At 46.1% G+C, this 70,614-nt stretch overlaps 3 protein-coding genes across 4 annotated transcripts; 1 reads left to right on the top strand and 2 right to left on the bottom strand.

Annotated features, from left to right (window-relative positions):
- Positions 1–18,917: 18,917 nt before the first annotated feature.
- BTG2 (BTG anti-proliferation factor 2) lies at positions 18,918–23,183 on the top strand. The gene is made up of 2 exons (XM_053606929.1): positions 18,918–19,177; positions 20,493–23,183. The coding sequence occupies exons 1-2, from the start codon at positions 19,036–19,038 to the stop codon at positions 20,825–20,827; spliced, it is 477 nt and encodes a 158-aa protein (XP_053462904.1). The 5' UTR covers positions 18,918–19,035; the 3' UTR covers positions 20,828–23,183.
- A 19,769-nt stretch (positions 23,184–42,952) lies between these two features.
- LOC128597027 (40S ribosomal protein SA-like) lies at positions 42,953–43,818 on the bottom strand. Its single transcript, XM_053606997.1, has one exon. It carries the CDS (start codon positions 43,803–43,805, stop codon positions 43,107–43,109), a length of 699 nt encoding a protein of 232 aa, XP_053462972.1. The 5' UTR covers positions 43,806–43,818; the 3' UTR covers positions 42,953–43,106.
- A 4,710-nt stretch (positions 43,819–48,528) lies between these two features.
- FMOD (fibromodulin) lies at positions 48,529–59,723 on the bottom strand. 2 transcript variants are annotated; one of them, XM_053607340.1, is made up of 3 exons: positions 59,604–59,723; positions 55,941–56,928; positions 48,529–50,397 (listed from the first exon to the last, which is right to left on the bottom strand). In XM_053607340.1, exons 2-3 carry the CDS (start codon positions 56,917–56,919, stop codon positions 50,246–50,248), a joined length of 1,131 nt encoding a protein of 376 aa, XP_053463315.1. In that variant the 5' UTR covers positions 56,920–56,928; positions 59,604–59,723; the 3' UTR covers positions 48,529–50,245. The 2 variants fall into 2 exon arrangements, with proteins under 2 accessions (XP_053463315.1, XP_053463316.1); XM_053607341.1 differs by lacking the exon at positions 59,604–59,723 and having other exon boundaries at positions 55,941–56,932.
- Between the last annotated feature and the right edge of the window lie 10,891 nt (positions 59,724–70,614).

Below are 70,614 nucleotides of genomic sequence, written 5' to 3'. Positions count from 1 at the left end.
GTTGAAGAGCTTAAACTTTGTCAACAAAGTCATCTGGTGTTTGTCTCTTTTGCACCCACTGTGGCTGGCTGTTTGTTTCAGAGCTCCTTAGTAAGCAAAGGGTAAGCATGCTTGAGATTACCCTTCCAGCTAACCAGGGAGGGGAACCAGAATTGCCAAAAGCCAGTGTGTGAATGTCTCATATAGTACTAGACACAGAACAGGACATGCCCATCTTCTGTGGCTGCTGCTAATAGATCTCCCTCCTTCCAAATCCAGCTCTGGCTCAGAACTCCCAGCCCCACAAGCTATTTCCTGCTGGACACCAGCTGACTGCTGGCGCCTTCATTCTAACTAATCATGAACTGTGTTTGTGCAATGCTGCTGTGCCCACGTCGGTCAGTTGGCAGCTTTGCATTTGTGTCCTCTGTATGGATGCTTCTCACTCCTTCAGAACTCAGGACTATCTTGAGGGCAAATTTCTCCTCAAATCAGACAAAAAGCCTGTGCCTCCCACTTCTGAGGTTGAAGACCAAGTCTTCTTCCTTTGTTCTTGCTAGGACAGAGAGGACAAAAGATATTCAGACCATGAGGTCAAGTGATTGATTTATGAACATACATAAATGGCAGTGAGTCACAGGGCCATCCAGACAAGGTAAATCTCCACAGCACCCATTCTCCCATTCTTCCTCCCCAATCTCTTACTTCAGTGAGCCCCACAGAACCCCCTGATAGAGGGGACCATACTGGGTTTTGCCAAGATGTGGATTGTACAGTGTGTAGGCAAGTACCCTCCCTTTGGAAGTGGTTGTGCCCTTTACAGATAACTGTGTGTCAGCTGTAGTCAACTGCTGCTTAGGTGCTGGCCAAGATTGTTCAATGCTTCATTGGAAGATCAGCAAGACAACCAGTGCTCTTCCTCAAACTATTCCAAATTCCCTTGAGAGTAGGGATGGAAGGTGAGAAGACTTTCCTTCTCACCAGTGCTTTGAGATCCTATTTTTCTCGTCAGTTCTGTTTAGGAATCATCTTGCTGACCCATGAGTGCGCTCACTGTTTTGAGCTGGGGATCTTCCCCCTTTTCCTTCTTTCTTTTTTTTTTTAACTTTTTTTTTTTTTGTAGAGACAGAGTCTCACTTTATGGCCCTCGGTAGAGTGCCATGGCATCACAGCTCACAGCAACCTCCAACTCCTGGGCTTATTCAGTTCTCTTGCCTCAGCCTCCCGAGTAGCTGGGACTACAGGCGCCCGCCACAACGCCCAGCTATTTTTTTTTTGGTTGCAGTTCAGCCGGGGCCGGGTTTGAACCCACCACCCTCGGTATATGGGGCTGGCGCCTTACCGACTGAGCCACAGGCGCCGCCCCCTTTTCCTTATTTCTACATGTGTTCTCCTTACAAGGTCTGTACCTACATTCTGGTCGTTACTGAAGGTTTAGGTCTCTAGAGGGTGTTCATATAGCTTTAAAATGGAATGTTGGGCATTTCTGTTCTTAAAACTTCCCTCAGCTTCCTCTCTAACACTGGCTCCGGCCCTCCCCACACCACTTTAATGTTACGCAAGCTCTTAGCTGTCTCTTCTACCACTTCCCCTCTTTTTTGTTCCTCTAACTTGGAAGCAAAAATACAGATTCCTCCTATTTTCTTCCACAGTGTTACTTAGCTCTTCCTAATCCTCACCCACACCTCTGAGCCTCTCTAAGAATTCAGTGAGATGGTCTACAGCTTCTCTGTGTGTAAGTTCTTAGGCAAAGAGTCTTTTCTTTTAAGTCCCTCCAGGCTGGATGGGTGGTAGCGGTCTTCCTGGGCTTACACATTGCCTACCTACAATGGACTCATCTTTTCATTCAGGAGCTGGGGGACAGGGAGTTATCTTTCTAGGAGCTTACTCATTTCCACTAAGATTCTGCTCCATGTTTGGAGACTCAATCTTCTCAAAACCCTCGTAGATATACCTCATAACATTCTTCTCTCCATTTACTTCATAAGCCTTTGTCATGGGCCCCAGCCTAGCTTTCACATAACTATAATGCTGGAGGAAGGCAGCTGAGACTACCTGGGGCCACCTGACTATTTATCTGACTTAGCAGGGTTCAAACCCTGCCCTCAGGGAGTTGCTGAGCCACAAGGGGAGGGAAGGCAGCCCTGAGCTGAGGATAGAAAGAAATGTGGAGATGATACAGATTTCTGTTACCCCAGTCATTAGCCTGATCCTCATAACTTCTGTTATCAGTATGGTCTCTCATTAAAGGTGAGCCCAGTTGAAGAAGACACTAAATGCCAGCTGAGAGTAACTTTGGGTTCTGTGGCCCTGATATTCCACATAGGGGTTCATACTGCCCATTCCATGTGTAAATGTGTGTGTATTGGGCATCTTTTTTTTTTTTTGGCCGGAGCTGGGTTTGAACCTGCCACCTTGGGTATATGGGGCAGGCACCCTACTCCTTGAGCCATAGGCGCTGCGGTGGGGGGTGGCAGTGAGGGCTGGGGAGGAGGACTTTTAACAGGCTAACTTGAATGCTTTCTTATATTTCACAATAAAACCTATGTAAGGCCTATATTTCCCTTTTTGCCTTGGCTTCCTAGAAGCTCAAAGATAAATTTAGGGGTCAAAGAAGTAACTAATTAAAACGAATCAGTAAATACCTATCTTTCTTTTCCTCTTACTACTAATTGGTTTCTGACCTTTAATATAATATAAATACACACATATAATTATCCTATTTTATATGTGGCTTAATAATTTAAGCTATAATAATTATAAATATTTATAAAAAATTATATTTATAAAAATTATAAATATAAATAATTCAAATTCTTCTTGCAAGTAAGCAAAGTATAAATTATATATAATAATATAACATGTACTGACCACTATTATGCACTAGACACTGTTATAAGTACTATAAATTCATCTGATCTCCCAACAACTCTATAAGGTAAGAACTATTGTTAGCCTCACTTTACAGATAAAGAAATTAAAGCACAGAGAGCTTCAGTGACCTGCTTAAGATAGCACAGCTGTGTGGATGGAATAGAATTTGCTGTGTGTATCTACAGCATGTGCTCTAACCACTACCCTAGAATGAATAAGTTATAAGTCAGTTAAAAAACTTAATTATGGGCCATCAGGTCAATCATCAGAATAAGACTGATATAAGCAGCTTGGACTCCCCATGCTTAGTATAAAGACAGACTCCTTCCCATTCCCTGTCAACCTTCTTCTTAGTAGAAAAGATGGAAGAAGTAGGATTCAGAATCCTTTCCCATGCTTCCCTACACCACTCCCACTCCATTCCCAACCCCTTTCTAGAGACTTTCCTGACATGTCCATCATCCTACCTGTGCCTTACTTTTTACTTCAATAATATAGAAAAATAATTTCTCTCTCATGTATCACTTGCCTGGGGATAATTAATTCAATTAAATTCAGTAAAGGTTCAGTGAGTAGCTACTGTGTGCTGGGGGTCAAAGTATGTGCTGGGCACTGAAATATAAATGTATAATCCAGTGTATGCGTTCAAGAAATGACAATCTCACAAGTCTACACCATGAACTGTAACACCAGGATAGGAGCTTATAGGGTTATAAAAAATGTTTTTGAGTGCACTGAGGAGGAAGTGATTAATTCCAGTGGGGATAGTGGTAAATCTATAACGGCTTCACATGGAAGGCAACATAGAAGCTAGGTCTAAAAGAAAAGGTAGGCTTTTTGATGGGCAAGGAAGTGAACAAAGAGAATTCCAGACAGAGCAAGTAACAAGAGTAAAGGCATCGATGGTATCAAAGTACAAAGTATGTGTTTGAGAAACACTGAGAATGGGGTTAACTGAGCTTAGAGGTTGAGCCAGATTGTAAAGGCCTTGAAGGCCAAACCAAAGCATTAAACTTTCACTTGTAGGGATTCTTCAAAGATTTTCAAGCAGGAAAGATAGAAGGTAGATCTGTGGTTTAGAAGGAGCTCAGACAACAGAGTATGGACTGAGGAAAGGGCATGAGGGATGCACCTCAGACAATGAGACCACTTAGGGAACTGTTGAAACTGTCCAGAAAAGATCTGATGGCTGGTAGCTTTAGTGATGCCAAAGAGAAGATATTTCAGGATGACTGATAGGACCAGGCCCCCAGTTGAATATGGACTCAGTTCAGGAAGTAGGCCTCCAGGATATCTGTTGCCTAATCAGGAGATTCCTCTTTTGCTGACAGATGATCGTATGTGTATTCCAATAGGGCTCTGGAAGTTGTACATATAGACTATAGATGGCAAATTAGGGAAAAGGTAGGGTAGATCACCTGGCCCAAGGCTTCCTTGTTATATATAAGTAAACTGAGGCTCAGGAAAGTGACTCCCAGTCCAGTCATCTCTTCTTTCTCCAGGATCTTTCCTTTGAACCACATGGATTAAATGCTTGACCTCCCCTGGACCTGAGCCCAAGGTGCAGTAGAGAAATACCCTGTGCCCAGAGCCAGGAGACCAGAGGAGGGGTGCTCTAGTACCTCTTCAGACTCTTCCTCATGTCCCCCTTTCTGAATCTGTCTTCCTGCACAAGATAGCCCCTGCTCCCCGGGAGGTCTATCACAGCTGTGAAGCCAGCTTCCTGCTTGCCCCAGACACTCAGCTCCCGGAGGCCCAGCCCCATTATGGCCCTCCCAAAACAACATCTGGGGAAGCTCCAACAGTCTCAGGGCCTCTTTTCTTGTTTTCTGTCTGGAGATGAAGGAGGTTTAGCCCAGGCCCCTAGGAGTGAGGATGAGGAGGATTTACAACATGTCTGTCCTGTAAATTTGGGAGAGGCAATAAATTCAGCTTCAGATCTGCTCCCATCCCCAAGTCCATGTGTTCCCTTATTGAGTTTCTGGCACTTTCAGTCACACCTTCTGACACCATTGGAGAAAGCCCAGAGGGTGAAGGTGTGGGAGGTCACATTCTTGGGGGGTGGGGGTGGGGTGGGGACAGGACAACAGGTTTTTAGCAGATAGTTTCCCTCCTTTTGCTTCTATGATATACCTAGGGTGTCGCAGAAGCAAAAACACCTCAGTAGGGACCTTTCCAGCCAAGTACTGGTCTGACCATCTGTCCACATTTCTCTCCCCTCTCCCAACTCCCAGCTCATCTCCTGTTCATTCTCTCTCCTGTACCCTCAGCCATCCCTCTTTCCTTCATCTTTCCCCTGCCAAAGGACCAGGCTGGCAAAAGAGGGAAAGGAAGCCAAGAACATTCTTCTGCCTGGGACACTAGTGGGTTAGGAGGGCAGAGCAGCGAAGAAGCAACTCCTAGGGGAGTAGATGCCTTTGAGAGCATATTTCTTCCTTGGTGAGGCCTGGCATATAGGCTTGATGACACTAACACTTTCCAGCCCTTCCCACCCCGTGGTAGGAGAGACGGCCTGTGTAAACCAGCATGGTACACAGTGATGTGGAAGGATGAAGCTGGCCTCTGGAGCTCTCCAAGACAGCTGCTGGCTCCCAAGAGCAAAAAGCAGCAGCACCTTGGAGATTTTCTTTCTCTGTCCTGTCCAACACTCTGGGTCTCATGTTTCGGTTGACAACCCTCTTTCCAGAAACCTTGGGCTGGCTGTTGTCTCCAAGGCCAAGTCAGGACTAAATCCTCCCTCCCTCTTTGTACGTTGGTCACTATCCAAAGGGCAAATGTTTTCAGGCCCAAACAGCATGGAGGTGCTCTCTGCTAGTCTATACCCACCTCCCTTCCCTCTTTTCATTGATCCCCACTTTGGGCCCAAGAAAGCCTCCTATATTCTCACTCCCTCTAAGCATTTTCTCCACATTCTGACAAAACTGAAACTATGTCCCGAGGGCCTTCTTAAGGGAAGTCTGTTTTCTGTCATATCCCACACCCCTCAGGACCAGGTGGCAGGGGCCCCGAATCTCCTTGGTTGGTGTTAGCTCTTTCCCACCATCATTCCTTACCCCTTCTCTGAAGTTCATTCTACCCTGCTGGTACCATCATTGTGGGTCCTCCTGGCCACTCCTTCTCACTGAAGATCTTGCCCCTACAAAGCTCTGTCTTTTTTCTGCCCCAAATCCCTGTATGACCTGAGGAAATATAACATCTACGTGAGAAGCTGAACTCATTCTGCCTCTGGGCCCTTAGTGCCCTGGCTCCACCTTTCCAAGTGACCATCTCCAGCACCAGCACTCAGCCTCCAGCCTCCATCCCAGGTGGATGCTCTGAGTACTGACACCAACTCCTAAACCTACCATCTCTCCAGAGTCTGGCTCCCAGGGGTACCCAATAAATATTCCTTGAATAAGGAAATAAATGAAGTTCAGGTTGCAAGGTGGGAGTCCATCACAGTGCAGATCTCTCATCCAGTCCACACTAGACTGGATGAGAGATCTAGGTTCTAGTACTAGTCCTGCTACAAAGAAATTGTGTGGCTTTGAGTATCTTTTCACATCTTATGCCTTCCTTTTCTTCATCTGAAAAATTAAAATTTTGTGCAGATGATTTCTGAAAATCCCACTTCTATTTTTCTTTTCTTTTCTTTTCTTTTTTGAGACAGACTTTCACTTTGTCACCCTTAGTAGAGCTTTATGGCATCATAGCTCACGGCAACCTCAAACTCTTGGGCTCAAGCGATTCTCTTGCCTCAGCCTCCCAAGTAGCTGGGACTACAGACACCAGCCACAATGCCTGGCTATTTTTAGAGATGGTGTCTCGCTCTTGCTCTTGCTCGAACCTGTGAGCTCAGGGCAATCCACCTGCCTCAGCCTCCCACAGTGCTAGGATTACAGGCATGAGCCACCACACCCAGCCTGAAATTCCCACTTCTGAAAATTGACAATTTATAACAGGTACGAGCTATTTAGGTACTGTGCTACATGCTTTCTATATATTACCTCTAATCTACCCAATAACTTATTATCTACATTTTAAAGATGAGAAAATTGAGGATAAGAGAGATTAAAGATTTTCCCTGTCATAAAGAAATTGGATGTGGCTGAGTGCAATGGCTGACACTTGTAATCTGAGCACTTTGGGAGCCTGAGCTGGGAGGATAACTTGAGGTCAGGAGTTTGAGATCAGCCTGAGTAACACAGTAGGACCCCATCTCTATTAAAATAAATAAATAAAAGTAAAGAAAGAAATTAAGCAGAAGATATAGCATTAGGATCTAGATTGGGTAGCTCAGTGGTTAGGGCACTGGCCACATACACGGAGGCTGGCGGATTTGAACCCAGCCTGGGCCTGCTAAACAATAATGACAATTATAAGAAAAAAAAATAGCCAGGCGTTGTGGTGGGTGCCAGTAGTCCCAGCTACTTGGGAGGCTGAGGCAAGAGAATCACTTAAGCCCAAGGATTTGGAGGTTGCTGTGAGCTGTGTGATGCCATGGCACTCTACTGAGGGTAATAAGGTGAGACTCTGTCTCTACAAAAAAAAAAAGGAAAAAAAAAAAAATCCAGGTTGGGGCTAGGTGCAGTGGCTCATGCCTATAATCCTAGCATTCTGGGAGGCCAAGGCTGGTGGATGCTCGAGCTCAGGAGTTCAAGACCAGTCTGAGCCGGAGCAAGACCCTATCTCTACTAAAAATAGAAAAAAACTTGCAAGTGTGGTGGCACAGACCTGTAGTACCAGGTACTTGGGAGGCTGAGGCAAGAGGATTGCTTAGGCCCAAGAGTTTGAGGTTGTTGTGAGCTATGCAGCCATGGTACTCTACCCAGGGAGAGAGTGAGACTCTGTCTCAAAAAAAAGGAATCCAGGTTGGTCGATTTAAAAATAAGTATGCCGGCGGCGCCTGTGGTTCAAGGAGTAGGGCGCCGGTCCCATATGCCGGAGGTGGCGGGTTCAAACCTAGCCCCGGCCAAAATAAAAAAATAAAAAAAAATAAAAAAATAAAAATAAGTATGCCTGGGCCAGGTGTGATGGCTCATGCCTGCAATCCTAGCACTCTGGAGGCCAAGGTGGGTGGACTGCTTGAGCTCAGGAGTTGGAGACCAGCCTGAGCAAGAGTAAGACCCCATCTCTACTAAAAATAGAAAACCTAGCCGGTGTTGTGGTGGGCGCCTGTAGTCCCAGCTACTCAGGAGGTTAAAGCAAAAGGATCACATGAGCTCAAAAGTTTGAGGTTGTTACAAGCTATGATGAGACCACAGAGCTCTACCCAGGGTGATGAACTAAGACTCTGTCTCAAAAAAAAAAACAAAAAAAACCCCAAATACCAAAAAATACAGTATGTCTAAATGAGTCTCAAGTTTTGAAATCAAAGAACTATCACATTTAGAGGGACTATTATTTGCTCTTGTAAAATAGGCATCTGGTTATTGAAGGTATCTGTGAGGTAGCAGGAAGCTGTCTTCAGAAATCTGGCTGGAGGTAAAGGCCTTGCTTGCCCCACCTTTGACATAGGCCTGCTCCCCTCCATTCAATTCAGACATTAGTTATGAGTCAGGTGCTGCAGCAGGAAGGGTGGATGGGGGAAATCCTTGTAGAGACAAGGAAGGGTGGAGTAGCTCATGGTGTCTGGGCAGATACATCACTAACTGTGGGCTTGGTGCTGTAAGAGTACCTCGAAGACAGGGTGTACTGAGTGGCCACTCATGAGAATGGCTTAGGTTCTACAGGCAAGATGAGAATCAAATCAAAGATATAATACCTTTCACAGTAGCATCAAAGAAAATGAAATACTTTGGATGTACTTAACAAAGGATGTGAAGGATCTGTACAGAGAAAACTGAAACACTGGGACAAGAAATAGCAAAGGATATTAACATATGGAAGAAGATACTATGCTCATGACTGGGAAGAGTCAACATTGTTAAAATGTCAAAGCATTCTACAAATTTAATACAACCCCTATAAAAATATTAATGTTATACTTTGAATTTCTTGAAAAAATAGTTCTATATTTCGTATGGAACAGGAAAAAACTTGAATAGCCAACACAATTCTATGAAATAAGAAAAAATCCAGAGGCATCACATTACCAGATTTGAGGTTATACTATAATCTACAGTGATCAAAACAGCATGGTATCGTCATAAAAATAAGAGACATAATATATGAAATAGAACAGAGAACCTAGAGGTGAAACCAGCTTCCTGTTGCCATCTGTCCTGTGATAAAGCAAACAAAAGCATACACTGGGGGAAAGAATCCCTGTTTAATAAATGGTACTGGAAGAATTGGTTAGCCATATGTAAAGGACTGAAACTGGGTCCACACTTCTTACCACTTATAACAATTATCTCATAATGTATAAAAGATTTAAATCCAAGATGCAAAACTATAAAAACTCTATAAGAAAGCGTGGGAAAAACTCTGAATCTTATCAGCCTAGGAAAAGAATTTGTGAAGAAGTCCCTATTGGCAACCACAGCAACAACAAAAATAAATAAACAGGACCTAGTCAAGTTAAAAAGTTTCTGCACAGGGCAGCGCCTGTGGCTCAAGGAGTAGGGCGCCGCTCCCATATGCCGGAGGTGGCGGGTTCAAACCCAGCCCTGGCCAAAAAAAAAAAAGTTTCTGCACAGGTAAAGACATGATCTACAGAGCAAAAAGGCAGCCTTCAGAATGGGAGAATTTCATGGTACAAATCTGACAAAGGGCTAATATAACCAGAATCTATAATGATTCAAGCAAATCAATAAGAAAAGAGCAGACAAACCCATTAAAAACTGGGCAAGACACATGAACAGAATCTTTTTCACAAGGACAGATGAATGGGCCAACAAGATGAAAAAATGCCCATTATCCCTAATCATTAGAGAAACACAAATCAAAACCACTTTGAGATATCACCCAACCTTAAAGAGAATGTCCCACATCACAAGGGTCTGAAGTAGCGGATGCTGGCATGGGTACAAACAGGAGGGAACACTCACGAAGTGTTGGCAAACTAGTACAGCCTTTATGGAAGGAAGAATGGAGAATCATCAAAGAACTAAGAGTAGACCTTCCCTTTGATCCTGGAATTCCACTACTAGGTATCGACCCAAAAGGAAAAATGTCATTTTTACCATAGAGATATTGAATATTTATAGCATCTCAATTCACAACCAAAAAGATGTGGAAACAATCCAAGTATCCAACAACCCATTAATGAATTAATAAACTGTGGTACATGTATACCATGGAATACTATTCAGCCATAGAAATATGGAGATTTTATATCTTTTGTAACAACCTGAAAGGATTTGGAGAATATTTTCTAAGTAAAGTATTACAAAAATGGAAAAACAAGCATCCCATGTACTCAATACTAAATTGAAACTAGTAGACTAACAACTATAGGCCCATATGAAAGAAAAACTTAATTCAAGAAGTGGGGCATCAGGGAGGAGGTTTGTTAAGTTCTCACCCACCGGGTACAATGCATGGGTATATGGCACACTTCCTAGGTGAGCGACACAAGTACAACTTGGACTTTACCTTACAAATGCAAACAATGTAACCTATGTACCTTCATACTGATCTGGGAAAAAAAAATGACTTAGGTTCTCATTTCAAATGTATATGCCTGGACTTCACTTCAAACTCCCAGAGAGTTTGTTGACAGTCTGCTTAATCTCAATTTCATCAAACTCACCAAGTGAGTTGAATTACTGTCCTAAGAATCCCTTGGTATGTAAGGACTTGAATGACAGATGAAGATTTTTAATGAGTGCCATAGGCAGTGGGAAGCCATCGAAGGTTTTTAAAACAGAAAAAGAAGGGCAATACTATTTGGAGAAAAAGAAATCAAAACTGAAGAAGGGAGAAAAGTATCTTGATTTGTTACATGTTGAGACTAAAATACCAGGAAAATATTTCCAAGATGTCCAGCTCTCAACTGGAAAAAAGAAAAGAGTTGGGATCTCAGTGGTAAATGTGGGACTAGAGACGAAGGTTTGAGATTTATTCTCCATCAGAAGATGCAAATTCAAATATCTCCTGGATCAAGTCAGGTAATGCAAATGAGGATTATGTATAACAACAACGACAACAAAAAAACAGCTAACACCCATAATAAATGGTAACTACCACTTGGCCTCAATAGAGACATGATAAAGGATAGTACAAACTATGGTGAAATGCCCTGTCTTAGAGGCCAGTCATTGCCAAACAGCAGTGTGAGACCAGTGTTAAAAGATATTCTGGTTTTTATTTATTTATTATTTTTATTATTTTTCTCTGCATATACCTTTTTTTATTTTTTTTATTAAATCATAGCTGTGTACATTAATGTGATCATGGGGCCTGATACACTAGTTTCATAGACCATTTGACACATTTTCTTTTTTTGTAGAGACAGAGTCTCATTGTACCGCCCTCAGGTAGAGTGCCGTGGCATCACACGGCTCACAGCAACCTCCAACTCCTGGGCTGAAGCGATTCTCTTGCCTCAGCCTCCGGAGTAGCTGGGACTACAGGCGCCCGCCACAACGCCCGGCTATTTTGTGGTTGCAGTTTGGCCGGGGCTGGGTTTGAACCCGCCACCCTCGGCATATGGGGCCGGCGCCCTACTCACTGAGCCACAGGCGCCGCCCGATTTGACACATTTTCATCACACTGGTTAACAGATATTCTGGTTTTTAAAGAGAAATCATAATTCTCATTTTTTTTTATTTTGACACTGCCTAATAGTAAAATGTTGGCAACTAATTTTTAAAATGCTTATATACTATGCATACGTATAGGCCCAACCACACATGTATATCTATGGTCAGCTCTGTCTAGAGGCTTCTAAATTGTGACTTCTGAGCTACATGGATGGGATCAGGAGACAAGGTTGAGCAAATTGAGAAGACATCCAGAGCTGCACGGAGAACGTGATCCCTCCCATGTTTGCAGGCTTGCCTGTTGGGGAACTTAGGCTAGAAAGGGGCCCTGACTTTTTTGGCCCCTGGATGTCTGGTGGGCTCCCATGTTGGTGGCAGCAGGTGAATCCTACACCAGCCACAGGTATTCCTTCTCATCACCTAACAGTCATGTGTGTAGCCACTGTGGTCCTAATATTTTCCAGGATAGATGCCATCTCCAGGAGGAACCTGCAGTCTTCACCCTGTCACCCTCTGTGGCTGTTTTCACCCCTTCCTCTGACCCTGTACTTAGGAATGTCTGAGTCCTGGCTGGACAGGCATCTTGTTTAACACATCCTAGATGCTCACTTTTGTATCAGGAAGTTCTGTTGCCTAATTTAAGCCTTTTTGTACAACTGAATCTTCTTTTTTTTTTTTTTTTTGAGACAGTTTCACTATGTTGCCCTTGGGAGAGTGCTGTGGCGTTACAGCTCACAGCAACCTCAAACTCTTAGACTTAAGTGATTCTCTTGCCTTAGCCTCCCAAGTAGCTGGGATACAGGAGCCCACCACAATGCCCGGCTATTATTTTTGGTGTTGTTGTTGTTATTGTTGTTTAGCAGGCCCAGGCCAGGTTTGAACCCACCAGCCCTGGGGGGCATGTGGCTAGTGCTCTAACCACTGAGCTATAGGAACCGAGGCACAACTGAATCTTTTTTTCTTCTATAGTCAGAGCAAGTAGTGAAATGTGTTACTTTTTAGACTTTTCTCCAGCCCTCAATAGTTTCTCAAAAAGGGTCCACAGGTACTTAAAAATTATGACCTACAGATTAGAAATTTCTTTGCTTATTTATACTTTACCAAACCTTTTGTAGTCTCCATAAATAGTCTTCCACTTACCCTCAACCCTAATCATCTTCATACTATCTTCGTACCCTGCTTGCAGTTCACTTTGGGGTGGGAGGAAGGGGTTAGACACAGAAATTTTTAAAATAGCTAACATCTTTACTTTCCTGCAGGACTCATTGGCAGGTTCTAGAGACAATGTCATTTTCTTCTGTTCTTGATTTTTCTTTCTGATCTAAGAAATAACTCCCAGACTGGCTGGCCTAGAGCTGACCTTGAAACGTACAACTTTGTGAGAAAATAATAGGGAAGCCTAAAAGATGTCCTGGACATTATCCAATGAAGCTTTCAAAGAGTTGTGAATATATTTAGCAGTATTTCCACCCTGATTAGGAAGTAAGGAAGAGGCATCTAGTCTCCCTGGGTGGTATTTCTTATCAACTAGGCAGCACAGCAAAGTTGGCACCAGTGAGATCTGTAAAAAGATCAAATTAGCATTTGTACCAGTCATGCTCAGACATCCTGTGCCAAAATGTACACCCCACCAAAACACCCACATTTCACACACGGACCTTCTTCAACAGATAACATCATAAGTGCTTATTGACATCTGGTAACACATTTGTGTATTCCCTCCTGTCCATAAACATCAGAGCACACACATACATTTAAGTACATATGCTCACTCAAATATATATACTGCCATCCCTACACATATACACAACAGAAAATACACATTGCATAGCGTAGGAGTGAGCTGATATGATCCTCCCAGAATATCTTAACCCAGCCTCTGCCTGCAAATCAGCTTCACTCAACCTCAAGTTTCTACTTGTGTTCAGAAATCTGAGAGCAATCAAGCCAAGTCCCCTCAGGCCCAACAGGGCACTGGGAAAGATAAAAATCACATGCAATGGCCTAGTTGTTTCTGACTGGGAAGTGGAGAGCAAAGCCTGTGGCTAACCCCACAGACAGGGACAGTACAGAGGCCTGAGGAGAAAGGCCCAGTTCTGGGTGGGAATTTTATCTGAGGAGAGCAGTTTGGAATACCTATAGGTCACTCTAGAGGTGATGGGTAGGCCATGCAAGTGGGTGACATGGGCAACCGGGGCCAAAAGAGCCAGTGGGTCTGTGGATACACGGCACAGAATTTTCTGGCCAAGATGAGGCTTAAACGGAAACCCATCCTCACTTCCACCACCACAATTCCCCCTCTTCAGCAGGAGGAGTCCCGGGTCAGCACAGTGAATCAGAATTGAAAGTTTAAAACTTGGCTTGGTGCCTGTAGCTCAGCAGCTAGGGCACCAGCTACATACACCAGAGCTGGTAGGTTCGAATCCAGCCCGGGCCTACCAAACAACAATGACAACTGCAACCAAAAAAAGGCCAGGTTGAGGGTAAGTGGCTCCCAGCTACTTGGGAGGCTGAGGCAAGAGAATCGCTTAAGCCCAAGAGTTTGAGGTTGCTGTGAGCTGTGATGCCATGACACTCTACTAAGGGCAACATAATGAGACTCTGTCTCAAAAAAAGGTTTAAAACTCAACTCAAGGCCCTTGAGGTGGGGGCAAAGTGAGGAGGAGAAGAATGAGGAGAAAAAAGAAAGAGGAGGAAGGGGAAGAGGAAGAAGAGGAGGAAGAAAAGCAGGAAAAGAGGCGGGGAGGGCCCCTCTTGCCTTATCCTGATGCTCAAACTATACTTTGGTTATACCAAAAGCAGGGGGACAATGTGTGCAAAGAGCAATATACGACGGGAAAAAATAGGAGTGAAATCTTGACTTTTGAGTTTTTAAGGATCCTGGTCCTGGCACTTTAAGGGCAGTTGCAGGAAATACCAAAATAATTGCGACTGCTGTAATGTATTTGGCTTTAAGAAATTGATTTGAGACTGGTCACAGTGGCTCACGCCTGTAATCCTAGCACTCTGGGAGGCCGAGGCAGGTGGATTGCCTAAGCTCAGGAGTGTAGGACCGGCCTGAAGAAGAGTGAGATCCTGTCTCTACAAATAGAAAAACTAGCTAGGCATTGTACTGGGTGTCTGTAGTCCCAGATACCCGGGAGTCTGAGGCAAGAGGATCACTTGAGCCCAACACTTTGAGGTTGCTGTGAGCTATGATGCCATAGCACTCTATTGAGGGCAACAAAGTGAGACTGTCTCAAAAACAAAAAAAGAAAAAGAAAAAGAAATTGATTTGGGAACCTAAATCCTGAGCTGGATACAATTACACTATATATTGACTTGGGAACTTTGAATGTGGGATAAATTAAGCTTCCTATCCTCAGCATTGTGGGTACAAAGAAATAGGGATAAGAAGGCCGGGGAACTGCTTCTGGATCTATGGATCATCTCTGTGCTAAACAAAGTTCACAAACTAATCACCAGTGGAGAAGCTAAGACACACCCTGGGCAATGGAGGAGACAAGAGCTTACAGCCTCCCTGCTCCTGTCCATTCAGTGCATTGTCATCTATAATGACAGCTTGGTGGGACTGTGGACCAGGTAACAGCAGCACAGGAGCTCCACAGTCTAATGAAAAGAGCATCATACTTGAAGTCTATAAATTTGGACTCAATCCTGGCTCTACTGAGAACTCATTGTGTGGTTTGGTGAGTGATATAAAAACTATATAACAGTGGTTCCCAACCTTCCTAATGCCATGGCCCTTTAACACAGTGAACTGTGATGCCATGGCACTCTACTGAGGGCGACAACCTTCCTAATGCCATGGCCCTTTAATACAGTTCCTGTGGGTCTCAGTAGAACCACTGCTATATAAGGACAGACCTTTAAGCCAAAAAAACAGATGATAGTTTGTCAAAAAAATTTTTTTCAATAATCCTGATGATAGGAGATGTAAGGCTCATAACACTAGAGCCCTGCCAAAGACGCACTCAGGAAGATGGAAAATGTTTTCAGATTTAGGTGCTAAATGACCCTACACAGCTATGTATACTTTGACCTATTTCCTTGACTTCCTTGGTGGTTGATCTTGGTCAATTCCGGACTTGCTGACACCTGATCTCTTTGGTTTGATGCACTTCTGGTTTTATCTCACCTCCAGTGTCAACCTTGTTTCCTGTAACAAAAAATTTGTCTTGTTAATGAGAATAGTCTCATCTGGCCTGATCCAGCAAAGGGGAGGAACTAGCAAAGGGGGTCATAGAAAAGATGTGTTTAATGCTAAAATATCAGAATTCCAGGGCATTTTCATTAGTTATATGAAGTAGTAGACTATTTAAAATCTGAATTGTCCTAGAAATATGGGACATATGACCAGTTTTCAAATAAATTGCAAATTGCTAAGATGTCTATCTCTAAAACAATCCCTAATGATGCCAAGTAAATAGATTATAAATGCCAATGAATGGCTCAGCGCCTGTAGCTCAATGGTTAGGGCACTGGCCACATACACTGTGGCTGGCAGGTTTGAACCTGGCCCGGGCCTACTAAACAACAATGACAACTACCAAAAAAAAAAAAATAGCCAGGCATTTTGGCGGGTGCCTGTAGTCTCAGCTACTTGGGAGGCTGAGGCAAGAGAATCGCTTGAGCCCAGGAGTTTGAGGTTGCTGTGAACTATGATGCTACAGCACTCTAACGAGGGTGACAGGGTGAGACTCTGTCTCAAAAAAAAAAAAAAAAAAGGGTGGTGCCTGTGGCTCAACGGAGTAGGGCGCTGGCCCCATATGCCAGAGGTGGTGGGTTCAAACCCAGCCCTGGCCAAAAACTGCAAAAAAAAAAAATGCCAGTGAATGGTATAGATAACATTAATTTAGCATGGGAGAATGGTCGGCATAGGTTTCCAAGATGGAAGACCAAGCTTAAGCTGTGCCTTCAGAAATGTGGGAGATTGAGAGAAGTAGGAAGGAGGTAGTGAGCTATCCAGGAGATAGGACATAACCATAGACATGCATGAAAAGGGCCCATGTTCCAGGGCAGAGATGGGATCATGGGCAAAATATTGAGATATATGGGCTGTGGGACTGCTGCAATACTTAGAGGACAGGGAGGAGATTGACCCTGGAGTGCAAAGAGTCCGAAACCTAAGAAATGAGGTGAGGCCAAATTATGAAGGTCTTGGCTCGGCACCTGTGGCTCAAGCAGCTAAGGTGCCACGCACATACACCCGAGCTGACAGGTTCGAATCCAGCCCAGGCCCACCAAACAACAATGATAGTTGCAACCAAAAAATAGCCAGGCATTGTGGCAGGCTCCTGTAGTTCTAGCTATTTGGGAGACAGAGGCAGAAGAATCACTTAAGCCCAGGAGTTGGAGGTTGCTGTGAGCTGTGATGCCATGCCACTCTACCTAGGGCGACAGCTTGAGGCTCTGTCTCAAAAAAAAAAAAAAATTATGACAGTCTTAACTGTTAGGCAAAAATTCTAGACTTAATCTAAAAATTCTAGACAAATAGGGAAAGGGAAGTTTCACAATGACCTAAGAAAGAGAAGAGCAAGTGAATGTAGTTCTTTAGGAAGGCAACTCTGCTAGCAGTGGGAAGGGTGGGTGGTTTGGTCATGGGATTGACAAAGTCCATTTCGACTCTATAGATATAAAGCAACAGGTTTTGGGACTGGATCTCAGGAGCAAAGTTCTGAGTTTTCTGGGTGGAGTGACTGGGACAATGATGGTATCTCTGACAGAAATGAAGATCAAGAAGGGAGCTGGCTTAGGCTGGACAGTGGGCTTAGGCTGACATTGAGGTGGTGCCTGGACATCCAAGGCAAGGGACAGAGCAGGTGGGAAGAGGAGCAGGATGGAAGGACACCCAGACAGACTGGGACAGACTATGCAGATGAGAGGCCCATTGTAAAAAGGAAACTGTCAGAATGAACTAATGAAAGAATCTGAGGAAAGGAAGTGCCAAGAGGGAAGAGGGCTGAGGGGACATATGGTAGGCAGCAAAGGATGTGTTTTCTGCAGGGGGCAAGGGAAGGGATTCGAGGCTGGCACAGTCAGGAGAGGGGGCAGAGAAACCTGTGGCAGAGTGTCAAGGAGGACAGGGAGACTTCTAAGGTGGTCACGGGGGCCCAGATTTCAAGGAAAATAGGAATTTACACAGACCATTGGTTTGAGTCATTCAACCAACAAAGGGCATCTGTGTGCCAGAGACCCTGTGCTACCAAGTCATCTACCAAGTGCCTGTGTTGGTGTCAGGTTCTCAGTGTAGAAGGGGGAGACTGAGGCTGGACTTACCCTCCTGAGGAGCCTGTACTTACAGAAGCTTCCACCTACCTTGAGGAAGAAACAGGACTGGGGGAAGGAGGGAGTGAATGTAACAATACGCACAGTTGAGAGCAGACCACTAACTCAAAAAATGTGGCACTTAAAGGAAAGGGAGGACTAGAAAAATAACTTGAGGAGATATTCTTCTAACTTTCTCCCCCACCAAATAGGTGAGACGAGTATTTCTTTTTTTTTTTTTTTTTTGCAGTTTTTTGGCGAGGGCCGGGTTTGAACCCACCACCTCTGGTATATGGTGCTGGCGCCCTACTCCTTGAGCCACAGGTGCCGCCCCAAGGCGAGTATTTCTAAGCAAGAGAAAAGGCATTGCTACAGGAAGAGCACAACTGATGGGGGGAGGTGGAATTATTATTATGGAAATAAATAGAAGACTCAGCCCCCATTTCCAAACAGCCAAGAGAAACTCATTCTGACTAGTTAAGAAACATGGCAAAGAGGTAAAATGGTGACAGAGCGTCCTGGTGAGTAGTTCTGACAGTGTGTGGCTGAAAAATGCAGTGGGAGTTAGAAAAAGGGATTGCTTAGGGTAGGCGACACCCTAGGCCGAGGGTGACGCTCTGTCACCATTTTACCTCTTTGCCATGTTTCTTAACTAGTCAGAATGAGTTTCTCTTGGCTGTTTGGAAATGGGGGCTGAGTCTTCTATTTATTTCCATAATAATAATTCCACCTCCCCCAATCAGTTGTGCTCTTCCTGTAGCAATGCCTTTTCTCTTGCTTAGAAATACTCGCCTTGAGGAGGCTACCTTGCCTCCGAGGCAAGTCTTCTCGGAGGAGGTGGCCTTTAACTCGAACCTCGAAGGATGGGGAGAGAGGCAAAGTAGGGGCTGCCCAGTATCGAGCACTCTCCGGCCAACCCGGACCTCCGCCCGCCTCGCTCAGCTCAGAAGCCGAGCGCAGGTTCCCATCACTGACGTCAGCGCGCGATGACCTCAGTGCTCAGGGGGCGGTGGCGGCGGGTCCAACCCAGACCGGGACCCGAGGGTGGGGGGAAGGGGGCGGAGCACCAATGCGCGGGGCGGGGCGGGGCCGGCCCCATCCGCTGGTCGCGGCCAATGGGTGCCGCCGCTGGCTCTCCGCCCCCACATCAACAGGGCATGAAAGGCGCGGCCGGGGAAAGTCCGGGCAGAGCCCGAGCGGCGGCCAGATAGGCAAAGGCTTGAAGAGCTGCACATCCCACTAGAGACCTGTCCCTGCTCCCCGCCGCCACCGCTCCCGGAGCCACGACATGAACCACACGAAAGGAACTGACATGCTCCCAGAGATCGCCGCCGCCGTGGGCTTCCTCTCCAGCCTCCTGAGAACTCGGGGCTGTGTGAGCGAGCAGAGACTTAAGGTTTTCAGCGGGGCGCTCCAGGAAGCACTAACAGGTGAGCACACGCCGAGGGACCTGGCACCACCGAGGTTCGGTCCCCACTGTCGCCCCCCACTCCGCCAGGACCGTCTTTTCCCTATTCTGGGGCAGAGTCGCCCACGCAAGCTGCCTCGGGACTCGATTGCCTCCTCCGATCCCCAGGGCGGCCCGCGGATCACGTCTCCTCTCCCCGGCCTTGCACTCTTGACTTGGGCCTTGGAGGTTCTGGTTGGGCGCGTCCCTCCACTTTCCAGAGGGCGCAGCCCCTTGTCCTGGCGTGCCATTCCGAGTCCCGGGCTATGTCCCGCAAGAGCGGTCACCTCCTGATCTGAGTGCAGTCTTGTCTCCCTGGTTGGACCCTTGGGATCTTGAGACCCTCAAGGGATGTTGTGGGCGACAAAGCTTGGCGTGCCAGGAGGTCCTTCTGGGAGAAATAAGGCGCACTTGAGTCTTCTCCACAACTTTGGAGTCCCAAGGTGGTTCTTCCAGCCCTTCGGGGCTGCGCTGTGCCTGGGGCAGTCTGCTGGTTGCTAACTTTTTCCAAGTTGGAATCTGGGCCCCCTTTGCGTTTTCTTTGGTCCCCCTTAGCCATCTGCCACCCATTGTGATTTGAAAGACAGCCTGGTGGCTGGTAACCGTGCTCTGCGGGCGTGTGTTGGGGGGCGGGATGGGGGATGGGTCGTGAGCCTGGGAGGGTGACGAGATAATCACCTCTCCAGCCAGCCAGGCAGAGCCCCGGCTCCCCACTGTTTCTAGCTGGTTGCTGGCGGTCTTGGAAAGCGATAGTCATCTCTGAACGTGCCCTCACAGATTCAGCTTTCTAAGGAAAACTGATGTTTCAACAAAACAACCCAGTTTTTACTCCCTTAGCCTGAGCTCTGACTCTTCTGAAAGAGGCAGAGGGGGGCACTGGGCACAGGGTGGACGGCCTAGTGACGTGCTGTGGACCTAGCAATGTTGGCTGCCTTCGTGGCTTTAAAACGTCAGCTCACAGGTCTCCAGAGGCCTTGCCTGGACATGCCAGCCCCAGTCACACCCTTCCCTCCTTATACCTGGGATGTGCCAAAAGCAGTACACTGACCACTAGTGCCAGTACACACACACCCCCCTCTCCTGGAAGTTGGGGGTGGGTCTCCCCAAGCTCTCATAAGATTTTCTCTGCTAAGTGGCAGGAGGGTCCTGAATCTGTGTAGACTGCACCTCCCTTAGTTAAAATTCCTGGGCCCCTTATTCTCCTCCTAGTCTTTCACCCTCACATGGGCCTTGTGGTAGTAGTATCCATGGCCCAGCTGCTTTAACCAGGACATCTCCCCCTTGTCCTGTCTCCACAGAGCATTACAAACACCACTGGTTTCCTGAAAAGCCATCCAAAGGGTCTGGCTACCGCTGCATCCGCATCAACCACAAGATGGATCCCATCATCAGCAAGGTGGCCAGCCAGATCGGACTCAGCCAGCCCCAGCTGCACCGGCTGCTGCCCAGCGAGCTGACCCTGTGGGTGGACCCCTATGAGGTGTCCTACCGCATTGGGGAGGATGGCTCCATCTGTGTCTTGTATGAGGAGACCCCAGTGGCTGCCTCCTATGGGCTCCTCACCTGCAAGAACCAAATGCTGCTGGGCCGGAGCAGCCCCTCAAAGAACTACGTGATGGCAGTCTCCAGTTAGAGCTCCTGCTGCCCCCACCCTGGCTCTCTACTGTACTCATCCTGCTGTGACAACAGACCACCACATACCTCAACCTGGGGAACTATTTTTAAATGAAGAGCTATTTATATATATATTATTATTTTTTAAGAAAAGAGGAGGAAAAAAAACCAAAAGATTTTTTTTTTAAGAAAAACATCCTTAAAGGGAGCTGTTTGGAAGTGGCCTCCCCAGGTGCCTTTGGAGAGGACTGTTGTGCGCTTGAGTCTGTGAGCTGGTGTCTGCCTATGGGGGGCGGGGGGGGGGGGGCAGAGAGGGGTAGGCCTAGCCAAGGTGAGGTGAGAAGCTTGGCTGGCACCCCAGGAAGATGTGAGAGGGAGCAAGCTAGGTTAGCAACTGTGAATGAGAGAGGTCAGCTCTGCCCTGGGGGGAGAAGAGAGACTGAGTTTAAACCCCTCTTTCTCCCTACTTAGGACACCTGGCATCCCTGGTTCCTCTCTTACTCAGGGGCATTCAATCCTGGACTTAAATAATACTTTGTTACCTAATCTTCTCTTTTATTTTTCTAATAAGATCCAGGTCAGAGAGTGACAAGACCTCTCCTAATTCCTTCTGTCCTAAGCAGCTTTTCCTGAAATCATGACATGTTTCTAATGCTACCCTCTGGGGCCTGTAGGTGTTGCTTCCCAGCCAGGAATCTAAGCTGTTTTTTTTTTTTTTTTTTTTGAAGGGGGTGATGTAAGGAAGGGGTTGGAGGTTATTGGGGTGGGAACTGAAGGAAATCACAAAAAAACTTTGCTTTGCTATGTGCTGCTTTGCGTGTATGTGTGGCAAATAATTTGGGGGTGATTTGCAATGGAATTTTGGGACCCAAAGAGTATCCACTGGGGATGTTTTTTGGCCAAAACTCTTCTTTTTGGAACCATGTGAAAGTCTCTATGCTGCTGCATTATCCCTTTGAAAGGTGGCTCAAAAGCTACGGGGAACTCCAGGTCCTTTATTACTGCCTTCTTTTCAAAAGCACAACACTCCCCTCTAATCTCCTCTCCTTTTCCCATCTGATTGGGTCATGAAGCTATTTTCTAGGTAGTTCTCAGTCACTGTGCAATATGCCCCCTGGATTCCATGGGGGTCTGGAGGAGAACTGACTCCCAGAACCTCCTGGTGTCCTGGTGGGCTTAGGGAACCATCTCTCCTGCTCTCCTGGGGATTATGGCTGGCTGATTGGCCTTGCAGGTATTCCTTGACTGAATGGGAGAGTGATTGGCCTTGCAGGTATTCCTTGACTGAATGGGAGAGTGAATGCCCCAAGTTCTGTAAGACTACTTGGTATTCTTATAGGGCTGACACTAAAAGCCAAACTTTGGGTGCTGTTTTTTTCTCCTTGGTGCTCAGAGCACCAGTGGGAGAGGTTGCTGTTTCTATACAATCCAAATTTGTCTGTAGACTTGTGCAATATTTACTATTGTGGGTTGGAGAAAAATGGAAGCCTACACTGGGAAGAAAACCGCTTCCTTCAGTTCTTCAGTGACATTGGTAGTGGTCCTCAGAAGGCCTCAAGTTTCCCAAACTGAATCACCTTAAGAAGGACAGAGCTAGAGCATCTGGTCAACCTGGCCTCCCTCCTGCTGTTGCCCCTTAATGAGGAGTCTTTCCCCTCACCCACTTCCTCTGCACCCAAGTTCCCCTTCCCACAGCCAGTACCCTTTCTATAATTTCTTAATTACTCAATTTTGATTCAAAGGTGCTATTTACCAAACACTCTCCTTACCTATTCCCCGCCCCCCCTTTTCTGCCTCCTTTTCAACTTTCCAGATTTCATGCTGACTTCCCAGACCCTGCTCCCAGCCTTTACAATTAACGATTAAGATTAATGTTGGGGCGGCGCCTGTGGCTCAACGGGTAGGGTGCTGGTCCCATATGCCGGAGGTGGCGGGTTCAAGCCCAGCCCCGGCCAAAAATAAAAAAAATAAATAAATAAAAAAAAAAAAGATTAATGTTGGGCCCACAGACCCAAGAGCTAATGTTCTGGCCTGTGAGTTGAAACAAAGCTGTGAATCACTGCAGGCTGTGTTCTTGCATCTGGTCTGCAAACAGGTCCCTGCATTTTTAGAAGTAGCGTCATGGTCTCATGCTTAATCTTTTCTCTCTTCTCTTTTTGATGTTCACTTTAAAAACAACTCCCGACCCCCAGAGCTGGACTGTTGAGCAGGCCTGTCTCTCCTATTAAGTAAAAATAAATAATAGTACGTTTGTAAGCTATTCTGACAGAAAAGGAAAAGGTTACTAATTGTATAATAGCGTTTTTATATGGAAGAATGTACAGCTTATGGACAAATGTATACCTTTTTTTGTTACTTTAATAAAAATGTAGCAGATGAACTCTGTGTGGTGTAGAGAAGATAAAATTTCCACATTGCTAATTTGCATTCCCCTCTCAGATCCACATTCTTTCTTTGCATTTCATAGTATTTCTCTACAGTTGTATAAACAACCTGTAGCATGTGGGTGGTACAAAAGAAAAATCTAGTTGTGTGGTTGAGCCATTTCCAAGCATCCGCTCTTCCCTAGGAAGCAGCTCCTTCCCTTCCTGCTTTAATGCATATTCTACCAGTTCCCTGTGAAAGTGCTAGAAATAACAGCGTTCTTTTAGTCTGAACATTCTTTAGTCTAGCCAGGCCTCCCTCTCATGTATCCTGTTCTTGGTGGTCCTTAGCTTTCACTCATTCATTTATTTATTTAGCAAGCATGTATTGTCAGTAAGTGCTAGGTACTGAACATATTAAAAATAATTAAGACAGCCTCTCCCAGATGAGGGGTGGTAAGCAAGGGATAATGAACCCTTGGCTGGGGCAGGATTGTTCATAATTCCTACTAAGGGCTCTCTTGTCATCTCTGGGGCTGCCTTTGCCACTTGCCATACTTGTCTTATTAGACAAAAGAAGCTGGGCCTCAGGATCTATACATTAGAGCTGAATACTATTGCCACAAATTAGCTAAAGAGCAGATCCTTTTGACAGCAAACACTGATGTTAGAGCTGGAGGTTTATCACCAATTTATAACTCCTTTTGCTATATGTGAAATGAGAACAGTCTGTATTATTTATGACTTTTGGGCTCTTTCCATGAAGTTTTGATGCAGGCTCAGCAGTGCCTACTGAGATCACAACTACATTTTTGACCTGGACTAATTTTTTTTTCTTTAAACTAAATTTTAAGCATGTTAACTCATACACAGTGGCACACATTCATATGTGCACACACACTTCATTTCCTATCTCCATGACTTTTATCAACAAAAGTTCAGTTTGTTCTAGAGGTAGTCCAGGGAGGTGGTATGGGGCGTGCTTGTATTGCCTGAGGAGGGTAGGAAAGCCAGGGGTGGGGACAGAGGAGGCCAAGTCATCTGTATCATAAATAGAATTTGGTTATTGAGACCCACTTGTATCAAAGTGTTGTTATTTAAAGGAATAGTCCCATTTTCATTTGTAGCTTCTAATACAAAAGTCTCAGGCACTTGTTTAAAAGACCTACTCTTTTAGATGTAAGGACAGGGCTGGAGTTGAGGAATTTTTTCCATCCTGATATGCTATACTCTTAATTGTATGGCCAGGCCATTTCTAAGCATCCCCTCTTCCCTAGGAAACAGCTCCTTAGTTTACCCCTTTCATGCACATTCTAACAGTTTCCTGTGAAAGTGCTAAAAATAACAAAGTTCTTTTGCTTGAAGACTAGCAGTTGGTGGTTTTCCCATTTTCAGGGACTAGGCATTGCTTGGTCCTTTCTGCTTCCAGCTTCGCCACTTGGTAAACAGTGCCAGCCTAGGAGACCTGTGTGTGGTCAGCTGTTTTTGGACGATAACACACCTACCCAGAGTGTGTAGACCAGGTCCTGCGAGCTGCTGATTAAGAGTCCATTCTGGATCCTGATAAGGAGTTTTTGGTGGGGGAGTCCTTGATGCCCAACAAACAAGCATCAGGAGGAAGAATTCCACTTCTGTGAGTCTGACATCTGCTCCTACAGTAGTCTTTGGTAAGGAAAGATAGTGAAGACTCAAGTGTCCTGGCTTCCAGGCCAGTACTAACATCCCTGCCCCAACAACAGATGGTGCAACAGGAAGAATTCTGTGTTGGAAGGGAGAATGTATATATAAGTTGTGTTCCTGGTTCTTCTTCCCAACTAGCTGTGTGAGTTTGGACAAGCCCCTCAGCTTTTTCTATCTTTGAGATTAGGGGAGTTGGATTATATGACCTCTGTATTTTTTTTTTTTTTTGGCTTTTGATTCTAAATCATCCTCATTACCTCGGCAATCATTGGAGGGCAAATTAGCATCATTATTATAATTATTTTCAATTAGTTGAACTGAAACGTAAGTAATGATCTTCTCTTAGTTGGGTCAGACTCTTGCTTGAAAAGGTTTCCGTTTTCAGGCACTGTGAGGCAGTAGACAAAGAAGTTAGGAACTCGGTCTGTGGTATCAGGCCATCTGGGGAGTTTAATCTCAGCTCTACCACCTACCTACCAGCTGTGCAACCTGGGGCGAGTTACTTCAACCAAACCTCAATTTTTTTCATTTGCAAAATGGAATTAAGAAAAGAACCTATTTCGGTGGCGCCTGCAGCTCAGTGGGTAGGGCGCCAGCCACATGCACCAGGGCTGGTGGGTTCAAACCCAGCCTGGGCCTGCTAAAACAAACAAACAAAAAATAGCCAGGCATTGTGGCAGGTGCCTATAGTCCCAGCTCCTTGGGAGGCTGAGGCAAGAGAATCGCTTGAGCCCAAGAGTTTGAGGTGGCTGTGAGCTGCATCGTCACAGAACTCTACCAAGGGCAACACAGTGAGATTCTGTCTCAATTTAAAAAAAAAAAGGGTGGTGCCTGGCTCAAAGGAGTAGGGCACTGGCCTCATATACCAGAGGTAGCAGGTTCAACCTGGCCCCAGCCAAAACTGCAAAAAATAAATAAATAAAAAGAATAGAACCTATTTCAAAATACTGTTATGAAGATTAGATGAGATCCATAAACTACTTAAAATAGTCTTGGCGTAAATAAAATGAGAATCGTTGTTCCGAGTAGAAGTTAACTTCATCTCTCTTCAAGGGCTCTGAATTGGTCCTGAGATAAAGGACACACAGTCATAGTGATGGCAAAAAAACATTACTAAAGTAACAGTGCCTACTAGTACCCTCAAGAATGACTGCAGTTAACATCATCCAAGGAACCTGTAGCCTCTCCCCTACAAAGGTGTTTCGTGATCCTTTGTTTAAAAATCTGCACAGTCCTTATGATAAAAGGATTGTGCAGATTTTTAAACAAAGGATCACGAAACACCTTTGTCATAAGGACACTTGTACTAGACTGTTTATTGCAGCTCAATTTACAATCGCCAAAATGTGGAAACAGCCTAAATGCCCACCAACCCAGGAATGGATTAACAAGCTGTGGTATATGTATACCATGGAATACTATTCAGCCATTAAGAAAATGGAGACTTTACATCCTTCGTATTAACCTGGATGGAAGTGGAAGACATTATTCTTAGTAAAGCATCACAAGAATGGAGAAGCATGAATCCTATGTACTCAATTTTGATATGAGGACAATTAATGACAATTAAGGTTATGGGGGGGAAGCAGAAAGAGGGACGGAGGGAGGGGGGTGGGGCTTGGTGTGTGTCACACTTTATGGGGGCAAGACATGATTGCAAGAGGGACTTTACCTAACAATTGCAATCAGTGTAACCTGGCTTATTGTACCCTCAATGAATCCCCAACAATAAAAAAAAAAAAATTAAAAAAATAATAATAAATAAATAAAAATCTGCACAGTCTAAAAGCCATTCCTAGGGTCATACGCAGTCCCTAGTAGGCACTCTGTAAGTGTCTACTGAATGAATGATTGCTGACTGAACGAACTCTTGTCTGACCTGTCATTCTTGCAGAAATGGACAGTATTATTGCTAGGCATCTGACCTCATAAGCAGGCTACAGGGCAGCTTTGACACATTTGCTCCACTGGTTGGCTTGTAGATTAACGCCCAAAAGGGCTACGTGCTCATTTACACACAAAATAGGTAGGGAAAGAGTTTTCCAATAGTAACTTTGCTTGCCTCCCTTCTGCCCATCGGTGGACTCACACCCACGTGTTCTCCCTTCCCAGAAGAGAAATAAACAAAGCTGAGAAGGACAAGCCCAAGCTCTCTGGATTTCTCTCCACTTCTTTGCATAACCGGCTAGAAAAACATTTGAGCACAATCTAAGAGGCTTCCAGGTCCCTGGATAAGGATCTTATACAAACGAGTGTGTCCTGGATATTTAGCTGTTCTTTCCCCTGATTACAGCATGGTTCTCTGGCCCCCTAGCAACGGCAAGTCATTTTGTTCCCAGGGGCTCTGCCACTCCCCATCCCATTCCCATAAAAAAGAGTGGGCCTTGATTCAACCCTGTCCAGTAAACAGGACAGGCAGCCTGGAGCACATCAGATAACAGGAAGTAATCACTGGCGGGTTGGGCAAGAATTGCTTTATTTACCAGCACCATTGGGGAAGGGCTATTTCAAGTCAGGTGGGCACTGGGGGAGCCAGGAGGGTGGGACCAGTCAGTAAAGAATTGAAATTAGCTGAACAGAGGCTGTAGCAAACTTGGATAGTAACATCAAAAGCTTGTCTAAAAAGGGACCCCCTCCTTAGCTCCAGTTTACTGTCACCATGGGAGACCAGTGGTACTAGATATTGAGATTTTTCTTTCTTTCTTTTTATTTTTTTTGAGACAGAGTCTTACTATGTCGCCCTTGGGAGAGTGCTGCGGCATCATAGCTCACAGCTCATGAGCTCAAACTCTTGGGCTTAAGTGATTCTCTTACCTCAGCCTCCAAAGTAGCTGGAACTACAGGCGCCCACCACAACCCCTGGCTATCTTTGTTGTTGTTGTTGTAGTTGCCATTGTTGCTTGGCAGGCCTGGGCTGGGTTCGAACCTGTCAGCCCTGGTGTATGTGGCCGGTGCCCTAGGTGCTAAGCTACATGTGCAGGCCAATATTGAAATTTCAAGAGCAGTCTGAAATGCAGACTTTTACTTGATCTCTCTCTAAACTCTAATGATGGAAACTAATTTTTAAGGTGTTAAACACTTTTTTAAAGGACATGTCTAGGTGTGGCACCTGTGGCTCAAGGAGTAGGGCGCCGGCCTCATATGCCAAAGGTGGTGGGTTCAAACCCAGCCCCAGCCAAAAAAACGCAAAAAATTAAAAAAAAATAAAGTATATGTCTACATGTACCTCCAATTTGTGACCTAAGATGAATATAGGGCCACTCGGGAATGAGATGTAAGAGTTTTTGACCCACTCCCATAATAGGACATCAGTGGCAGGTTTTCCTCATGGCCACAATATCTGGGGAGGAGCATTCTGGTAATTCCTTATAGAATTAAAGGCACACAAAGGCCTCTGCTTCCCCCTGAAGAATTAGACAAAAAGCAACTCTCCCCACTCTCAACTGGTGCCCGTTAACTTGTGCTTGGGACTGCAGCTTCTGGGCCTTTGCTCAAGGAATGACCCCACCATGCCTACCCACTTTTGCCTGGTTAATTCTTTAAGACTCAGACCATCTCTTTGGGCAATTTTTAAGGGACATCTCCCCTTCACAAGCTGGGATGTGTGGTCTTTCCATGAGTTCCCATGGTACTCAGTTCTTATAACCCCAAATGTACAGCTAGAATGTAGGCCAAGAGACCTTGCCTGAGCAGTGCCCAGTACTTGGTAGGTGTCAGTGAACTTCGGTTGTGTTAATGAAAGTCAAAGTTGCACAGTCTGGAGACTAGTTCATGAAAAGGATTTAGATCAAGGTAGAAGGAAAAAGATCAAGCCTATTCAGGATTGACCAGGCAATCCCAGCTCAAAATAGCTGCGAGTCACTGGAAACCTGTGACAGCACCTGGAGAAAGCTCTGTGCTTTGAATCTTGCAGGCTCTTATTATTTAAGCACCTGCTATTGAAATGTAAATATTACTTAGAGTAAGGTGGACATACTTTAAATCATAATGAGAGAGAGCTTAGTTATCAATTAACTCCCTATGTCGGTTTACCCAGAAAGTGATCACCTGGAGAGAAGACAGCTGGGCTCCCCTCCAGGAAAGGGCTCTGACCTTGGAGGGAGAGGGAGAATACATTCCACCACTACTAAGTGCTGATCCTGTCCAGAGGAATCCTTCTTCCCAATACTTTGGAGGCCAATTGTGGGGTAATGGAAATGGCACTGGGCCTAAGGGTTGGGAAATAGGGGCCTAGCTTCAGGGCTGACAATAACTAGTAATAGATATCTTTAATATCTTGGACTGGTCTCTGCCTCCCCACCTCAACCTCAGTTTTCTCATCTGTAAAATGAGTCACTTGTGGTAAATTTTCTCTTAACCATTCCATTTCCATTTTCAGATGGAACGGAAAAAATTCTTTAATTTTACTGTTCCATTTCCTGTCGTCACATAGTGCAGGTCCTGCCCCGTCACACCCAAAATATCACAACAACCTCCTCCTTGCCCTCCCTGTCCCACCACCAGACTGGACCAGCATCCTGGGATAGCCACAAACTCCATTTTCTTCATGCCATTCCCTTTCTGTTGCTTTTCTTTGCCATTCTGAATCCCTAAGATGGGAATCCAAGGTTCTCCCCAAACTCCCTGTGCAACAGCCAAACCAGGCCAGAGTCCCTCACCTTGTCAAGTTCTCTCCTGCTCTCCTTTCCATGCAGCTCTGCCCCAAAGTTCTCTACTCTGCCAGTTTACTTGGCACCCTCTCTCTGTGCCTTCTACACAGTATCTCTAAAGTATTCTCCTCACTAAGATGCTATGAGCTCACATTCAAGGAAGAGTGCAAAGCCCCGGTAACGAAAGGGGCAAACAGTGGAAATGAGTTTAAAACCTAGAGGCAATCATTTTGGGTGGTGCCTGTGGCTCCATGAGTAGGGTGCCGGCCCCATATATCAAGGGTGGTGGGTTCAAACTCGGCCCTGGCCAAACTGCGACAACAACAAAAACCTAGATGCATCTGTCTCCAGAATCTATGTTTTTTTCCTTCCATTGCTGCCTCTTTGGGATGCCTTCCCTTGTCCTCCGTATACATATTCTTTTTTTTTTTTTTTCTTTAGAGACAGAGTCTCACTTTATGGCCCTCCGTAGAGTGCTGTGGCCTCACACAGCTCACGGCAACCTCCAACTCCTGGGCTTAAGCGATTCTCTTGCCTCAGCCTCCCGAGTAGCTGGGACTACAGGCGCCCGCCACAACGCCCGGCTATTTTTTGGTTGCAGTTTGGCCGGGGCTGGGTTTGAACCCGCCACCCTCGGTATATGGGGCCGGCGCCCTACCGACTGAGCCACAGGCGCCACCCCATATTCTTACCTCAGGCTTTTCAACATTTATACCTATGGTTTAAAACCACTCATCCTTTCAAAACGTATTTCTTACTTCAGAGCCCCTTAATGATGTAAACACATGGTTTATTTTTGTTTACAATTCTATAACAAAAGCAGTCAGCTCATCACATCTTCATGTATTGCTTTGGGTTGATGTCTGGAGGCTCTGCAAACCCAACTCCCTTCTCCAACTATTGCTATTTGTGCCTCTATAGTGGGAGTCCTTGTTTTCTATTTCTTTCTTTTTTAACCCCTGTGTGCTGTTCACCACTCAGGCATGGTGAAGGCCTAAGTACAAACTGTGGTATGTCCCCAGGTAGCTGTAGGGCAAGTGCTCCTCCTCATTGCCCCTCCACCCTCCCACTCTGAACCTAACAGGGAAAGTGTCCTCTTTGGGAGTTTCCTAAAAGGGGGTAAAGGAGCCCCATAAGTTGAGCCCACCTGCATACTCAGTTCCCAGCACACGGTTGGTCTACACACTAGTGAACATGTTTGTGGGGGGGATGCCCATGGTAAGGCTTTACTTGTTCTTCTTGGTTGAGTCTCTTCTACATTTAACCAAAACAACTTGAGACTGAGTAGATAGGGCTGGAGATCTAGATAAATAATACATTGGGAAATTAGTGAAGACTTATCTTTGGAATGAACTCTCACATTACATGGGCTGATGTACTGCTTAAGGATTCTGTCTTCATGCCTGGACCATGAGTTTAAATACAGATGGTTCTTAAAAAGAAATAATAATAGGGCGGCACCTGTGGCTCAAGGAGTAGGGTGCCGGTCCCATATGCCAGAGGTGGTGGGTTCAAACCCAGCCCCTGCCAAAAACCAAAAAAAAAAAAAGAAATAATAATAAATTTACATGGTCTAAAGAGGTTCAGAATCTGGCAGAGGGGTGAGAAGGCAAAAACCTTCTGAGGAGTCTTGCCTGTATGACTGGTCTTGTCCTGGCCCTAGGAAAGCTGGTGCTAGAGAGGGATGATCCTTTTACTGCCTGCGGGGGAGGGATGGGTGTGTGGGTGCAAAGGACTGTGCTTTTGAGCTATCAGCTGTTAGTTTTCAGCAGCTGGTGGGTGCCAAGAGAAGCACAATTAAGTGCCTCACCCCCTCCCCCAACTCCTCCCCACAAACCCTTTCTTCTTTTGGGCAGAGTAGTCCCTAGCCAGCTGCTTGCTCTCCAGGTGTTTCCTGTCCTCGCTTTATTTGCTGGCTGGGGTGGCTGAGGGCGGGGAGAGGGAGTCTGTTTTGGCTTCCTCCTAGCCAATGGCATTGGGTGTGGGGGAGGCTGTATCTGGGGAGAATCGACCACAAGCAGCAGCTGCCTCCTAACACCTGCCTTTCTGAGAGCATGTAAACAGTAATGTGCCCGGGTAGGAAGAAGGCTTCCAGCGCAGGGCAGGGGCTTCTGTTGGGTCAGGCTGGAAGGAGGTCATTTCATAAGCAGAATGTCCAAAGCTCTCAACTTCAATTCTTTTCAGGGGAAAAAGGGTGGGGTGTAGAGCCTAAAGTGTGGGTCACCCCAAGGACCTCAGGGCAAAGGCCTGGCTACTGTGGACTCTAATCCCTACAAGAGAAGACCAAGTGGTGCTGGGTCAGCCTCCACTGTCCACTTGCTCTGAGATGGATGGCATTGCCTTCTGAGGCAAAGGCCAATAGCAGATGGGGAGCTCTTGGCAAAGCCTCCATTCCCCCATTTTCTTTCCTGAAATTACTACGCATTCCCCATCTTCACCAAGACTCCCTAACTCCACCCAGCTTGGTGCAAAGACAAACATTGCCACAGGCTTGTCTCTGACTCTTTCCAGGGAGGTGGGGCCATATTTTTGGTCCCATTTTCTCCATTTTAGTTGAAATGATACTCATCTGAGTGGATTATTTCACTTCTATCTGTCTCCCTGCTAGGCAGTGGGCACCCTGGGGCCAGAAGCTGTTTTTGATGCTCTGTAGTATCTGCAGTGCTTACGGATGGCCTCACACACAATAGGTTCTCAAGAATATTGTTAACGAATGAATGGGAATGTTAGTTACTATTTTAATTCTTTTTTTTCTGTTTGTGATGGGCCGTCAAAATAACACAGTAATAAATAGCTTTATTGAGCACTTACTGTGTATGTCATCTCATTAAAACATCAGAACAACTCTATAGGGTTGATATTATTACTCTTAAATGAAGAGGCAGGTTCAGGGAAGGGCAAGAAAATTACCTTCTTACTGCTAGTAAATGGCAGTCAGGCTTGAATCCAGGACTGGCTGAATAAACAGAGAGGAAAACAAAAGAAATAAAAATTAAGCAAATACTGAACCCAGGGCTTTTTCTATTTCTCTCTGGTTGCCTTTGGTCTTTGAGTGTTCTGGATTCTAGGAAATTTTACATCAAGGCACAGTTCACTTTGCAGATAATCTACAGAAGATAAGCAGTCTGGAATCACAGCCTTACACATCTTTTATGCTCAAGCCCAGCTAGCCTCTCCTCTGTGAAAACTTTGCTATTTGTCCTAATCGTAAGTGATTTTTTAAAAGACTGAACTCTCAAAGCAAGTAGCTGCTTCCTCCCTCCTTCCTGTATATGATGGTATGCATGTGTGTCTTCCATGGGTTTCTTTTTTGTTTATATGTCATATTTCAACTTGAATATAAGTTGGTCCTGGTGATCACCTGTGATAGCATCTATATCCAACACTGTACCTGAGCATGACCCTGAAAGCAAGAGGACTGAGGAGACCAGGTAGTCTTAGACTCCTCACGGAAGCCTCTCTTTCCTTTGCCCTTTGCCTCTTTCCAGTTGCAGAAATCCCAATCCTATGCAGACTGACTGGCCAGACAGATTGCTTCACCCTAATCAGGAATTTCAGCTGTTGACTTCCCAGCCCTGGTGCAAAACAACAGGATCTCCTTGTGTTCATTGTGACCCATTTCCTTTCTTACTGGGGCCTACTCAGGGTGGAGGCTTAGCTCTCGGTGGCTTCTCTTGTTTTCACAAAAAGAAAATAATCTCCCTGTCATAGTTACTGCTTGACCAATAGGCTTTTCCCAGGGAAAAAAATAAATGAAGCACTGATGGTGTCCTAGGATGAGATTCAAAGATACTCAGGAGGGGTGGAACAGGATTTTAAAGCACTTGTTACTTTTTGAGAGATTGATATGGATCAATCCTGGCCTTGGAATTTATGGGATATATCTGGGATCTGGCACAGGGCTAGCTGCAAATGGCAGCTTGAAAAACATGTTTATGGCTTTGAATTTTTAGCCTCTGTCTGACAGGCAGACAATGGGTGTCCTATGGTAAGAGTCCTTTTATGTGCAGAGATGGATCCTTATGAGAGGCACAGGGTCAGGGGAGGGCAAAGGAGAGAGAACAGGGATTGGTCCTCAGGGTGTTGCCAGTCCAAAGGACATGACAAGTTAATTATATATAAAAGTGGCTAAAACACTGACTATATGGGATTAAATGCAAACTAAGGAAATTACACAGGATGGTATATAAGTAAGTGCTCAGACGGTTGCTAGACAAATGGAAATGATCAGAGATGGGTGAGATTAGCTTTAACAAGGAGTGGGAAAAAGATGTTTTGAGAAATGCCTTTGCAGCTAACATCCTTTTTTTTTTTTTCCTGGGGTTGGGTTTGAACCTGCTGCCTCCAGTATATGGGGCTGGTGCCCTACTCCTTTGAGCCACAGGCGTCGCCCAACACATCTTTATTATCTTATGCCTGAGAGAAGAAACCCAAACTAGCTTTGAGCACTGGAGTCTTGGCCTCTTGGCCAATGCAAACAACAGGGGTCGGGTGGGCAGGCAGAAGCAGCCGGTTAGGAGGAGAACTTCCTGCCTGTTCCTCATGTTCCCGCAGTAGCCACTCTGCTGCCCCATGCTGCCCTGAACCTACCCTACTCTTTGCCAAGAACTCAGCCCTTCTCCAGAAAGAGCAACAGGAGCGTTCAGCCCAGAAGAATGCATGCCTAAGACTTCAGAGTCCTGACTTTGCCACACTTTTGTTTAAGACATAGGGAACATTTCTCTTTTATTTTAAATGTACGAAGGTCTTTTAGCACCTTAACCCAGAGTTCTGCTATATCTCTGCCAACTCAGGGTGGACATTGATGTTGGAAGGCAGAAGAAGGAGGGAGACAAAAATCTGAGGTTCAGGAGGCTGGGAGGAAGGTGATACATCTTAGCTTTGCCTCCACCCTTACTCTCTAAAAAAGATGCTTATACTGCCTTAGACCTTTCTAAACTCAGTTGCCTTACAAGATAATACATATGGGGTACTTAGTTTTTTTCTTGTTGATGTTTTGGTTTTTGAGACAGAGTCTCATTTTGTCACCCTCAGTAGACTGCCGTGGCGTCACAGCTCACAGCAACCTCAAACTCCCAGGTTCAAGCAATTCTCTTGCCTCAGCCTCCCAAGTAGCTGGGATTACATCTCAGCCTCTCAGAGTGCTGGGATTACAGGTGTGAGCCACTGCACCTCCCTGATGTGTGGGATATTTTGAAAAATGTCTAAAGTGCTATGTCTACTCCTAAGAGGTATGGGCCTGGGGAAATTGAGAGTAAAGCCTTACATTTCCACAGGCTCTCCTGTTTACAGAGCATCAGCTTGCTGTGACCATGCTAGAGGCAGGGATGGTGTTTTTATTCTCAGTTTACAGAGAGGAAACTAGGACCCTGACAACCTAGATAGCTTGCCCAGAATTACTACAAGCAGATGGTGAGGAAAGACTGGAAGGTGGGTCTTCTGACTCCTGGCCCACTCCTTGTACCTAGCTTCTTAATGTTTGGGGGCATGTGTGGATGATTTTGATAGGATCCCATCCTGAAACAACTCTATTATTTAACTGCAGAGCCTCCAGATCCCACTACTCTCCACCTGTCCCAGAGGCCTTGGATTTTTCCATTTGACCCTATTTCTGAAGAGGCAAAACAATGCTAGGTCAAGGGATTTTTGCTTAATGAAAGCCTCAAAGCACAAAGCCCCAAACTATTGCAGCTTAGTGAGGCTGCCCCAAACTGAGGTTTTCCTTCCCAGGGGCCCTGTCTTTGCACAGAGCTGGCCAGAAGCCGAGGAGGAGCGTGGGGGCAGAGCTTCCCCAAAGGAGGACAGATGGGAAGGCTGGCCCCTGAGCCACCGCTTTCAACAAACTTTTTGTTTTCCAGCCAAACATATATAGTCAGTTCCCCTCTCACCTCCCTGCTGCCTGGCAGCCCACCCCCATCCAGTCTTTGGGCTGGCTCTGAGGAGCTGATGAGTGCTAGAGGGATGGAAGCCTTTCTCCTTTATGACTGGGGAAGGATGAAAGGAGGCTTGCAACTGGTGTGGGGCAACTGTTGCCATCTGTCTGGTGGGATGTCACCAGGGAGGGTCTGGCCCATTCACTCCTTCACGCACTGCTGGGCTTGGGCTTTTTGTTTGGTTGGCTGGGGGAGGGGGTTGTTGTAGGGCAGTGGAGGGGGGCAGCAGATGAGAGAAGCAACTTCCTTGTGTTTGGACCAAACTTTCAGTGACTCATAGGGCAATTTGCATGAGGACGCTGTCCATGCCCCAAACCACTCAGGTGACTGACATCCCCTTCCACATTTCACAACCCCTCCTGCTCCCTTGGCCACACTACTCCCCAGGGTTAGGGGGAGTGGTCAGGCTTCTGCCTCTCCCCACCCTCTGTCCTCATCCCTTTTCCGTGCACAGTGGACCTGGTGTCCTCCTCCCTCCCCACCCCAGCCTGAAAGGGCTGACGTCCTAGAGTCCTGCTTCCTCCCAACCCCCACTAGTCTCTTACAGCTTCTCTCCCTCACTCTCTTTCTCTTTTCCTGTAGATGAGGCCTGGCAGGCCAACGGGCCAAAGCAGGAGAAAAGAGCCATTAGCCTGAGCCCCGCAGCTGAGCAGGAAAAGAGAAGGGCTGAATAGAGGCAGTGGAGTTGGCAACTCTCCAGCCCAGCTCCTGGTCTTTGAATAACGCACCAGGCCAGGGGCTGGGGATCTGTGTGGGGGAGGCTTTGGGCCATTTAATTATTTAAAGGTCTCTATAGGAGGAGCTAAGTCTCTGGGGGAGGGGAGGACAGGCAGATGGTGTGCCCCAGGAGCTGGGAAATGGGCAGGCGCAGGGTGGGAGTAAGGCGGGTAGGGAGGGGCTGAGCTAGAGGCACGGGCTCTGATGGTAAGAAGGTGGGGAAGGGGGAAGTGAAACAGTGGTGGCCCGGGACCCTCCAAGCACACTGCAGATATTCTTTCCCAACACTAGCTGGAGGCCAGTTCTCTGCCTCTCCTCTCCTATACTATGGCCCATCACTCCTCAGCTTGGAAGTTGGTGTCTGCGCTAAGCACGATCCATTTGGGGAATTTACAACAAAAGTGTGAAGTTTGATAGATTAATATTTCACTTCTTTTCTGGCACTGAGGGATGTTCTAGACTGGTGGTGCAGGTGACTAGGACTAGACTGATGGGAGGGAATTTTCTTTGGCTTTATTTTTCTCTTTTATTTATTATTGTGGTAAAATTCCACTAACATAAATTCATCACTTTATTTGGTTTCATTTTATGCAGGGAGGTTACACAGTGAGTCTCTTGGGAGTCTTGAGAAGGCAGACAACTAGAGGTCTTATTCTTGGGGCACATGCGCTGTTTCAAAAGGCAAATATTTTAGCCATTTTAGCCTTTTTCTTTGACAATATAGCAGGGCTACATTTTGTAGACCAAGGTCAGATGGGGTCCCCTGGTAGACACATACTGCCGAGGTACGAATCCAGCTGTACCATTTACCATCTCCGTAATAACAGGCAAGTTATTTAATTTCTCAATGCTTGTTTTCTCATCCTTAAAATGATAATAGCTGTCCCCACTTGGTATTGTTAGGAGGATTCATTATGTACGATGCTCAGAAGAGTGCCTGGCTCGTAGTAAGCCCATAGTAAATGTTACTAAATATGATTATTACCAACCAGATCAGGAGGTTTTTCTATAAGCTACGCAGTGGAAACGGGATTTTGGGAACTGGGTGTGTGAGGCCAAAGGAGAATTTTTGAGGGTGAACATTTGCCTCCACCTTTTCTCTGTTTGTAATTGGGCTATGGTTGGAAATATTTTCACTGTTCCTAGAATAACAGTCCTGTTCTGGTAACCTCTCTTCCCACCTGCACCCCTTTTCCTCCTTCACCAGGATGAGCTAACAGCTCTGAAACCCTCTGGTCCAAACCCTTGCTTTGTGGCAGCGTAGACATTATTATTAGACCAATTTTACAGTTTTGGCTGGGACTGAGTTCGAACCCACCACCCTCGGTATATGGGGTCGACACCCTACCCACTGAGCTACAGGCGCCGCCCCGTAGACCAATTTTACAGATAGGACTGTCAACTTAAATGGTTAGAAGACTTAAGGTTTGAGCCTCCTGCTCCCTGGGGTCCTTTTTTACTCTCTTTTTAGCCCCTCCAAACGCGCAAGGTCAGTTTGGAGACACACTGCAAGCGCTGTCTTCGTTTCCTAGTCTGCCAAAAACGCCCGAGATGGGTGTTTTTTGCGCCTTCCAGTGGGGACAGTTCTTTCTTCCTAACACGCTCGCAGGTGGGGATGGGGTGCAAGTGCGATGCCCTTCAGCCAGGGAAAGGCCTCCCACCGCTCCAGAACCCGCCACAGGCTGTCTGGAATCAGACCTGCCCAGCAAGGGCAGAGACTCAGGACGGAGGGAGGGCCGGCTGGGGATGCGAGGGCAGGCAGGTGTGTAGATATGGGCCGAGGGAGGACCCCTCGGACACCCACCCACGTCCCTCAAATCCCCACGGAGCAGCTGGCTCAGACTTTCAAGCGCGCTCTCCTCGCTGGGCCTCAGCGCCGGAGCTCCAGCCTCCTCCCTCTTTGGAGAGGCCCCTCCTTGGCAACAAGCTGCTGATTGGTTGGTCTGGGAGCTGAGCAGGCCAATCAAAACCCTCTTTGACGCCGCAGGCTTGGCAGAGAATTAAAAGAGAGAGAAAGTGGGGGTGGCGGCACTAGGTGGTTCCCGAGCTCACCGGGTGGCTGTGGAGAATGAGGCCTTTCAGAAAGAGGACCAGTGGGAGGGGCCGAGGCAGGGAGCCTGCTATGCCTGGGTCCCCTCCGGCCACCTGCTGCCAGTGTGTGTCAGGTCCCTAACGCCTCGGACGTGTCCTCACTTCTCGGGGCCTCGTCCAGGGATTCTTGCCTGGCTCCTAGTGAGCCCATAGTAAATGTTACTAAATATGATAGGGGGTTCTGACTTTCTCACCCTCTCCAGGCCTCTCTCCAAAGGCCCTCTTAATTTGGTCAAGTATTTCTCCACCTTTGCTACTGGGGACTTCTTCGTTTTCTTCTTGTACGTCTGTGCGTGTTGGTGCCTTCCTGTGGCTGCAGTTACCTGAGCTCCCATCTCACGTCGCTGTATCAGCCACCTAACTTATCTGCTACTTTATGCTGTAGCTATTGGCAGTAGCCTTATGTCTTCTAGCAGAGAATACATTTTCTGAGGGCTCAGATCTTAAACTTCGTAAAAGAAAGTATCCTGAATAACTTTGTCCTCCCGCCTCAACCCCCCCCTGCCCCCGCATTCAAGAATTTAGCGTGGACATTAAGACTCCAAAGACCAGTAATTTGACTCCAGCCTGTGCCACTTACTGTGTTACTTTGAGCAGTTACTTTACCTCTCTGCCTCAGTTTCCTCCTAGGAAAAGTACTAATGATAATGAAGGTACCTACCTTCTAGCATTATTGTGACAAAATGCCGGCCGCATAATTGCCTAATAAACGATATTATTGTAGGCATTAATAACAAGGCTATATAAATTCGTGTGTATATATATTTTTTTCCGGGGGTGGGGACAAAGTCTCAAGCTGTTGCCCTCGGTAGAGTGCTGTGGCGTCATAGCTCACAGCAACCTCAAACTCTTGGGCTTAAGCGATTCTCTTCCCTCAGCCTCCCAAGTAAATGGGACTACAGGTGCCTGCCACAACGCCTGGCTATTTGTTGTTGTTGTTGTTGTTGTTGCAGTTGTTATTGTTGTTTTAGCTGGCCTGGGATGGGTTTGAACCCACCATCTTCCGCGTATGTGGCTGGCGCCCTACCCACTGAACTAGGAGCGCCGCCCTACAAGGGAATATTTTCTTTCCCCTCAGATTTTACCTGAGTTCTTCATTCTTGGTTTAGGTGCTAAGTAACACTAGATCCTAGGGACGTTTGGAATTCCTGTTAATAAAGTAATGTAAGAGTCAGAATAAAATTCAGTATAGTCTCTCCTTAGCTCACGAAAAAGCTAAGAAGGGAGAAATTTCTTGACAGGACAGTATTCTTCTTTTCCTCAAGGACTTTTTTCAAATTACTTTCTCTCAAAAATTATAGAACAGCAGCATCTCAAGATTTATAATAACTTCTCCCATTTTAATAGGATTTATTATTCTTTTATTGTCATGGACTTCTTTTTTTGTTGTTGTTGAGACAGAGTCTCACTTTATCGCCCTTGGTAGAGTGCCGTGGCATCGCAGCTCCCAACAACCTCAGCCTCAGGGTCAGGTTTGAACCTGCCACCCTTGGTATGTGGGGCCAGCACCCTACTCACTGAGCCACAGGCACCATCCTATTGTCATGGGCTTCTGAAATCCCCTACCTGATTTCTCCAAGATGTAAGTTTTTCCAATCGCCCTCTCCTGCAGTCCTTTCTTGTCACCTGGAGACTCACCCCTTCTGCATTCTCTTCCCTGCCCAGAAACATACTGCATGCTGGCATATAGATTGTTTTCCGTGAATGTGGAGACTGCCCATTCTGTGCTCACAGACCCCTGGCAGCTGTTCAGTTCTGACACCTGCTGGGTTGAGTTGATGTCAGCCGAGGGCTTTTGTTGATGTTTTGCATTGTTAAGAACAAAAGCAATGATGTGTCTGGGGCACTTTGGTGGTGCCTGACTGTAGAGACAGGGAGCAGGGCAAGGAGCACACGGCAGTAGGAGGTAGCTCAATGGGGAGCCAGGAGACTTGCGGTGCAGAGTTCAGAGTCTGTGCCTTTAGGGACAAGTCAATTAAATCTGTAACATAAGGTGAATCATACCTGTCTCCTCACTGCATAGGCATTTTAGGAAAAGAAATGAGGTCATGGAATTGAAAGTACTTTACATTTTCTGAAGAAACAGTATGTGTGTAAGGGGTAATGGGCTATTAAATTCATTTCATAACACTGTTTCCATTGGGCTTAAAAGAATATGATCCCACAGGTATTGTTCAAAGCTTATGAATCCAGCTCTGTGTTAACTGTAGTGGAGTATTTGGAGGAATCATATGATATGATCCCTACCATTAAAGAATTTATAATCTAACCAAGTGGCTCAGCTAACACATGAAACATTGATGTGGTGCTGTGAGTTTACTGTGATGGTTTCCCACCTATGCAGTTTTATCTTACAAAGAAAGGATAAATTGATGGTGTGCCCTGCTGCCTCCAGAACAACTGCTGGCCTCTTACCTCTTTCTTCTGTCTTTGGCAAAGCACGGAGCCTTACAATCCATCCTTGCTGCTGTCTTCAGCACTCACAGGTCATGGCCTGACGGGAAACCTGGGCTTGGGGAGGTGCCAGTGCTTTTATAGGAGTCTTCTCACTCGGGATGCTGACTTCACCTACGGTCATGTAGTACCTGTTCCTGATGCTTTCTCACCTGCACCTGCCTACTGCTGGTGATTGCAAATGCAAACACATCTATTGTAGCTGCAGCAGCTGCTCCGGGGTAGACCCTGGGTGGACATCAGAGGTGTCGTTTCCTCTGCCCCTCCTAGGCTTAGAAAGAAAGACCATCACTCTTCTCCCTTTCAGAAGAGGAAGAAGAGAGCTAGTGTAACCCTTCTAATCCCTGTATTTTCCCTCTAGTCCAGGTTGACTAGAAAAGAGGCAAGGTGCTCACCTTTTCCCACCCCCCACCCCCTTGGTGGAGGGGATTGGTCTGGGATGGAGTGGAGGACCAGTTCTGGTGCTACATGCTTAGCAGACAGATTCCAGGTCCCAATACCCAGTACTAGGCCGGCAGACTTAGCTCCTTTTCTTTTCTTTTCTTTCTTTCTTTTTTTTTTTTTTAGAGACAGAGTCTCACTTTATCACTCTTGGTAGAGTTCTGTAGCATCACAGCTCACAGCAACCTCCAACTACTGGGCTTAGGTGATTCTCTTTCCTCAGCCTCCCAAGTAGCTGGGACTAACTACAGGCGTTTGCCACAACGTCTGGCTATTTTTTTGTTGCAGTTTGTCTGGGGCCGGGTTCAAACCCACCACCCTTGGTATATGGGGCTGGTGCCCTACCCACTAAGTCACAGGCGCCACCCTAGCATAACTTCTGAGAAGGAATAGATCAGTGTAATTGCTATCATCTTTGAAAACAAAGGGCAGGATGTGCCAATTAACATTAAAATCAATACCAAATCACACCCATCCATGTGACAACATGTCTGAAGTCAGAGGCAATATTTGGCATTGGGAAGATGTGGGGAAATGGCGATCCCCAGGTACTGATGATGGTGTGTATATTTTTACAACTACTTTGGAGAGCAATTTGACGGTATCTAGTAAAGGTAAAGTGGTCACACTTTGTGACTCATCAGTTACCTCCTGGGCATATATGCTGGTGGGTCCTAACTGGTGGTTATTTTGTTCTTTAGAGAACATTCATTATGAAGACATTTTTTATTGTTTCCACTGGGGTGGGGGTAGAGAGTGGGTGCTACTGGCATCTAGTGGATAAGGCTGGGGATGCTGCTAAACATCCTACAGCCCACAGGTGTCCATTCCCCTCTACCCACCTATCCCTGCCCAGCAAAGAATTATTCAGCCTCAAATGCCAAAAAGTGCCACTGTGGAGAAGCTCTGGTAGATACCCTAGAGAGACTCTCAAATGCAAGCTCAAAGAGACGAGTAAAAGGATGTTCACTACATTATGTTTCTAACAGTAAAATATTGAAAACAATCTAAATGTTTTTCAAAAGGAGAATAGAGAAATACATTTGCAAAACCTAGAATGAATAAAATGGAATTATAAGAATCAATATGGATTCATGGCTCAGCGCCTGTGGCTCAAGTGGCTAAGGCGCCAGCCACATACACCTGAGCTGGCGGGTTTGAATCCAGCCTGGGCCCGCCAAACAACAATGACAGCTGTGACCAAAGAATAGCCGGGTGTTGTGGTGGGCACCTGTAGTCCCAGCTACTTGGGAGGCAGAGGCAGGAGCATGGTTCCAGCCCAGGAGTTGGAGGTTGCTGTGAGCTGTGATGCCAAGGCACTCAACCCAGGGTGACAGCTTGAGGCTCTGTCTCAAAAAAAGAAAAAAAGATTCATTCTGGAACATACAATGTTCAAGATAAATTCATTATAAAGATAAATCTTGAATACCTAATGTTTCAGTGAAAAGTCAGAGTGATACATAATGTATGATGCCAACTGTGTAAAATTTAAAGACAAATAACTCTCTAGTTTATGTATGTATCAATATGTAATAAAAGTATAAAAACAAAGAAGCCTCTGAAGTTTGCCTCTGGGGCAGGGAGCTCAGAAATTGATTTGAGGACAGTTGTGATGGCTCACGCCGATAATCCTCGCATTTGGGGAGGTTGAGGCAGGTGGATTGCTTCAAGACTAGCCTGAACAAGAGCAAGACCCTGTCTCTAAAACATAGCTGGGTGTTGTGACAGGCTACTGGGGAGGTTGAGGCAGGACGATGGCTTGAGTCCAAGAGTTTGAGATTCCTGTGAGTTATGAAACCACGGCACTCTTTTTTTTTTTTTTTAACTGATGTTTATTTTCCTCCTTTATTTCCATCTTGTTTAAGAGCTTGTGGAAGAACAGCTTAAGACCACTCAGTGGTTGTTTCTACCCATTCAGTGGCCTGAGCAGTGGGAGCTGCAGACCAGTCTTCGGTGGCAGGCTGGGCACTCTAGTCTTCAGTGGGGACCTGCTGAATAGTCACAGAGGGCACCTGCGTGCCTTCTGACCAGCCTGCAAGCTCTGGTTGCTTAGCAGTAAACTCAGGAGCTGGAGCAGTCCATTCATCCTGAAATTCCTCCTTGGTCACAGCTTTCTCAGCAGCCTGCTCTTCCTTTTCAATCTCTTCAGGATCTCTGTAGAAGTAGAGATTAGGCATGACCTCCCACGGATGTTCACGGGAGATAGTGCCACGCATGCGGAGAACTTCCTGGGCCAGCATCCACCACATCAGACCTACTGAGTGAGCTCCCTTGTTGTTGCAAGGGATGGTGATGTCCACATAATGCAGAGGAGAATTTGTGTTACCCAGAGCAATGGTAGGCAGGTTAATATAAGACGCCTCTGTGAGAGGCTGGTGGTCAGCCCTGGGATCAGTAACCACTAGAAGACGAGGCTCCCGGAAGGCTGCTGGGATCTGGTTAGTGAAGGTTCCGGGAGTGAAGCGGCCAGCAATAGGAGTGGCTCCCAGAGCAGCAGCAAACTTCAGCACAGTTCGCTGGCCAGTATTCCTGGAGGATAGGACACTGACATCGGCAGGGTTTTTAATGGCAACAATGGCCCTAGCTGCCAACAGAAGTTTTTCCCAGGTCCTCTTCAGATTTATGATGTAGATACCGTCACTTTTCCTTTTGTAGATGTACTGTTCCATTTGGAAGTCAAGATTGGTGCCACCTAAGTGGGGTTCCTGCTACAAGGAGGTTGCAGTGAGCTACGATGATGCCACTCTACTTTACCTGGGGCAATAGAGTGAGACCCTGTTTCAAAAATAAAATAAAATAAAAAGCATATTTCAGCCATGCTCCACTGCATATGATTGAATTCAGCCTCTTGGGTCAGTGTTGTTGCCAGACTGTGCAAGCATATGTTATCCACACATACACTGATGTGCCCACAGGCTGTGGTGCTTGGGAGTGCACACAACCCACATGCGATGCCCCTCTGCAGTAAGCAAATGTGCCTAAGAGCCCCTTATTTGCCCATCTCAGGTAGTAGAGTAGTTCCACAGAGCTGTCATAGCAGCTGGTTTAAGGATGAATGCACCTCACAAACCCCTTCCACAGATTTCTTGGGAAAAAAAGCTGCCATTTGTTTGATGCTCAGCTTTTGAACTCTATGTTTATTTTGGGAAGTTCCCTGCTGCATGAGACAGAGCCTGGCTCCTACTATTGAGGATGAGATCCCAGATATTCCCCAGTCTCACTTGCTGATAGGGCAGTAGCATGTAACTTGGTTCTGCAGATTTGACACGGAATTGAAAGTCAGTGACATGAAAAGTCAAGGACCATGCAGAACCCAGTCTGGTGAGGGTAGGGTAGCAATGGCAATGGTATTTAGATCCCACAGGCAGGAACAGCAGTTATATTCATAAATGGAGCTCCAGTGTCTGTGACGGGGGGTGGGAGGAACCGTGGGGTCTTTATGGGTGTGACTTTGGGTATTGTTTCTGGCACCCTGCCCTCCAAGCTTAGTCTAGCACCCTTCCAGAGATTCTGTGAGCTACCTGATAGCCATCTGTTTTTAAAAATACAAGTGAATTAATTCTGTTTCTGCTTAAAATGCTAATTTCTGTTGCTTGCGACCTAAGAATTGGGACACAACTCCTCCATCTGGTTGTCTGACCCCAAGTGGTCTTGGACTTCCTAGGACACAAATGTTTAAGACAATTCTATTTTATGATCCCTTGAAGACATAAATATTTATTAAAGTGTGTCATAATTTTTGGTTCAGAACATAGGATTTGATGTTGAGGCCAGATGAGAGATTCTCTTAATAGTTTTAAGGCACTTGTGGTTGGATAGCCTCCACATGTGAGACTGGACCAGGAAAACATCTGAAATTTGTACTGAGCCCATTTGCCATCAGGGGTATACTGGGCCCACTCCCAAGTTGCCATCCTCCTCTGACATCCCCTTCTCTGAGTTTGGACCTGCTGATACCCCTGACACTTGACCATGTACATCTGGTTCAACTTGCGGACTTGGATTTTTCTGGCTCCCTCCTTGGAATAGCTTTCCCCACACCTTCTTGTGCAAACTGCAAACTGCCATTGTTGGTCTTAGCATGTGAGTCAGATCTTACCTCCAGGACTGCCAGCTAAGCCTGGCACTGACAGAATTCTTCTGTTTATTATCCCAGCCTATCTCCACATTCCTATTTTTCCAAGACCCATGGCTCTGTATAGAACACCCATGGAAAAGATGTGGGGATTATTGGGGTCAAATAGAAGTCTACTGGTTTTAAGAGGGTTCAAGACTAATCCCCCTGATTTCCAATGCTGTTGCTAATGTAGGTAGGCCTTCTTATTGTGTCTTGGGACTCTGATCCATTTCCTGTTATTATTTCCTGAACTGGGTCAAGTGTAATTTTGTTCTTTCTCCTCTACATGTAGCTGGCAAGCTGGACACATAGGTGGGAACAGCTTATTTATCTTGAGTATTACAATTCCTGTTGGAGCTCAGCATGGTTGAGCAGAGTCTGCTTGGTCCGTTTGTCCATTCCAGTATTTCTGCACTAGTTCTTTTTTCTTTTTAGATCCCCCCCAGACAAGGACTTGGTTCAATCTATTATGTCGGTCCTTCTCACACCACATATGGGTTCTGTCTCCTGGGCATGGCCTAGTTTCCAGGAAGGATTGCTGCTGTGGGAGCTTGGGCTGACACAGGATTGAGAAATGTGTTTGCTCCATTTGGGCAAAACTTGGCTTGGGTCACTGAGAGGCTCAGCTGATGGCAGGAATCATGTCAATCAGTTCCCATCTGTCTGTTTGAGGCACAGAACTTCCTGGGAGAGTTTGAAAAGGTCTGCACAGGATACTGAGTCTCCTGATGACATACCTCAACTGTAGATCCTACACTGAGCGCTTAGTAGAATCAATGTCTGAGCTATCAAATAAAGAAGCTCTTCCCAAGCCCCTAAGGAGAGGGTACTTGGGGTTGCTCCTATAATTTTTCTGTCCCCCCACCCCTCATCATTCCTTCCTCTTGGAATAAAGTATTTGTCCATGTACTTCATTTGGAATTTGTCTCAAAATGCCTCATAGGTCCTTTAATGAACTAAGTATCTTTTAAATAGTTAAGGGGAAATGAATGTTAGTTATTATTTCCATCAAACTCCATGGCAAGTACCTTAAAATCTTTACATTTCTTTTTCCATATTCTAAATGCATCTACTACTGACACATTATTTGGATCAGGGTTTGAAGAGGTCTACAGGCCTCACCAGACTGCCACAGCAGTCCACAGTGCACAAAAAAGTGAAGACCTGTGCTTTCTCATGTCCTGACTTTTGGTTAGTGTCCAATGGGGCTGGGAGCCGATCACAGCAGGTTGGGAGAAAGTAGGCTTTAGTTTCAGAAAAGGCTGATGGTACAAGATTAGATGCTGCCCACTAGTGGCCTGAAGGCAGAACTGTGAGATGACGTATAGGATAGGCTGTTGGACGTGGGGTTTGGGATGGTAGTAAATGTTTCCTGGTACTGGCTCTGACTTAAGAGAATAAAAGTGGTTTGACCTTTGCTCATGGTATCAGCCTCATTACTTGAAACTCTCTTCCTTGTTCTCAGTACTCCATTTTTGCTGTTCTCATAAGTTTCCTTCTGTATTTGGGTGTTTAAACATACTGTTACCTCTGCCTGACCTGCCTGGAATCTTTTCCTAGATTACTATGACCCTTTCCATATCTCAGAGTACCTAGGCCAGGGCTCTGGATAATCCTCAAGTAGACCTGTGTTCATCTTCACAGCCCTTTCTCAGGTTGTAACTACACCATCCTCAGTGTAATTTTTTTTCCTGTGCTACAATGACTGTCCCTGCACTAGATTACAAACCCTCCAAGGGCAGAGACTGTTTGCTTTTGTCCTTTTAAATATTCCCAGTATACTTTCCCAGTAGCACTAAATAAACATAATGGATAAAGAGTGAATTTTTGTTGGAAAATTCATGAAGGGACTGAATGCCAGCAGAGTGGATTTAGGTCCACTCCAAAAAAGTAAGATAGTATCTCTTCATTTATGACAGCCAGGCTACCCCCAAGCCTTCTGCCTACATGCAGTAAATCGGTAATAGGAAGATCTTCAGGGTAGCAGATAGAAACAGTGACACAACATTGACAGGCTGCGGAGACATATGGCCTGAGGTAGATTCTTGACCTTGCTATGTCCTTCCTGGGTGACCTCTTTGTTCTCAATTTCCTCATCTGTAAAATAGTGAAAATAATAGTACCTATGGCACAGGATGGTGAGGAATAGTAAGCCAGGTGCCATAAGTAATGTCCCTAGCTCATAAGTACTGATCACATGGTAGCTTAATAAAAGAGTCAGCTGAGCCTAAGGGATGGTCTATTCTTTCTACTCTCTTGCAAAGCACTGTGTTTAGAAATGAGGCTGAGCCTAACTCCAACTCTTTTCCTTTCTCTATCCTGGTTGGAATGTTCATGGGAGCTGCTAAGAGACAATACTGAGAGGCAGAAGATTCCTCCTTGAAGTGTGGATAGTTCTTTCCCTACACGTCACATCCTCCATGGCATCCCTCTGTCCTGAAGATCTGAGGCAGATGGGCTTAACCTGCTGTCCTTGAAGAGAGGACTATGGTTAGAGCTATGATTTCTTTCTGATCATTTCACACACATTCTCGCCTAAATTTTGCTCCAGAGAATTACAGTCCAATTAGTTTACTTTGACTTAAGATGGAGTTGTGACATTTGCAATATGCTTGTCCCAGAATTTAGCACATATGTATTAGTGCTCCAAAAATACCAGTTGTTATTTCCCTGTCAGAAAAATAGTGGATTGTCTCGAAATCACACACCTACTTTGGCCTCCTATTTTATATGACATTTCCTAACATCTGGTACTTTAAGGCTTTCAAGAGGCTTTTAAGAGGATGAATGAAGGAACGGATGAGTGGCTAAAGGCTTATTTTCTTCTTTCAGGACCAGTAGACTTTAAGCTTGGCTGTCCTCAGTTCTGCACAATTGCCACAAGAGGGCAGGAGCAGTTAAGGCGACAAAACCCAGGCCAGGCCAAATTCAGAATCACTGGGTTGACAACAGAGGACGGTGGAAGCAGAAAAATGTTGAAAGGATTGGGAAAAAACAGTTTTTTTCCCCCTTGGGGACCAAATGAAAGGGAATGTGCAGATGATAGGATTGAATATAGACTTAAAGAAGAACTTCTGGAACACAAAAGTTGCTACCTTATGTAGCATGGTACTACCTACTATTTATACAGGCTACTTTTTAGCCTGTCAGGTACATCTGCCCAAACATAATAGATAAGAAAGAGGACTCATTCAGCCCAAGGCCTAAGTGACCCCACTTGGTCCCCCAAAGATAACCCTCTTATAGTCTGCTTTAAATGACTCTATTCTTGCAGATGCAAACGTAAAATAACTTTATTGGTCAGGTTAGCCACCACGCATGCTCTTCCTGTAATAAGGTTTCTTTATAGAGAGGCATGATGGTGTTCACATGCAGATACTTTCTGAAGAGCCCAGGGGCAGGGGACAGCCTTTCCCCTCAGATCAGAGCTCTTTTGTTGAAATGAGCTGGTTTGGCTTTTGTGGATTTCTGGGTCTGGAGGCAAGAACATAGTCCAAGGATCCCCCTTTTCCTTCTCAGGGAAGCTGCTTCAAAGCATACACAGTTTCAGGGATGTGACAGCATCTCAGCAGGGACCAGACTTGAGCTACCTCTCCTCAACTAGTCCTTGCCCCTGCCTGCCCAGATGACTCCATCCCAACAGTGCCTAAAAGATCAAGTGGGTTAAGCCCCAGGCAACATTACCTTTTAGAAATAGGAAGAATTAATTGCTCTCCAGCCAAGCTATAAAGCAACAGCATCTTCATTGATGAAGGTGTAGCTCAGAGATGTAAAAGCAGAGAATTTTGTGCCCAGCCCAGGCAAGGTTTGGCTTCATGGACCCCAGTAAGCATTTACAGCCAGAGCTGGTAATTTAACTTTGGCCTTAGGACAAATCTGATAATATAGTTTAACCACATTCTTCTATCTTCCTCTTTTGGGCTAGTGGGCAAGTCTGGGGATGGTGGGAGTCTGTTTGTATCATCAGGATATAGAACCTTTCTGCTTGGACAAAAAAGAGAGAACACATTATTTTTTTCTCATATTTTGAAAACCACACAGCCTCCACCTTTGAGGATAAAGATCTGAGTAGAGTGCTGTTGGGAATGTAGAAAGTACTGAGGATGGAACTACTGGGGTGGCTTCCTCAATTAAGCCATTCTGAGATGTGTTTGCCCCATCATGGTCAGCAGCAAATCTGACCTCTCCTCTTTTGAAGTCTGATCTACCTCCAAAGAGCTGCTCAGATGCTAAAATATAGCCCCATACATTTACCCGCCCCCCTGGGTATCCCCTCGTAGACCAGGCCATGAACATTATCTTCATGCTGGTAACCTTCAATCTGGTGGCTTTCAAGGGGTGTGGTTAGGGAGGTGTACAGGTGACTTCTTAGTATCCTTTCAATCTCAGACAAAAGTGTGGGTTCTTTCCACAGGTTGCTGGACAGATGCTCACATGCCTTTGGGGTCTACTGATTCTGCCTAAGGCATAGAAGAGACATCTATGGAGGAAGGTGGAGGGGATGAGGTGGACTTGGGAGGAGGCAGCTGGGCAAGAGGTATATTTTGAGGAGCAAAGAATGGGAGCCCAGAGTAATTGCATGGCCAGCCCAGTACACAGGGTGAGCTGTCAAGCACTGCTCACACAGAGTCAGGGAATGTTGGAAAGGTACAGTTGTGTACTACTGCTGAAGCAACTTTGAAAGTCCTGTGACATCAGGTGATAAAGAAAAAGAGTAGTGAAATTCTGGGATTGGAACTTCCAGGAATTACTCCCTCTCCCATCAGTGCTGAGCGTGGAAAAGAGGGAGCTTCTGCCTACATGCTCAGCAGAAGGGTACCTGTCCCTGACCCCACCCACACCCGCCTACAAGGAAGAAGACTAAAGAGGGAGCCCGTGGACTTCTGTCACACGGTTTGTCCCGGACAATCCAGCAAAAGCCAAACCAAACCATCAAGCCAAAGGCAGGGGGGCAGTGGGGACTCTCCACCCGGTGCCCGGTGCAAAGGCTGCTCAGATCTCGATGAGGCTGGCGAGGCGCAGGCAGAGGGGCGCGTCCACGGGCATTGCACTGCGTTTGATCTCGTTCCCGTCCAGGCGCAATACCTGCAGCTTGGAGAAGTTCACGACGTCCACCACGGTGCAGAAGCTGCTGATGGAGAACTCTGTGGAAACAAGAGGAGCGGGAGTGGGGGGGGAGAAGCTCAAATCAGGAACTCGGATCCACGGTGAGGGACAGGCTCTGTGAAGCTGCTTAATAAAGACTTTTTTTTTTTAATCATCGGGAGGTCCAGGCGAGGACCTAACTCACGACCTCTGGTTTACCAGGTCAGCGCTCTAACCACTGGGCTATGGTGCGCAGCCTTTAAATAAGGTCTTTTGATGCAAGGTGTCAAACTTGGGGACTGGGTGTTGGGAGTAGACGTTTTTCTGGGATTGGAGTCATGCCGACTGTCACCGCTAGGGGCAGACCTAAGGACAGAGTCCGGGTTTGGCGGCACCTGCAGCTTGGCTTCTTAAGCACCCCATCCTCCAACCCCACGTGCACTTCACTTTGCAGACACTTGAACATTCTTCCCTCTAGAACCTCCCCTCCCCCTTTTCCCCCCTGTGAGCAGCAGGGGGAAGCGGAGTGTAGCCAAAGACCAATGGAGGACCCTTTGAAGTACTTGATTGCTTTCAGGGAGACAGGGCTTTGCTAAATTGCTATGAGAAGGAAAAATGGAGAGACTTAAATCTTAAATATCTCCTGCCACTTTGCAGATAGAGAAAGTGGCAGGAAATTAAAGAGAGAAAGACTGGGCGGAGAGTCAAGTGTCTTTGCTTGCCAGAGCTTTGAGAGGATTACGCATCTCCATTCTCAGTACTGCCAGAGGAGTGAGCAAAGTTCTGAGTTTAAAGATAGAAACTCATAGAGCACTGGGGCTGCCATGGACCTCAAAAGTCAAAATACTTCTCATGCCTCTTGCATTTAACGTTTTACAGTCTACCATTTTTTTTTTAATCTCCTAGTTCCCTTTTTGTGAGGTTTTCCCCCTAAACCACATACCTCTGATAGATACAATAGTTCTGTTTGGTTTTAACATAAATTCTGCTGCTGGTTTTCACTCTTTTCTCCCTCTGGTTGTCCTATCTGACAAGTCGACCACTTCTATGTCCAGTCTATTGGGTCAGTAACTTAAAAGATAAAAAAACCAAGAACCAGCTAAAACTCCAGCAGGGATGGTAAAAGTGACCACTGAAAGTTGCTGAAGCCTCCAGGGCAGCAGTTCTCAACCTGTGGGTCGCGACCCCTTTTAAACAATGAAAATACATTGAGGTATCAGGAAGGTTGAGAACCACTGATCTAAGGGCTGCCTTAAACGTGATGAGTGAGGCTTTCCGGAAAATTGCTCTTGTCATTTTCTGCCAAGGGGAGTTGGATAAAATTAGCCATGGGGTCCTGAAAGTAAGATGGTGTGTGGGTACAGCCCTAGCAGCAGTAATGGTTGAGTAGACCTTGAGCTGAGGCTTGCTTGGTTCCAACAGAGCTGTTTCTCAGCTTGCAGTGGGGGTGGTCCAGAGTGTGCATCAGTCTGGTGCCAGGAAGGAAGAGCAGGAGAAAGGTTTTTCTAGCACCAGAGGGTGACAATGGGGGTTGCTTTGGGGGAGGTTATGGGTATAAAAATGAAAGTTCAAGGAAGACATTATGGAGAGTTTAAGTGGGTTGATAAAGTGTTTTTAAATTAATATTATCAATTATTTTCAGTCTCTGTTCAGAACTGACTGAGATGAGATGGGGTAAGGTTGCAGCAAATTAACTTATACTGTGAACATAAGGCAGAAAATCTAGGCTCAAGGAGTAGACACTGGAGAGATTGGGGGAGAAAGGTAAATGCTGTTCTTTGGGAAACACAAGGGTTAAAATATCCAAAATGCTTTTGATGTTTCCTTTCTGGTCCCAGGAAATAGATTAAGTGCCTCTGAGTGGGCAGGTTGAGGTCAGAGCCCAGGCCAGGGGCTGAGTCTGTTATTTGTATGCAAGGAGTGGGGTGGGGTGTGGAGAAGAAGTCATAAGGCTCAGCTTAAATATCACTTCCAACACTGTTTGGGACTGAACTAGAGGGTCCATGATAGATTCTCTCTATCCCAGTCTGGAGCCCTCAGACTGTCTGCTAAAATCCTGGATGACAGCTATGGACACATAAAAATGAGACATACTTGTGCAGAGCTGGTTGCACAGGCTATATAGACTCTAACTACACACTGGGCACTTTGAGTCCCCCTGCTTGTCTTCCCCAAGCCCATGAATAGCACAGGGCTTCTGCTTGGAGACACAGGATGACATTTTCCAGCCCAGATTAAATACTGACATAAGTCTTTCCAAATTCCTCCTGGTGGACCCGCCCTGCTCCATTGGATCCCAAAACTTCCGAATAACATTCTGAACTGTGTTTCCTTGCTCTTGCCAGGCTGGAAAATCTGAGAGGGATGCTGGTGGAAGAGGGAAGAGGGAGGGAGAGGACCACGTCTTATTCCCCTGCATGCCCTTGAGTTCCTGTTCTTCTTTTAGATCCTCCCCCAGAGGGCTGCTTCAATCCACCACCCCCTCCCCAGGTAGGTCCCTGACTCGCTATGCCTGGGAGATGTCTTTTGCTTTTGCCCTAGGTTTTGCCCTCGGAGAGGTGGCTAAGCTTGGGGAACCGTTTTCATGCTAGTGGTCTGAATCAGAGAGCTATTCCTCACCATTTTCAGAGACGCCCGGCTCTAGGCATTTTAATTTTGAAGGCAGAAATACAGGTTCTATACTACACAATCTGGGTGATCTTGAGAGATGGCTTTTCCTTCTCTGTGTCTCAGTTTCCTTATCTTTGCAATGCAAAAAAAAAAAAAGAAAAACTGTAGCTGTCAAGTTCCAAGTGCTAATAAGAAGGAAAGCTAATAATTATCATGTTTTCCTTTTAAAATTCTATGCCAGGTCCTGGACCAAGCACTTTACATACATAATAACCCACACATTTAAGGGAAACAAGACTTTGGTGTTAAAGAGAAGACTAGGAGAGAGACTAAATGATACCTAGAAAAGGGGATTGGACTTAACTTGCACAAGAATGGATTTGGAGTAGAAACTGAAAATTTTTTTTTTTTTTTTGTAGAGACAGTTTCACTTTGTCGCCCACAGTGGAGTGCCGTGGCGTCACAGTTCACAGCAACCTCCAACTCCTGGGCTTAGGCAATTCCCTTGCCTCATCCTCCCGAGTAGCTGGGACTACAGGCGCCCACCACAACGCCCAGCTATTTTTTTTTTTTTTTTTTGTAGAGACAGGGTCTCACTTTATGGCCCTCGGTAGAGTGCCGTGGCCTCACACAGCTCACAGCAACCTCCAACTCCTGGGCTTAAGCGATTCTCTTGCCTCAGCCTCCCGAGTAGCTGGGACTACAGGCGCCCGCCACAACGCCCGGCTATTTTTTTTGTTACAGTTTGGCCGGGGCCGAGTTCGAACCTGCCACCCTCAGTATATGGGGCTGGCGCCCTACCCACTAAGCACAGGCACCGCTCAAAACTGAAACTTTTTAAGTTGTTTGAATGGGAGACATTTTTGCAGGATCTGGGGATATTTCACTCAAATAATTTTATTTCTGGCAAGATTTTGGGAGTGGTGGACCACCTTGTATTTGAGTGCAGATGGGTTCTGCAGAAGGCAGAGAGGTGACAGGATGCTGTGATGAAGCTTTCCCACCCTTGACTGTTCTGATTGTGTAGTTAGGTGCTAAATAACTAATGGATTCTTTCTCATGGCAGCTGCTCTTTGCTGCCACATTGTTAGGGTCAAACTCTGATGAAGCATAGCATACAGTCTGACGTTTCTGATGTGATATCCTCCTGGATGCAGAGTGGGTGGCAGGTAAGAATTGGTGACTGCTGACAGGGTGATAGATAGCCATGAGGAAATGTCAAACTCTTTGCAGTATGCAACATCTTCAAGATGTCTTAGAGGAGCACCCCCTCTATTACCCAGGAATAAAAACACCCAAATGAAAAGGAGGCTTTAAGCAAAACAGTTTGGACCATACGCAATGATGTCTTGCTCTTCAAACTAAAGGACCAGACAGGTATCTCTTCTCTTTGCCTACCCGACTGTCAGTTCCTGCATGGCCCTCTGGGGCTCTCTCTCACTCAGAGGGCTGTCCAGCTTGTTAACATCTTGCTAAATGACTGATGTGTTCCCTGACCACAGGGAGACAATGGAATGAGAGGGAGAAGATGAGGACTCAGTCCCTCTCAGCGCTTTGATGGTGCTGTTCATTCTCAGTAGGCTCCACTTCAAAGCTCTTTGCCAGTGGTCATTAATGAGTCCTCCTTTCCTCAGAGGGAAGAGGACATTGCTGACAGAGGAAGGGAGGTTAAATGCTGGCTTAATACCTTCCAGCTGGGATTAAGACATCAGAGGCCCTGGGGTAATGTAAGCATGTTCTGAACACAAAATCCTAAGAGGAAAGGGAGCTGAAAAGCAGTCAGATAATTCAACCTGAAATGAGTATTTTAGTTCCTACAGGCCAGGAGGCAGCATTTTTGGTTTCTTTAGGCATTTTGAGGGAAGTGCTTAAAAACAAGAAGCACAGTATCCTAAGCATTGTGGTGGTCCGGCTCATGTTACTCCAGGGAGGACCTCTGCCCTGCCACCAGGGTATCCTTGTACTCCAGGGAGAACCGACCAGAACACAGAGCTGCATTCAGCTCTGAGAGGCTGCACATTTTTGTCCACCAGATGTTATGTTTAAATAAACAAATAAATGCCAAAAACACAACACCAAGTTGTAGAGGCAGGAGTAGATAAAATGAAAACACAGAGCTCATCCTCTTCGGGGTTGGTAAGTACAGACACCACGATTTCTTAGCAAAATTTAAATTCTTTAAATTTTAAATATAAGTTACACTTAAAAGTATAAGTTTAGGCTTGGCGCCTATAGTACAGAGGTTATGGCACTAGCCATGTACACCAAGGGTGGCAGGTTCGAACCCAGTCTGGGCCAGCTAAACAACAATGACAACTGCAACAAAAAATATCCGGGTGTTGTGGCGGGTGCCTATAGTCCCAGCTACTTTGGAGGCTGAGGCAAACGAATTGCTTAAGCCCAAGAGTTTGAGGTTGCTGTGAGCTGTGACAGCACAGCACTCTACCAAGGGTGACATACTGAGACTCTGTCTCAAAAAAAAAAAAGTATAAGTTTAAGTAATAAATTTTAAGTTATATTTAAAAGTATAAGTTTAAATTTTATACTATATTTTATAGTATAAAATTGAACTTAAATCTCCCTCTCTATAAACTGTTCCTTCTTAAACCTCTCCAAACACATCTTACAATTGTTTGTGACAATTCTCTAAGAATGGGTTTGTGACAATTCTCTGAAGAATGGGTTTCTCCTCCATTCCTCAAACCCAGGCCCACTATGTCTTAAGACATAGAATGAAAACTGCCTCTCCAGGGAAGCCTTCTTCCGTACCAACCCACTCCCCACTGAATTCTCTTACCACTGCTATTTAGTATATGTGAATGCTAGTTTGTACCTTTTGTACAGGGTTATGGTTTGGTTGTCAGCCGCTTCATTTGTTCTATTTGGTTCTTTTACTTCTATTTCTTTTGTCTTGCTACTAGCACTCAGAATAGGGTCTTTCAAGTAAAATAGACAGCCACTCCCCGCTCCCCATTGACAAGCTTGGTCTCACCGTTGATTCTATTGCCTTGAAGATAGAGGTTCTCCAGGTTGGTGTTGACTGGGGGGATCTTCTGCAGCTGATTGTAGGAGAGGTCAAGCTCAAGGAGGCTGCTGGAATTGAAGGTGTTGGTGGCCAGGCCATTGTTGGTAAGACTGTTGTGGGACAGCCGCACATACAGCAGCTTAGGTGAACCCCGGAAGTAGCTATCAGGGACACTGTAGACATTGTTGTGTTCCAGGTATAGCTGCTCTAGGGCTGAGGGCAGTCCATCAGGCACCCTCCGAAGGTGATTATAACTCAGGTCCAGCAAGATCAGTGACCGGAGGCCTCTCATCGCACTTCCCACCTCCTGGATCTCATTGTGCTGGAGGTACAAGGCCGTGAGGTTCTCTAGCCCCTCCAGAGCATTGTTGGGGACCCGTGAGATCTGGTTGTGGTGGAGATGGAGCTCTTTCAGGGATCGAGGCAGTGGACCGGGCATCCGGGTCAGGTTGTTGTGGTCCAGGTACAGCCTCTCCAGGTGCTTCAGCTTGGAGAAGACCTTTCTGCCCACCTTATCACTAGTGATCTGATTGCCATGGAGAGCGATCCAGAGCAGCCCTGTGGCATTGTCAAAGACACCTTCCTGGATGGAGGAGATCTGGTTGTTCTGGAAGTAGACATACTTCATGCGGGAGGGAACGAAGGGCAGGTATTTGAGGTTGCGGTTGTCACAGTACATGGCTGTGGGGAAATTGGGTGGGCAGTCGCACTCCTGGGGGCAGTCGCGGGGCTCTGGTGGGGGTGGAGAGCCATAGGCATAGGCTGGACCTTCGTCCACCGCATAGGGGTAGGGCTCGTAGGGCTCATAAGGGTAAGGGTCATAGGGATCGTAGTAGGTGGACTGCTGGCTGCGGAGGTAGTGGAACCACCAGTGAGGGTCCTCATCATACTGGGCCTGGGAGAGGGAGCAGAGCCCTGCCAGCAGCAGGAGGGAGGTCCACTGCATTTTGTCCCACTGCAAGGAGAGGGAGAGAAGCCAGCATAAATGAGACTCTGTGGAGGCAGTGAGGCTTTGAGTTATGCAGATCTGACTTTAGTGTCAAACATCAGGGAGCCTTGATCTCGCTTCCTCGGTGCTCCTCCCAGTCTAGCTCTGCACTTGGTCCAGCCAGACCATGGCTATTTGGGGTGAGCTAAGTACATTTTCCCCTGGTCTTAGAGTGACTCCCAGAAAGAGTTTTTGAGATTAGAAGGAACTTGAATTGGAGGGGAGCTGTGTTTTTTGGAGGGGTAGGTCCTTAGGAGCCTCTAGCACACTGAAATTTCTGTTGAGAAGCTGCAAAGCCCACAACAATCCCGGTTGTGTGCGAGTGTGTACATGTGTGTGGTAGAGTGGGATAGTAGTGGGGTGCTCTTCAGGGCTGAACCCACATCCAGCTTGGGCTTCCCAGAGAAATAATATTTCCTAAATAAGATTTCCAGGGAAATCTCTCTGGCTCTTTCCATGTCTACGAGAAGCCTCCAGACATGGCATGAGACATCAAAGGGGGAATATCTGAACTAGTTCTGGAAGATATTTCGGTCTCTTGGCTGAGGGCGTCTAGGGTTGAGTGTTTGGGGAGGAGCATAGTGCCTCCACACCTCCGCAGCCACCACAAGGCTTCTAAAGGGATCTGCCATGATCTGTAACAATATGCTCCATGAGAAAACATTCTAGTTAGCAGTTTGTGGCTACATATGCAATTTGGCTGGGACATGGTCTTCATATAACAGTTACAGATTCTCTCCAGATTGGGGACACCAGTACCCAGGTGTGACACTTGTCTTCTAGGGTGGGTCCTCGGTATGTGGAGTCTGAGTTAGTGTGCTTCTCTCTCTTCTGTGATGCCTAGTAAATGTTAGCACTCCTTATGCCTTACCCTGGGTGTCATGCAAGAGCCATGTGGAGCTGGGAGAAATGAATGAGGAAAACTGAAAGATGAGATATAGGTCAGAGACACTTGTGTGTGCTCAAGGGCAGTGGCTTAGGAGGGGATTCTGGCATCAGCCCTCGTATTCCAAGCTGCCTGCTTCAAATGACAGCATTTAGATCGCCAGGCTCTGTATCGAAGACCCTGGACTACTGGAAGCCTGTTGCCTTTGTGCTTGCGATGCTAAAGAGAAGAGAAAGGGGTAGGTGGGAAAGAAATGTGGGGTCTGGTATATTCTGACAGGGAAGCTAAAGGTATGGAAGATGAGGGACCAAGGGGTGGTATATCCTCCCGTTAACCTATAGCCAATATTCTGCTTACTCCTGTGAGCACTGGGCACCTTCCCGAGTGTCACTCTTAAACAGAGAAACCTCAGAACCTTTCTTGGCCAGGCAGATTCATATATGTCCCTTGCATTGCTGTTGAGCCATGCTGGGGTTAGCAACTATAAACAGGAGAAAGAAAGAAGCATAAAAACCAACATCAAATCCAATGAACTGATGGGAAGGACCCTAACTATGATACTCAGTCAAGTCACCTGCTGGCCACCATCTTTTCCAGGCCTCTCTGTCCCCTCTAAGCAGTTCCCTTAAGAGCCATTTCATCACATCAGCTGCTGGGCTGCAGAGGAGCAGGCATCCTGGCTCATCCTCAGGCAGCCTCAGGCCTCAGACAAAGCCACAGTGTTTTTGAGGAGTAGATTCAACTGCCCACTGCCTGGGCATGCTGGCTAGTCCCAGGCTCTGGCCAGGAGAGAAGATGGATGGAGCGGCCCACTGCCAACAGCACATTTTTCCATGCACAGCCCTGGGCTGCTGCAGGACCAAGGTGGCTGTCTGGAGGCCTGGCACAGTGAGCTTCTGTCTCCATTTCTCCTTCTTCCAGACTGCGCACCTTGGCAGACGAGAACCACCTTCCTTTTCAAGCCACCTTCCTGCCCATTTTGGCCTCTCCTTAGAAGCATGGATGCTGAAAGGGTTTGGTGGGGGAGTTTATGCCTCTCCTTACCCCACCCCCATCACTTGCTTCCAGGCTGTGTACTCCTAAATTGTTTCCCGGAATGCTGGAGATGCTCCTGTGCTCTGAGTTTTGTGAGGTGGACAGTTTCTAGGACTGGCAGTCTATGAGTTGGGGGGAGCTTACCCAGGAGCTTCTGCTGTGCTTTCATTTCTCCACCCTAGAGAAAGATTTCTCCCTCCTACCTGAGTGAAGGAGGTCAAACCAGAAGCCGTCACCTAAGCTGGACTTGACACCCACATCAATCCACAGCTCCCCGGACATGGCCAATTTCAACACTTTATTTTCTCCCTTTCTCCCCAGCAACATGCATACATGCACACACACACACACACACACAACTTTGCCCATCCCCCATAATAACATTTAGGTACCACAATCTGTCTATCAGAAAGATTGCAGAGATACCCAGAATGGTGAGATTTGTGAGTATTAGGGAAGGGGCTTCCTGAGATAGTTGGTCCTTCCCTTTTTCATGCCTGAGAATTGGATATTACCTCAAGCCTGTAAAGGAACTGTAGGAGAAAGGTGAAATGCTGGGACTCCTCCTTTCTACACCCCAGCATCCCTGGAGTCAGGGCCCTGATGGGGAAAAAGGGGAATGACTTTTTTCCTATCCCTCTTCCCATCCCCTAGCCCCTGTCCTTTATTTCTTTTATGAAACTGCAAGGGAGGAAACCCAAAGTAAAATGACCAAACTTACCTCAAGTTGAACCTTTCAGAGTGACCACGTCCCTCTGTCTGGCCTCCTTGGGTTGGAGAACGTGTGAGAAAGAGAGCAAGACAGAGAGAGGAGTGAGAGAGTCTACTGAGAGTGTGCGAGTCTCTGCCAGGCCAGGTCCCGCCCCAAATTCCTAATCAAATATTGTGAAGAGAGGGGCTGAGGAGCCGGGATCCTGGCTTTTTCAGCTCCTCCGCTGCAGGGGCGGAGCTCACACTAAACCACGCAAATCCTTCTGTCCAACTGACGCTATAAAAATCACCTTCTTTCCACTCACTTGTCTTTCCTGAAGCATTGGCAGCCCTGGGTCTCTTTCTGCTCAATAAGTTAGTGGTGCCCTAGAAGTTATTTCTACAGTCTCTTGTGAAGTGCCTGGGTTTCTCATTAAACCCACAAAGGCAGATTCAGGGATGGGGGGGGGGCCAGGATTTGGTAAGAAGCTTCTTAACTCTTTCTTCAACCTAAGTGTCCCTCCAGGGAGCTAGTCTTTGCCCTTCTTGGCTCAAGCTCCCCCTATAGGCAGGTCATTAAGCAGTGGATAAGCACGAGCACGTGTGACAGCTGGTTCTGGTTCTATCCCTAACCAGGGCAGGGTTTTCTGGGCTACAAGCACTCCCCTCCCCAATCGAAACAAACGAAAAGGCAGGGAATCTAATATTTGCATATCACTTAACTAGCACCATGTACCCTCACTTAATCCTCACAACAATTTCAGGACTACTAATACCTTGTTGGGTTGTAGCCAGGACCATCTGAGGTAATGTGTGAGCCCCCTGCCCTGGCACAGAGCTGATGCTCCTACTGGTGGAGACTATGACCCATTTTATACCTGTAGAGCTGCTGAGCCAGGGGAGGACAAGGTCCCAGAAGTGGGCAGGAGCTGGACCACAACAGAACTTTTAGGCCATGGAAAGGAGTTGGGTTTTATTCTAAATGTTTAGAAAACAACGTGTTTTAAGCAGAGGAAGCCAGGGTTTTCATTTTATAAAGCATAGAGAAGGGACTGTTGTGTGGAGAAAGGGGGGCTCTAGCAGCCCAGCCTTGAGGAGAGAGAATGGCAGACTGGGGATTGTGTATTGGTGATACAGAACTGGCAAGTCTTGCAGGTGGATCAGATATGGGGAATTAGTAAAAGTCAAGGATGGCTCCTAGAAATTTAGTTTGAGCAACTGGGTGGATGATGATACCCTTTCCTGATGCGGCAAAAATGGGGTGGAACAGAATTTGTTGGAAAACCAAAGTCATGCTTTGGGTGTGCTAAGTTAAATATGCCTGTTAGACATTCCTGTGGGGATGCATACAGGCAGCTGAATATATGAATCTGAATTTGGAATGTAGGGGCTAGAAGAAAACATTTGAGAACTATTATAATTTGGATCACCTAGAATCTTAGTAGCTTAGATGAACTCATGTATACTACAGGTTTTCTCCTTATGTATGTTAACTGGCTCATGTCACCATCAAAGACACACCTTTATTTTTAAAAATACCAAATGAGAAACTCTCAGATTATTTGAATTTGAAGAATTTAGTAATGTCAAAGCAGATAGCCCTTTGCATACTCCAAACAATTTGAGCTGTTGACTTAATGTGTAGGCTGTCAGAAAGGTCCTTGCCAGGAACCCACTTTTCTCAGGATTTAAGAAGAGATTTCAGGGCGGCGCCTGTGGCTCAGTAAGTAGGGCACCGGCCCCATATGCCGAGGGTGGCAGGTTCAAACCCAGCCCTGGCCAAACTGCAACAAAAACAAAAAAACAGCCAGGCATTGTGGCGGGCGCCTGTAGTCCCAGCTGCTTGAGAGGCTAAGGCAAGAGAATCGCGTAAGCCCAAGAGTTAGAGGTTGCTGTGAGCCATGTGACGCCATGGCACTCTACCCGAGGGCGGTACAGTGAGACTCTGTCTCTACAAAAAAAAAAAAAAAAAAGAAGAAGAGATTTCAAAAAGATGAAACATAATGAATGAGTTTTTGCTGACTACCTACTATAGATTAGTTGGCTTACTTGTGTTATCTCATTTAATGACCATAGTAGGCATTTTGCCTTGAAAATAGAGGCTCAGTGGTATAAAGTAACCAGCTGGTAAGTGGTAAAACAAGGATTTGGACTTTGGTCTACATGACATCAAAGCTCACACACTTTCTTTTTTCTTTTTTTTTTTTTCCCGAGACAGAGCTTCACTTTGTTGACTAGGTAGAGTGCCACAGCATTATATCTCACAGCAACCTCAAACTCCTGGGCTCAAGTGATTCACTTGCCTCAGCCTCTCAAGTAGCTAGGAGTACAGGCACCTGCCACAACGCCCCGCTATTTTTTTTTTTTTTTTGCAGTTTTTGGCCAGAGCTGGGTTTGAACCCGCCACCTCCAGCATATGGGCCCGGCATCCTACTCCTTTGAGTCATAGGCGCTGCCCACACCCAGCTATTTTTTAGACACAGGGTCTTGCTCTTGCTCAGGCTGGTCTTGAACTTGTGAGCTCAAGCAATCTACCTGCCTCAGCCTCCCACAGTGCTAGAATTACAGGCATGAGCCACTGCACCTGGCCCCACACACTTTCTTATAACTCTAGACCATAAGATTAGCAGAGGGGGTGATGACTATCTTGCCATCAGGGCTGGACTTCTACTAAGATAAAACTTAATTATGGTGGTCTAATCTGCTTGAATCTGGAAGCAAGGGAATATAGATATGGGAGGTCTGAGATACAGGGTTTCTCTTCCTGACTCGCACATAGTTCAATTCAACTTAATAAATATGAGCATCTAGCCAGGTGTGGTGGTTCACGCCTGCAATCCTAGCACTCTGGCAGACCAAGACATGTGGATTGCCTGAGCTTAGGAGCTCAAGACTAGCCTAGGCAAGAGTGAGATCCAATCTCTACTGAAAAAAAAAAAAAAAAAACAGAAAACTTAGCCAGGCATGGTAATGCATGCCTGTAGTCCCAACTACTTGAGAAGCTGAGGCAAGAGGACTGCTTGAGCCCAGGAGTTCGAGGTTACTGTGAGCTATGACACTATGGCACTCTACCCAGGGTGACAGAGTGAGACTAAGAATAAATAAATAAATAAATGAGAGCATCTTCTATGTGTCAGGCATCGTCCTAAGTGTTGGAGACACAAAGAAGGCTTCAATATAATACCTGTTCATAATAAAGTAGATGTGTATGTAGTAGACTCTTAACGCGATCGCGTTAGTGAAGCAGAATGGCCTCACTGTGAACAGGGTAATGAATAATTCACAGATAACTTTCTAATTATTTCTGAGTCCAGAAATCAGTCACATTTCAATGGAGGACACTGGTCTTGACAACTGGGCCTGGGGGACACTTCTTAGATGGGCCTAGGTAGCCTAGGCAAATTCACCCTATTGGACATAGATGTTTATTATTATGTTTTTAAGTTCCAGAATGCTGACCAATACTGCATTCGTTAACAATGAACATCAGTAAAGTCTGGGTACCAAATATTGGCTGGGATTCTTTCCAACCAAGCTCCACCCAAAATGGCAGCATCTGCATGTAGTGTTTTGGCCATTTTCTTAAGCAGTGTGATTCATACCAGGTCTCTAGTCATCTGTTCTATTTCATGGTAGGCCTGGGAAGAAGGCAGGATGGAGGGAATGATTGGGATTGAGTCAGGAGGCAGAGTTAGAAGGGAATCATCTACTGTTGAAAGTTCATTTTTCTAGCTTACAGAGGTTTTGACCTCCATTTTGGCTACTGCTGCTCTTTTGGCCTGGTTCTTGAACCTAGGCCCTCAGAGCTTGCTTTAGTATGTCAAACCAAGTATAAGACATTGATGTTCACCAGATTGCTGAGGGGGTCCACATCTGGACCTTCTGGGAGTTGTTAAGCCAGCACTACTGAGTCACTTAGACTGCAAATAAACTAAAGAAAAAGGCTACGTATCCTAGGTATATAATGCCTGGCACTTAGGAGGCAATCTATAAAAGGTTATGAAATGAATTGTATTTTTGGCTCCTCTCAGAGTCTGTCTTTAGAACTCACTGCTGGGTGGAATAACTACCACCAAGCAAGCCAGGAAAACTCTTAGGCCTTCATGCCAATTAGACTTTCCAGGGGTTCAAGCCACTGCTATTTCCTCCTTACCCAGAAAAATACAGGTTAAGCCACAATCACTAGGCAAAGCTGATCGCCTCTGATGTTGGACCCACCCTGTCTGGAAGAAATGAAGTATCCTCTGACTCAAATTTCCCTCAGTAAAGACACAGGGATGTTCCTGTGGCTACCAACCCCTTCCTCTTCATGTCTATAGGCCCCTGCAACCCTAACCTTTATTTATGACACTGCCTCTGATTCCAAATAACCCAGGGATGGGGAGGCAGGCTTAAGACTGAAACCTTACCCAAACAGAATTCTTGAGTAGGATATAAAGAGGTCAGTAGAAAGATGATCATGGTAATATAATCCAGGCCCTACCGCTGGCCCATCCTGACAACTCATGACACCAGAGAGGGAATTTTAACTAGTCTGATGTTTCAATGGGAAGTATTGGCTACATTGGCACCCAAGAATAGTGTTCCGAAGTTTCCAAGAGAGATTTTTTTCCCTATTCATTTGGCACTGAAGGGTCATTAGAAGTCCTTACCATGGACAGTTTTCTCTTTCCAGAAGCATGCGAGCCATGAAGATGTTGGAGCTAGGGAAGGACTTGTTTTCTTTCAACTGCATTAGAGAGAGATCTCAAGTTTCAAGTTCTAGGACTTGCATTGAGGGTTTCAGAATTTCTTTTCAATAAGCTATTTAATACATAATTCAGCTTTTATCTATCAATGGATAGCATCTCTTATTTTTACTGTGTGTTATTGACATTGTTAACAGAAAGATCACCTTCTAGAAAATGTGAGTGCATTTGAGTCAAGATAGGGAATTTGTTCAGAAGAGATTCCCAAATAAGGAATGAGGCAGTGGGCATAACCTAAAATCTGAAAGCTGGAGGGTTTGATCATTCAGTGACTCAGTACATGATAGTCACCTTTGTTCTGCAAATCAACTCAGAATCAGTGGTGTCCCTCAGAGTATAGAATATGGAATTTCCAGTGTAAAAGAAAAGGTATGGATTTGGAACATATGTTCAAATTCCAGCTCTGCCACGTACCATATCTGTGACTTTAGGCTAATTGCTTAAGCATCAGTGAAACTTAGTATCCTCATTTGTAAATTGGAGCTGGTAACCTTAACCTCTCCAGCTATTGGAGGACAAAATGAGATAAAGACTGTAGGCTCGTTTTAGGCGGGTGCCATGTGTTAGCCCTTTAACAGTCACTTGTGACCAGTTTAATAACAAAATTTTACAATTCTCTAGTGTCTTAGCTCCCTCATATTCCAAAGGAGGTTCTAGTGTTCACATTAGAACTGACACAGGCAGCTAAGTAGCCTTGACTGGATAGGGATGAAACAGTGAGCATTATCAGCTCCAGTGGCCTAGCAATGGTAGTCTTAGAAAAAGCAAAGAGACAGAGAAGTTTCAGTACAAACTGCTCAACAGAACTTTGTAATTTCCTGTACACTGATGCAATTTCTTTGAGTTTTTCCCAGGAAACAGCAGAACCTCTTTGAAGCCTTGAGATAACTACAGTGCCTCACTCTACCAGAATGTCCAGAGAAAGTCAAGATAAGCAATACACCACTGCAGATTGTGAAAAGAGCCCATGAGCCTGTGCACAAGGCTGAAAGAATAAACAATATTAACCTTAGCTCATTATAATGCTAAAATTCCCACCCTGGGAAGGGATTTGCCCATCACTTTCTGTTCATGGGATGTATAAACTAGCATGATTTCCTACTGCACTTTCATGCCTTGCACTCTACCCTAAACATTCAAGGAGTACACTCCTTCTATGCATTATTCATTTTCACTTCCATAAAAGCCCCTTAATCCTGCTAATCTGGGAGGTGGATTTGAGGTACCCTGTGCCTCCCCCTGCCAGTTGACACATCCTCTAAAATAAATCCTGTCTTCCTCGACAGTCCTGGTTGTCTCAGAATTGGCTTCCTGTGCAGCGAGCAACAGTGAACCCTCCTTGTGGGTCTGTCAACACACTGTTGGTAACTTTAGTAGACAGCAAGTTCCCTGAGGAAGGTGGTGGTATCATTATGCCTCCATCAATTAGCACAATGCTTGGCCAAGTTCTTGGCCCTATATTAGGTCCTTTGTCACCCTTAGTCGAATAAATGAAAGGTGAAGAGGTTGGATTTCACTAAGGGTAGTAAGTCTACTTTGGTAACTTAAATCAATCAGAGAGAAACTAGCCAAGGGCAGAGGTGGAATTTTCAGTGGCTGGAATCATCAACTCACCCCCACCTCTCGAGAAGGGTAAGAGAGGTTACTGCAGGGTCAGTGCAGAGCTCTCTACAGTCATGGAAAAATATCTTTGGGAGATAGATAGGAAAATATCTTACTTAACTAGGGGGTCATGGAAAAGGTCAGGATCTAAGAGCCAAGCACAAAGCATCCTAGAAGAAGAGATGCCCTGGATCTTTGTGAATCAAGGCCCAGGGTAGAGTGGGGGTGGGGCGAGTAGACCCAGAATACTATCTGTGCAGCAGCACCATTCTGCAACCCCTCGGACTGAAGATCCAGGTACGGATAGGGATGATTCCTTAAGGCCAGAGCCAGCTGTGACATGTCCCACAGGCCCATTCAAAGGTCTAAAAACTTGAATTCTAGTTCTCTGGAGTCCAATGGAGACAAGATCTGGTTCAAGTTGGTGCCTAAAATGTTAAAAAAAAGACCAAAACCCAAGAATAATGATTCTTAATATGTGAAAATTCTGGAACTCTAGTTCCTTTTATTGTCTGCTTCCTCTGTATAGTTTCTGTAGTAAAGCAACAGGTAACCAATTGAAAAAAAGAGGAAAAATTCCTTTAAGAAGAGGGCTATTTAGGAAAGGTAATATCATTATTGGTTTGGAAAAGGAATAGATTTAGAGTCAGACGGAATGGATTTGGGTTCTAGAAATCTAGAGGATTCTTTTATTTCTTTGGTCCTCAGGTTCTTTATGTGTAGAATGACTAACACCTATCTCACTGGGTGGTTTTAAAACAATTGTAAGTATCTGGCATCTGGCAGATGCTTAGAAAATGCTCACTTCGTGTGATGGTCTAGAAACTATTAGTAGGGTAGAAAAGAGGACCTTGTGCCCTACTATATGGGAAGATTGGAAGGAAGATGATTTTGTTAGGAATGGGTGGTGTCAGTTTAGAAAGAAAATAGCCTATAAACTGACACTTGTAGGAAAAAACAGAACTGAGGATTCAGTAAGCCCAAAGCATCTGGGCTTCTGGCAGTACAGCCCTTCATTTAGAGGGACAGTTCTCAGCCCTGGCTGCACATGGGAACCAGGGGGACAGCTTTGTCAAAAACTCAAGCCCAGCCCCATTCCAGGTTAATGAAGCAGAATCTGTGCAGATGGGACCTGGCATCCTTTGTATTGATTGATTGATGATTTTAGTGTGTAGCCAGCTTTGAGAATGCTATCTGGAGGTAAGGGATGGACATGATGACCTCTAAAATAATCCTTAAACATCTAGCTCTAGAAGAGGGGCTGTTTAAACTTCTTTGCAAAATAACCAGAAAGATGGATAGAAGAATGATCATGTACCTCTGTGTGATCAAGGGGCATAGTCCAAGGATCCCACTCAAGGTGAAATCTTACATTTGGTGTTTAAAAAATCATGTGAAGTTTGCATTTTATTTTTACAAAATATTCATGTTTATTTCATGGAATAAAAGCTCCCTCCACAAAAGCTCCTTGAATAAAAATGGTGCTCTAGGCGGTGCCTGTAGCTCAGGGGGTAGGGTGCTGGCCACATACACTGAGGCTGGTGGGTTCGAATCCGGCCTGGGCCAGCTAAAATCAACAATAACAAGAACAAAATACAAAATAGCCGGGCATTGTGGCAGGCATCTGTAGTCCCAGCTACTTGGGAGGCTGAGGCAAGAGAATCTTTTAAGCCCAAGAGTTTGAGGTTGCTGTGAGCTGTGATGCCACAGCACTCTACAGAGGCTGACATAATGAGACGCTGTCTCAAAAAAAAAAGAGAGAAAGAAGAAACAAATGGTGCTCTAGACACATCACGCTTCTTTCAGGTCTTGGTGAATCCCCCTGCAACCCCAACTTGAGCAGCTCGGTTTTTGGCCATTAGGTTTGGCTGGTCAGCTCCTCAGTCACTGGAGGGAGAGCTTAGACAGCTGCCCCTTGTGTCTTGGGGATGCACCTCGGCTGTGGGATTACCTGGGGCAGGAACCTACACACCCATCTCCCTATGTCTGTTGCTCAGCATCCTGGGGGGCACTGTTGCTTCTTCCACAACTTCCCAGCTGGGAAATCTGCCAAATGGCTCCTAGCCAGGCTGCTTGTTAAAGCTTTATGAAGAAATAAACTCCTTCCCCAATCCCCATGAGGCTATATTTCTAAGGGAATTTGCAAGAATAGAAATTGTTTTGATCTTCTATCAAGATACAGAACGATTCACTCCCTCTCCCACCTCCCACTTCTTGGGTCTCCAACCACTTTAAGAAACAGACCCTGGGGGAGAATTTTCTCCCCCCCCCATACCTCCCTGCCAGCAGCCAGCCTCAAAAGGCAATCTCAAACTTCATCTCCCTAAGGCATTTCTGTCTGTCCTGCTCCATTTCCTTTGGACCTGCCCCTCTCTCCTAATCCATTGCTCCCTATTTTTAAGGTTCCCCTTTCATCACCTTCAACAAAATAGCACCTTCCAGAAGCAAATGTGTTCTGGTTTGAGGGGAGTACAGGGGTGTGGGGTCTAGGATTAGAAGGAGGTGCCTTCCTTCTGGAGACTTGGAAGACGGAAGCAAAAGGAATGAATATTTTTAAAGGCTCTAGGCTAGGTCCTCTACGTATGTAATCTTCACGAAGCTCTGAAACACAGCTACAATTATATCTATTTAACACAAGATAAACCAAGGCTCAAAGAGGTGAACTGGGATTTAAACACAAGCCCAGCATCTGGCATTTACACATAGTATGAATGAATGAACCAATGAATGGAGCAAACTGGGACCAAGGTCAGTTTTGACTACACTGCCTCCCTGAGGGCCACCATGAGTCATTGTTGCTGTTGATGAGTCCCTGACCCTTCTCAGGGAAACATACAAGAGATTCTCCTGGGCTATCATAGGTGCTCCCAGCCCTTCACCACCATGTCTGCAGGTTGGAGGTTTGTGGGGCCTCCCTCCTCTTCCACCCCCAGTGGGCAGTCCCAGAGGTACTCAGCATTGTCACTGAGACCTGTATTATAGACCATACTTGTCTAAAGGAGTCAGTTATGCCCACCTGGGAATGTTAGTTGAAAAAGAGCTCTCCCAGAAATCCCCAGCCCCGACAGATCTACTCCTAGGGTGTCCATGCCACAGTCTGGCTTCATCTTAGAGCCCGTCAGCAGGATTCAGCCGACCTACTACAAAGGCCAGCCTTACCCCGTCCTGTCCACCCTCTAGAACCATGTTTTCATGCAAACCAAACCTAGAGGGTTTTTTCTTTCTTTTTCTGTATTCTTGCCTGGTTATTCTTTGACTTTGGCCCTGGTTTATAATCACATTACTGAAGGAAGAACTCCCCCAACTCTGCACCCATGTCTAGTACGTTGTAGATACTCAGTAAAGGTTTACTAAATTGCATCTGGCAGTTGACAGCTGCCAGACACACCATCTTGCCTCAACAGGAGGGAAGAGAACAGAGAACTGCAGGAATAAAAAGGAAGGAATGAGGGGCAGAGCCGAGGGCTTAGGGGAACAGGAGGAAGCCCTGTAAGTCAGAAAGGCCTTGGTCTTTAGCTGGCTACTGTAGGTTTGTTGAAGGAGAAGAGCATTCGCAATTCTTTGGAAGGAAATAAAGAACTGAAAGGTTAGCAACTAGGAGATATTCTTGCCTGGCCATGTCTTTGTTCTGCAGCCCTGGACAGGGAGCCCTGTGGAGGCTCAGGGATGTGTGACGATGTCATCAGCGGCAGCATTTTAAGTAAGTGGAAGAAGTGATTGGGGTTTAGACACAAAGTTGATGCTTTAATTAGTGTCCTCTCCTCTGCTGTGTGAGACCTCTTTTAATTTAACATAGAAGTGATTGTAAGAGAGCACCAGCTGTTTGTTGGTAGAGGAAAGTCAGATTTTGTTGCTATTTTTTCTTGTTTTTCTTTTATGCCTGCTTTCCCTCCCTCTCTTTCTTCTTTTTTCTTCCTCCACTCCCTTAAGCTGGATGCTCCTTCAGCCACAGAGGATCACCCTCTGACAAACCTCCTCCCTTCTGCATTATTCACCTTTTTTTTTTGCCAAGCATTACTTGCCCCTTGCAAAGGTGAGTGAGTGTGCGTGTGTCTTTGCACACGTGTAGGGGAGGAGGGCAGGCACAAGCACTTTGACCAGCTTGTACCAGGTCCCTCTCCCTTCCTCCAGAACCTCACTCAGACTCTTGTCTGTGCAGTGATGGGGGTCCACCCACATGGTGGCCATCGGGTTCAGCTGAGTGCTCAGCTGCCAGGAGCTTCATATGGACTCAGTACCTCCCAGGCCTGGAGGAAATGCAAGGAAGCACCAAGGAGCCATTGCCCAGGGATTATGTATCCGGGATCTGAGTGGGCTTGGCTACCAGGTGGAGGGAACAGGAGTACTTCTGGCAGGTCCCTGACAGCTCGGCAGCTCGTGTGGTCACTGCAGTGCCAACCCAGGGCACAGGAGTCCAGCGGCATGAGCTCACTTCCACTGTAAGCTTTGCCATTCAGAGAGGTTACCTGGTTCAACTCAATTGGAGTCATTAGGACCTACATCCTCAGGGGCAGCAAGGCAGCTGACACAGAGATCAATGCAGAAGGCTGCTAGACCCCTGTGTTCTCAGGGGTAGTGGTGGAGGTCATGGATATAGGAGAGCTGATGACCCCCCTCCTTGGCAGTTGAAGAAAGTAGCATTTACCTGGGAAGCTCTGGAACAGCTCCACGCTTCTCTGTCTGCTCAGCCCT

The sequence above is a fragment of the Nycticebus coucang genome, chromosome 10, assembly GCF_027406575.1.
Source record: "Nycticebus coucang isolate mNycCou1 chromosome 10, mNycCou1.pri, whole genome shotgun sequence".
NCBI classification, from domain to species: Eukaryota; Metazoa; Chordata; class Mammalia; order Primates; family Lorisidae; genus Nycticebus; species Nycticebus coucang.
Note: the sequence above shows the minus strand (reverse complement) of the source record. Positions and strands in the feature narration are given on the sequence as shown.

What these genes read in the sequence shown, in the direction of transcription:
- FMOD (XM_053607340.1), bottom strand. Translation starts at nt 56,919, where the DNA reads ATGCAGTGGACCTCCCTCCTGCTGCTGGCAGGGCTCTGCTCCCTCTCC. An exon ending in TCAAGGCAATAGAATCAACG is followed by an intron (nt 50,398 to 55,940) that starts GTGAGACCAAGC and finishes TTGTTTCCACAG; the next exon opens with AGTTCTCCATCAGCAGCTTC.
- BTG2 (XM_053606929.1), top strand. Translation starts at nt 19,036, where the DNA reads ATGAACCACACGAAAGGAACTGACATGCTCCCAGAGATCGCCGCCGCC. An exon ending in GCTCCAGGAAGCACTAACAG is followed by an intron (nt 19,178 to 20,492) that starts GTGAGCACACGC and finishes CTGTCTCCACAG; the next exon opens with AGCATTACAAACACCACTGG.
- LOC128597027 (XM_053606997.1), bottom strand. Translation starts at nt 43,805, where the DNA reads ATGGAACAGTACATCTACAAAAGGAAAAGTGACGGTATCTACATCATA.